Here is a 52875-nt window from a genome sequence, read left to right on the forward strand (position 1 = left end):
GAGCAATACAAATACTAATTTTGCACCTCTGTTGAAGATGTCATTAAGGCTCAGCACTTTCCTATGACATTTTTTTTAGCAATGCTGGCCTCATTTTCAGTCCAAAAAGAGCTCGAATAAATTACAATAACTTTGAGAAACAGCATTTATTGAAGTTGGATACAAAAAAAAAGAATTTGGCGATCTACATAGATCAATTATTAATATATAGTTTATTTCCAACTATTCTTGTTATGATTAAGTAATAATAATAAGTGACCAATTTCAAACACATAATATGGGTGGTGTTAAAATATATGTTTAACACCACCCATGTGATAGAAGAGTGAAAAGGAAAGTTTATAGGACTGTGGTGAGACCTGAGATGTTGTATGGTTTAGAGAAAGTGGCATTGAGTAAAAGACAGGAGGTGGAGCTGGAGGTAGCAGAGATGAAGATGTTGAGGTTTTTGTTAGAAGTGACGACGATGGACAGGATTAGAAATGAGTTTATTAGAGGGACAGCACATGTAGGACGTTTTGGAGAGAAAGTGAGGGAGGTGTGATTGAGATGTTTTGGACATGTGCAGAGGAGGGACATGGGGTATATCAGTAGGAGGATGCTGAGGATGGAGCCACCAGGAAGGAGGAAAAGAGGAAGACCAATGAGGAGGTTTATGGATGTGGTGAGGGAGAACATGCAGGTAGTTGGTTTGAAAGAGGCAGATGTAGAGGACAGGGGGGTATGGAGACAGATGATCAGCTGTGGCGCCCCCTAATGGGAGAAGCCGAAAGAAGCAGGAAGAAGAAGAAGTATTCAGACATTAACTTTTGAACAAATCAGCATATTTGTTTCAGTTCATTTGAAAAGCAAACGTTCTGGGCTACAGCTTTATAATATTTTTAACATTACTCATATTATGTGTTTAATTTGTTCGCTGATTATTATTACTAAATCATAACAATAATTGTTGGAAATAAACTATATATTAATAATTGATGTATGTACCAAACAGGCATGTGCACGGACAGCTTAAAGCAAGCAGGAAACCCAAGTCAAGGACCCTTGGATGACTCTCAAAAGACTCTGTAGTAAACATATAGTGCACTACGTAGGGCGTGTAGGCTGATGAGTTATACACACTATGTAGTGCACTTGTGCAGGAAAGTAGACGCTATTTGGATTTCCGCCATTGGGTTGCTGGATAGGGGCGCTACTGAGGTGTTTTACATACACACACATTTAGGAAGCAAATATAGATATATACAATAAGAAAGTAAACATTTTGTTTTGTATTTATTTGTATTTATGTCTCGTTTGTTGTTTGCGTTTAAAAGCTACACATGATATCCATACATTAGCCGGTTAATTTGCAGAAAATGGCAGACGAGGCTCTTTTTCAGTTCCTCCATAATGAACTATTGCAGTATGTGAACAACACAGAAGGAGGAGAAAATGTAAGTTTATTTTTATTATTATTGTAAAGATTACAAATATGTGTATATGTATATATATATATATATATATATATATATATATATATATATATACACACAAATAATGTGTTCAATGTTATGTTGCAGTCTGATACTACAAAAATTGATGTTGTGAAATCAGAATATTAGAAATGTTTGTCTCTATTTTTTAAATATCACATGTACATAAGTATTCAGACCCTTTACAACACTTAAAAATGAGTTCATTTGCCTCCCAAATCTTTTGATCATTGCTGAGATGTTTCCACACCTTGACTGCAGTCTACCTGCAAAAAAAAAAGTTTTTTTGATTAGACATGTATAATAATAATTTTGTATGTGTTTAGGAAAATGGACGGTGCGTTTCAAAGCTGGAGAACATGGGATTTCGGGTGGGACAAGGTCTCATTGAAAGGCAAGTGAAGATTGAAGGGACGGAGACGCCCAAACTAGGGTCTGAGGGCCAAAGTCGGCCCATGGAGGACCTTTAATTTGACCCTTTATGTCATAGATGAGGGGCAACAATACTTGATACAATTATGGCAAACGCTATAATTCCAAAGACGCCCTGATTCAGAGCGATTTACAATTTCAAGGTGGCATCAAAAGGTTTCGAGTCTAACGGTGCTACCTGGAGGATTGACAGGATTAGAAATGAGTTTATTAGAGGGACAGCGCATGTAGCACGTTTTGGAGACAAGGTGAGGGAGGCGAGATTGAGATGGTTTGGACATGTGCAGAGGAGGGACATGGGGTATATCAGTAGGAGAATGCTGAGGATGGAGACACCAGGAAGGAGGAAAAGAGGAAGACCAAGGAGGAGGTTTATGGATGTGGTGAGGGAAGACATGCAGGTAGTTGGTGTGAAAGAGGCAGATGGAGAGGACAGGGGGGTATGAAGACTAATGATCCGCTGTGGCGACCCCTAATGGGAGAAGCCAAAGTTGTTGTTTTTTTTAACCGACTAAAAACTCTGTCTTGGTGTCGACGAAAAGCCAAAACGGAGAGAAAAATATGGGTTTTTCAATGAAAATGTGACAAGGCCTAACATACAAAAAAAAAAAAAACCCGCTTCAAACTGCAAACCCTTGAATCCAATTCTATGTGATCACGGAGCTGGTTGACGTCTCTACCTTCTCTGTAGGTTCACCAAAGAAACGGCGCGTTTTAAAGACGAGCTCGACGTCATGAAGTTCATCTGCAAAGATTTCTGGACTTGCGTGTTTAAGAAGCAGATCGATAACCTGAGAACAAATCACCAGGTGTGTGCAATCAGTTCGACTTAAATCATCATCATCATCATCATCGTTTCTTCTCACGGTTAACCAGTAGTGAAACTTGTATTGACACAGTAATATCTTATGTACATTCATATTACATCGGATACACAAGGAATTAATGTTTAATTACACTCACGTTCAACGTTCAACTCTCTCTCTTCTTCTTCCCAGGGTATTTATGTCCTACAGGATAACAAGTTCCGGTTATTGTCCCAACTGTCTGCTGGTAAACAGTATCTGGAACATGCTCCAAAGGTACTGTTTTTTCTTTTTTTTTGTTACACTAAAATGACTGCATTTCACAAACCTTGACTGAAAACACACACCGTCTCATTTCGTGACTAAAACTTGACGTTCGTTTCATCCTGTGCAGTATTTGGCGTTTACCTGCGGCCTGGTGAGAGGCGGACTCTACAACCTCGGTGTGAAGAGCATCGTCACGGCTGAGGTGTCCGTCATGCCTGCTTGTACGGAGAACAGTTTATATAGTTACACAAACACACTCACAGATATTCACACTGGCAAGAGACTGGAGAGCGAGAGAGACAGAAAGAGAGGATGGAGACATAAAGAGGGATAGACTGGAGACTGAGACAGATTGGAGATTGAGAGAGGGAGGGGATCATTTGTTTAAAGAGAAGCAGAGAGAGGATAGAGAGAGAGATTTTGACAGATATGGGGAGAGACACAAAGACAGGATGGATTTTGAGAGAGACAGACAGACAGGATAGAGACGAAGAGAGGGACAGGGTGGAGACCAGTACAAGAATGAGACTGAGACAGGTTTCGAGATTGAGTGAGTGAGAGAGAGAGAGAGAAGAAGAAGAAGAAGACGGAGTGTAGGGAGGGAGAAAGAGAAAACATGGATTCTAAGGGATAAGGAGAAAGAGGGAGAAAGGATGTGGGGAGAGACACAAAAAAAGGCAGGATGGAGATTGAGATAGTGTTGGAGAGAGAGACAGGAAGGAGAGAAAGTTTTCAGTCAGATGTCAGAGTGCGATAGAGAAATATTAAGATGGAGAGAAACAGGATAGAAGCTGAGAGACAAAGAGAAAGAAGGTGGCGACTGAGACATACATAAAGGAGAAGATATTGACGAAGACAAGATAGAGAAAGGGGGTGACTGAGAAAAAGACAGAGAAGAAAACTGGATGGAGCCTGAGAGCTAAAAAAAAAAGAGAGAGGATTGCGAGAGATGAACGGATGAGAAGGAGAGAAAATGAATATGTGAGATGAAGACAGAGGAACAGGATATAGACACAAGATGGAGAAGGAAATTGCGAGAGAGCGATAGAAAGAAAGAGAGGCAGAGCAGAATAACAGATTTTTATTCATATTATATATCTTTTTTGAGAATTTGTGATCACTGACCGAATATGATTTTTCTTGCAGCTTACTGTCACACACTAACATATGATTTTGTTCTTCTCATTTCAGGTAAATTCCAGGTGATGATCCAGAAGATGTGAAACACAGAACATGAGAGCAAATTCCTTATAAATAATATATACTTTTCTGTCATTCTTTTTATTTTTTTTATTTTTTTATTTTATACATTTAGATTTTATTGTACTGTTTTCATTTGGTTTGCAACTGAATCCTCTTAAATCCCTTGCATGCAATCTCCAGTATGTCGAGGTCACTGTGTTGACTTGTACCATAACCTTGATTTATTATTGGTTTTACACTTTATCTATAAAATCATATTTGCACAAGATGTCATTAAAATGTGTCACGTTGGCGTTTTACATTGTGCTTTATTTAAATGTGGGATATAATATCACAGTTGGTTGAATTAGGTTCAATAAACGTTAAGCGGTGCCTCTGCAGGTTGTTTGTTTGGTTTTCGTGTAATATTTCAGCTCAGTAATGAGTGGTCTCCTGTAACAAAGTCACCAACCTGAACATTCAGACGACAAAACAATGAGCTGTTTTTGTATGGCTCCTTTTTAACAGCCAAACTAAAGGCATTTTCTACTAAAGCTCCATCATGTTATGGAGAGAATGCTGTTAATTGTCCAAAATGGCTTAGAATTTACAGTGTTTCCTCTTTTTGCTCAGCTTGTATTGACTCCAAGGTCTGCCACCTCAGCGTCCAGACCTATGATGCTTATGTGGCTGGTTGTGGTCCTCTTGGTATTGAGGTTTATTGTACAATGTTGATCTGTAACCATAGGGGTCCATGTACTCTTCGTCTTGCCCAGTGGTGGACCGTAATGAAGTAAATGTAATTTGTTACTGTACTTAAGTAGCTTATTTTTTTTTGCTTCTCTGTACTTCACTGAAGGGTTTGCATTTGCGGAAACTTCACTACTTTTCACTCAACTACATTTTGCAAAATCAGTCGTTCCTTTTTGTTTATTAGTGGATGAAAATGTTAATATTCAAGCACCCAGCAAGCCACCAGTCGTTTTGGAAGGTAGCAGATCTGTACTGGGAAGTCTGCAGTGTAAAGTTGAAAAGTATGGTTGGGTTGGAAGCATTTGGAAGTTTCTAAACAAGTACTTATGGTTATTAAGAATAAATAATACCAAAACTTTTTTTTATAATGAGTTGGGCATCCCATTTTAAATTTAGTCCCCTTTTTTCTAATAATAATCCTCTTTTTTCAATGAAGGCTTTTCAGTAGATTTTGGAATATGACTGCCTTTTAACCCCTAGAGGATTGTTGAGATTGATTACTCATTTCAGGAGAGAAGGCTTGATCAAGTCAGTATGGTTGGGGTCAGGGCTCTGTGTAGGGCCTCAAATTATTCACTACCAACCTTGCTGAAGATTTTTTTTTCAGTAGAAGCTAAATCAATGGTGAAAATTAAATTCTAACCCATATTTATTACTTAAACGGGACAAAAATGAGCTGGAAATAAATATATGACATAAACTATATAATTTGGCTCTTAGTTTCAGTGAAGGGATGTAATTCTTCAGCATAGAAAGACTTCGTAGGAAATTGAACGCTTCCAACTTTGTGGCAAAAGTCTGGGGGAAGGATCACGAAGTGTCACCATTAATTTGATCTATCGATATTTGATGATTACCATAGATGGGCTTTCCATGCGTGTAAACAATCAGAGCAAGTCTCACTTAATATACAATAGTGTTATGATGAGGATCTGCGAACATTTTAGAAAGGATTCAATTTTGAACACATGATTGCATTTATAATGTGTTGGCTTTAATTCTTTCAGAAAGGTATAATGATTTATGTAATTGATTAATTTTCCCTCTGGTGTGATATGATTTACTACCATTTAGATTTAGGAGGACCTACAAAAAAAAGTAGGCCACAGAAACCATAAAAAAAAAAAAAAGCCTGCAAGTGACTGGTGAATATTATCCTTTATATATAATATTATTCTTTTAACTTGTTTTGTTGCAGAAATAATTATAGCCAGCATTTAAATAACTATTCAGGATAAACAACAACAAAAAAATGCATAAAACGTGCCATAACATAACATTATTACCCCAATTGTGTTTTTTAAATACCCCGGAAGTAGGTAATCTTTAGTGGAGGAGGAAGAGGGAGATCACGTGATGCAAAGCGCTCATTTGACGTGACCAATAGGAACACGAGTTCACGCAGTACGTCTTCGCCATTGGTTGATTTTTAAACGCGCAACCAACGGCGCTGATATTCAAACTCATTCGGACTGTTGGGTTTCGGACGCGGTCGTTGGCTCCAGTTGGTGCTGATTCGGTTTTGTGTTTTGTTTGCTGACACGATCCAGCGGTGATAGAAGATTATTTCGAGGGTAAGAAACGATTGAATTGATTTCGGGATGATGGTGTATTTATACGCTTTAGTAATGTAGGTAGTTTGTAACGGCAGTTTGTGTGTATGTCCTCCATCTTCTGTTGTAACGCGGGGCTCGTGCACTAATTAGACACGCACGAGGGCGTTAATCCACCTTTTAACTATTGTTCTATAAATGTAGGAAAGACAACTGATTCATTTTATTGAGATTTTTATTAAATTTTGTATTAGTTCGATAGCTATTTGAGTAGCTAACCCATCTGCTTTTGCAGACTCCTCGGGTTTAGAAGATGGACACCCAGCAGCCTGGAGACTCTGCTGATCCGTACTCATTCGATGCCCCGTCTCATGTAATGCACGATTTTAGCCCTGATTCTGAAGATAATGCAGATCAGTGGTTTGGTATGTTAAATATTATTTTTTAGAAGATTAATATGTCGTTTTTTTTGCATCATGTCTTTTTTTGCCTTTGAAAGTAACCTGGTAATTATTTACAGCCTCCACAAATCTATTTATCCCTCTAAATTTCATTTAAAAAAGGTTTAATTTTGCTGCATTTGGACACCCAGATGCCTTTTTATCCAGAGCAACAGTTAAGGGCCTTACTTAAGGGCCCAGCAGTGGTAGCTTTAATGGTGGTGGGATTTGAACAGATGTCCAACATCTTCAAATGAAGTGTGTGTGTGTCTGTGTCTTCCTAAGGGAAGATTTCTCAGAATGAAAAGCTGAAGTGAACATATAAATGGTTTGACATGTAGGATGCTTGAAAAAGAATGACCAAGTGGATTTTAATTGTTTTAAAACCTATAAGTTTTTGAGGTCCTTATTAGGGTTTTTTTTTTTTTTTTTTTGTATGCAGTGTTTTTATGCTTGTAGTAGACACAAAGCTTGTGTTGGGTTATGTAGTGGTTTCTAAAACAAAATTTCTCTACTGGATATGTTGTGTATCAGCTTTTCTCCCTTGTCCTCTTTTAGAAATAATGGCTGCCCCAGAAAAAAATGGGGAAATGGAGCAACTCATAACCCCCTTGAGGGGGCCAAAACCTTTTGATGGAATGCACAGTGGGGATCTGCCTAAAGCCATTGTCTCACCCATGGTCCATGTGGCTGTGACCAAGTCAGCAGGTAAAACTTGTATAGTGTGGATTCGATTCTATTTAAATGAGAATTGTACAATAGTTTATTACGATTTTGAATGTTCACATTTAAACACCGGGTGCCTCTTTCCTTGACCCTCCCAGATGATGTCCCTGAAAGGACTGCTCCAGAATCTACATCTAACATTGTGACGTCATGGGGAGACGGGAGACAGGCAGGAGCTCCTAGTCAGGCTCAGAAGAGTGTTCCAGCTCAGCCACGCAGGTACAAAGCATTTTCTTTTTAAACCAAGTATTCACTCAGGGTAATTGACACCTTCATGCTGGTACAAATTTCGTAACTCAAATCAGGTGGTATTGAGGCCACGTGTTCTGAAGTATTCTGTTGATTTTAACCACCGTTCTAAAAATCTGCTTGCATAGTCCAGTAGACTGACTGTCAGACTTAATTTCTGTTAATAATCCCTCCCCACTCCAGAGTATTGAAGCGTCCTGTGGTCAAAGACCGACCTCAAGCTCCTTCGACGCCTCCGGTGATGAAAAAGAGAAGGTAAGACCATCTCTGGAATAGAAAGTGAGTGTGGATTTATTTCAGTGTTCAGCTAGAGGTGCTGTTGATGTTTACAGAGTTATTCCAAATCCAAGAAGAACCATTCTCCATCCACCGAGAAGGTAAAACTGAGTTTATTGTAGGTGTGGTGCACAGGGTTAATGGTGACTGCAAAATGGGTTGTGATAACCGATGGTAGGCTGTTATAAACGTGTCGCACGTTTCTGTGCCTATATACTTTTATGGCCAGTGATATTTTTAATTTGTATATAATAAGGAAATGTTGCTAAATATGTGGGGTTTGGTTTTGTTTTGTTTTTTCTCTGCAGAAGCTCAACAGGTACAAAGCAAGTTCGTCGTAGCACTGCTGCGGCCAGACGCAGCATCAGGCTAAAGAACAAGCCGCAGATGCCTTCAGCTGCTGTTTCTGCAGCTACTGCCTCTGCCCACCAGTAAGCGGCAGCAATGTTAAGCTCGAATATTTGTCAAGCGACAGATACGATAGTCATTCACTCGCTTTACTTTCTGACCTGCAGGCAGAAGAGCACAGAGCAGCAGGAGCTGGAGCGCATCGAGGCTCTACAGAAAGAGGTGGCGGAGCAGCGCAAGAGGAATGAAGCCAGCTTCAGAGCTGCGCTGGCAGGAAGTGAGTATGCAACCATTTGCTGGTGTGAATGTATTTAACATTTTTGGTTAAACCTGATGACTTCTTAACCGTCTTTCCGTAAAGGTCAGCCTCCTAAGAAACAAGTTCTTTCCTCCACCATTCCCAAAGAATTCAACTTCCGCTCCGATAACAGACTGAAAAACCACACGGACGGTTCTGAGACTTCATATAAACAGTGTGACTTCACTTCACAACTGCGCAAGCACCCTTCCTCACCCGTGAGTATCTGAGCTAAGAGCGGGATTGTGGGGAACACCTAGGTCAGGTGTGTAAGGCTAAAAAAAAAAAGTGAAGGTCCCTATAAGCAGCTAATATGATTTAAAAAAATTAAATGTTACTTTTCTTTGTCAATTCTAAGTGGGTGTTTTGGTAGCAAGTAGTTTAGTAGCATGTTAATATTTATTTATTAATGCAAGCCCCCTTTTCCCCCCCCTTTTTAAACAAGTTGTCTTTCATCCAAACCAGAGAGGGCGATTTAAGAGAATTGTTAAAACTCTAATTAGTAAATGCTGTTTGATCTTAGTATTTTTACTTTAATTGGTCAAAATGGATTCTGCTCCTGAATAATGTACAGTAATTTAACCAGCAGCCACAAGTCACTCTCTATGATGGAGAATCTTTTGGTGACATTTATTTAATTCAATTTTTTTTAATCTCTGGCAGAGGGGGAGAGAAAATGATTCCTTAAAGCTTTAAACAGAACCGTAGCAACTCTTCAAACTTGCGAGATCATTTCCGATTGGTTTTTACAGTTAAAGGCTCATAAGGGCAGCACGGTCCCCAAGCCCTTCAATCTCTCCAGTGGCAACAAGAGGAAGCTGGAGGAAACCAGTTCCTACGTGTCCATGGCTGAGCAGATCGAACTGTTTCAGAAGCGCACCCCAACCCGTTATCATCTGCGCAGCCGGCAGAGTCAGGAAAGGGGTGAGTCAAAACTATGGTTCTTTGTGCTGGTTAATGTATCTAACAAGCACTCGTCGTGTACAGATTAAATCCTTTCTCTGATCTGTTTCCCAAACTTTTATGCCATAGTAAAGAAAGGAAGATTTGATTTGCTTTGTCCTCAGGCCCTTCACCAGTGAGGACCGAGAAGCCCAAGGTTACTCACCCTCATACCCCTCAGCTTTTGACCCGCCAGAGGAGCCGCCCTCCTACGGTGAAGAGCACTGCTGAGCTCGAGGCAGAAGAAGCAGAAAAACTCCAGCAGTATGTATCATTTAAACCCCTTGCTATCAAAATACATCTTTTATTTTACATTTAGGAAACTTGTGTGCGACCAAACCTACAGAAGGTCCATCCTTTTCCGTTCTCAGGTTTAAGTTCAAAGCTTTAGAGCTCAATCGCAAAATCCTCGAAGGGGCCATGGCTCCAAAGAAACCTGCTCCTAAAGAAGCAACTCGTCCAGAGGGTTTCCAGCTGGAGGTGGAGAAACGTCTGCAGGACCGACATGCCGCTAAGAAAAAGGAGGAACCGGAAGACCACACCTTCCATTCCAAACCTTTACCAACCCGTATCCTGGAGGAGGTTGTGGTAAGAGGGGAAAATTATTCATACCATACTTTTCTGTATACGGTTTTATATATATAAAATGCTTTGGGCTGACGGAAAATGGTTTGTCTACCAGGAAGTAGATTTTCTAGGTGGCCATTTGGCAGTTGTTTTGTTTGTCTTTCAGTCTATTATATTCAAAAGGACTCTTTCTAAAAATGTTTTACCATAGGGTGTTCCAGAGAAGAAAGTCCTGAAACCTACTGTCCCTGAATCTCCTGCTTTTGCCCTCAAGAACCGAGTGCGTGTGGAACGCAAGACCGAAGAGGTACAACCCAGTTTTGGATTAACATAAGAATTAATAAGAACTTTCCTTTTTTTTTTTTTTTTTTTTTTTTTTTTTTTCTTTTCTTTAATGTGTATGGACATGCATTCACAGGTGAAGGCACCAGCTCCTCTGAAGGCACTTCCTGTACCCCACTTCGTACCCTTCCACCTCAAACCTGCAGCAAAGAACCACGTAGAAACATGTCCTTTCTCTTTCGAGCAGCGTGAGCAAGAACGCAGGGCTCAGAAGGAAAAAAAACTGGAAGAGTTGAGAAATGAAGAGGTAACATTTCCTTAACTGTGTATTGAACTGTGGCCCTCTGCAGTGGACTCCTTTTGATATCACTATTCAAGAAAAGAGATTACATGCCATGTATTTGAATAAACTTTTTTTTTTTTCAGGTGCCCAAGTTTAAAGCTAGACTTCTGCCCCACTTTGATGAAGTGAACCTTCCAGAAAAGAAAGTAATCGAACCTACCAAACCTGCTCCGTTTAATCTGTTGGTGGATGAGCGCGGATCTGTGAAGAGCGAACGTTGGGAGCAAATGGTACTTTTTTTTTTCCTTCACATTCTACCTTTCGTGGTTTCCGAACAGAACTCCGTGGTAGCGAATAGACATTCCCTATAAGTGCTAAATCCAGTGCATGAAGGAGATGCCTGCTGATTTCAGGTGTTGGTAGAGATCAACCAATTTTACCAATAGCTAGGTTGCTGATAACCGATTAATCAACCAATATATAACGCTCCATGTTAAGTAGTACTAAATCATGATAGTGTAATAAATGAAGTCACGCATTCACACGACATTTAGTGAAATGCTTTTCATGACTGTGCAGCATGAAATATTTTGTATTACTTTATAAAGCATAACTATAAAATAAGGGTCAAAAGTTATAAAATGTATACAAGAATTACAGATGTTTAAATGACCGATAATGACAGTAGTCTAGTGTCCCAGAGTGATTGTCACTAAAGTGTTCATGTGCCGGTATTAAAGCACCAGTCCAGTGTTGGTGACAATTGTGCAAAAGAAGGAAAGGTAGCATAACACTAAATAGTTGCATCCAAACTGAATAATAAAAAAAAGACTTGGGATGGCCAAATTATAATGGAGATCGCAAAACTGGTGTGCATGGTGTCCAGTGAGGCTGTTTCTCTTGGTATCATAAAGCACAGAGTATGTGGTAATAGTGATTCGCCTCTAGAGGCCACTCTCATACTGTTTAATGACTGCATACCCTTTTGGCCGCAACCTGGAAAAACTACCTGTATGGTTACCGCGTTTAATTTTTCTGGATTTTTCGGTAAAACCGCTGAATCTGTTGACCTCCACTAAAAGGTTTCCCCTTTTTTTTTGTCTTTTCTAGATGAAGGATGAGTTGAAGCAGCAAGCAGATGCAGCCTGTTTCAAGGCGAAGCCCAACACAGTCGTTCACAAGAAACCTTTCATGCCCAAGAAAGAATCTCGTTCCATCTTGGGTATGTTGCATATGGAAATTGTATAGCAAAATGGTTCACAGCTGCCCGTTTTGATACTCGACACCTCACTGCTGGTTCTGCTTCACTGGTTTTGTCTGTGCGGTCCATGCCGAGCTTGCTACCCTAACTGTCCACCTCTTCCAATTTCCCCCGACTATTCTCTGCTTTTTCTTCTCTCTACTTTGCCAATCCGTTTGGTCATCTCTTATTTATTCTCAAGCCGATACTACCCATTCTATAGTTGCCGAAGGTTTCCAGCTTTCGACGGAGCGGCGGGCCAAAGAGCGGCTGGAGTTTGAGAGGAATCTAAAGGAAGAGGCGGCTCTCAGGGCGCAGATGGCGGAGCAACAAGCCAGAGAGCAAGAGGAGCGTGAGAAGGACGAAATCGCCAGATTACGGAGAGAGCAGGTATGTCCCCATTTCCTGTAGTTTCCACTGTCCAGCAGAACGAACCTGATGCCGTTTCTGTGTAACTAAGCTTGAATTCAAATTGAGTGCAATTGCCAACCATTATATTTTTGTCTTGCTTCTAAAGGTGCATAAAGCCCAGCCAATCCGACATTACAAGCCAGTTGAGCTGAAGCACAGCGAGGTGGCTCTCACTACGCCCCAGTCTCCAAACTTCTCTGACCGTTTTCGTCTATAAATTCGCAAAATGAACTGTACATAATATTCTCTTTTTTTATACATTTTTTTTATTGCTTTCCTTTGTTTTAACAGCTTTTTAAAGTTGTGGGCTTCCTTCTTTTTCTTTTTCTTTTTTTTTTTTTTTTTAAATCTGTTCCCTGCCCCCTGGCAGTCGATTGTTCTACACTCAGACTTGGACGCTTGTTTACGACTGATCTATTAAATTGTGAACTATTGTACCATATTTTCTCATTACTCTGTTCGTGTAACCTGAACTGTCTTAGCATTTCCTCCTCTCTTTTTTTTGTAATGTATTAAAGGTGTGCTAGAACATTTTGGTGTGGTCTTTAAATCATTGTTTACAAATGACCGATTATTCATATTTGACAATTTAATCGCTATGCTTAGTTGATTGTGGCTGAAAAGGTCGACTTTTATTACGAGAGCGGCCTCTAGTGGCGAATCATTGACTATACCTGCTGTTAGTGTAGTACAAAGAGCACTATTAGATTTATTTATTATAATTAGAATATTCATTTCTTTTAGCTCGTCTTCCTGACCCAGTCCTTCAATCAATTGACTAATCGGTTATGGGCAAATGATACAAATTAGATATCGGTAAAAATCCACACTCGGTTGACTAAAAATTGCACTCTTAGTATTCTACTCAATGCACAATCCAGTTGAATGTATTGGAGTCTGTTCTGTCCTAAAGGACTGGTCTTCAGTTTGGAAACATTTGATAGTGAATTCAATTGAGTGAGTAATCTTTTATGAGAAAATCATTAAAACTGCCTGAAAGGACACTGAGAAACTTGAATGAGCCAGACTCTGCCAGCTAGTGCAATTTATTTTATTTTTATTTATTTATATATATAATATATATATATAATGTGTGTCTGTGTGTGTGTGTGTGTATATAGATATATTTTAATCTGTAGCTATTATACAATCAAAATTGCAGTTTTGTCACCAGGAGATCTGAAAGTTTAATCATGTCTCATGTTTAGCAAAAAGCAGTAATTGTTCACTTAGAGACTTTGTAGTGTTAATGAAAATGTGTACCTAGATTAAACAGTAGTTCAGACTAAATCAAATCAGAGTTAAGTTTACAAGGTGACTCTAGTGCCTTTTTTTTTTTTTTTTTTTTTTTTTTTTTGGTAGCCCAGAGGTTTGTGTATATTAAATCAAAATGTATTTGTCACCTACACATGCGAACAGAGTACGACATGCAGTGAACTGCTTTATCATCTTTCTACATTGTGTGTGTGTGTGGGGCCTGAGGTGAAAAGTGTAATAAAATATTCTACTTAAAAGTACTATAACTTCAAAGAAATTTCAATTATGTATTAGTAAAGTTTCCGGTCTAAAAGGCTACTCAAGTAAAAAAAAAATAATAATTTTCGGCTTCTCCCATTAGGGGGCGCCACAGCGGATCATCCGTCTCCATACCCCTCTGTCCTCAACATCTGCCTCTTTCAACCCAACTACCTGCATGTCTTCCCTCACCACATCCATAACCTCCTCCTTGACCTTCCTCTTTTCCTCCTTCCTGGTCATCCTCAGCATTCTCCTACTGATATACCCCATGTCCCTCCTCTGCACATGACCACCTCCCTCACCTCGTCCTACATGTGCTGTCCCGCTAATAAACTAATTTCTAATCCTGTCCATTGTCGTCACTCCCACCAAAAACCTCAACATCTTCAGCTCTGCTACCTCCAGCTCCGCCTCCTGTCTTTTACTCAATGCCACTGTCTCTAATCCATACATCTCAGGTCTCACCACAGTCCTATAAACTTTCCCTTTCACTCTCACAGATACTCTTCTATCACAAATCACTCCTGCTGTCACTCTTCCCCACACACTGCACCCTGCCTGCACTCTTTTCTTTACTTCTCTAACACACCCTCCATTACTTTGCTTATTTAAAATGTATCCAATAGTCCAATAACAACAAAAAAAAAACAACCTACAGTCCATTGCTTGAGTCTAATGTGCGTTATGCACTTTTGCAAATGAAGATTCAGAACTAAGACAGTAAGCACGTGCATTGAACAACTTTGGATTTAACTGCATTTCACGTTCAGCTGAGTCTGCATTATTGGTGTCGGTCTTGTCCATCTCCATCTTTCATACTTGTGAATTTAGTGTGTTTGTTCTCCGCCCATCAATCAATCAGTGCACTAGATTCCGGGGTGTGCCCCCTACCCCCCACTTAATTAAACATAACGAAGTAAAAGTAAAAATACAGATTTTGAAAACTACTTTAAAAGTAGAAGTACACAAAATATATTGCAGAAACGTTACTAATACGTCGCAATATCATGATTAACAGAGAACTTCAACAGTAACCAGAACTTTTATTCTTCACTGGTAATACTTTAGTGGCTCAGTGGTTCATTTTAAATAGACGTGCATAGGTGTGTTTTCTTATCATTGTTCTACGTCTGTGTGGAAGATCAGGCTTCAGGAGTCAAGTGTGCCCCCTAGTTGAGTATGGCCAGCCTTACATACCTCATTTATCAGTTACTATTCGAAACTCCCCTCCAATCATGTCCTCTGCCTGGTCCGGCTATTTCTGGTGTGGTGGCCACTGGGCTCAGATAAAGGAAAAATCTGAAAGGTTGTTGCATTGGCAGGCTGAGGAGGGAAACCAGTATTTGTCCCTCTGAGTTTGAACTATGTTCCTGAAGACTTGATCATAGACTGCCATCTCAGTAGGTAAGCGAGTGTGTGTTTGGAGATTTATCTTTCCTTTTTTGTCTTTATTTTATTCATACCTGCTCATTTTGTGTTCTGTCTTTGTGTGCGACTTTGAAATAAAGAGAACAGAGGGTTATGATTGTATTCAGAGAATGTATTTATGTAGAGTTGAAGGTCAAAGTGTCATCACTAGACCCATGCCAGTTAGGCTCCTACTGTATATGTATCTGAGGTTCAAAGGTTAGACGCTTTGTCACAAACACCTGTGTACTTTTCATCGCTTACAGTTGCCTTTATTGCAGCTTGTTGCCTGTTCCTGCTGACAGTTCACTTTGATGTTTACTGAGTATGCTGTCTGTAAAGTGGCCTGCTTCTCCTGCCTGTGACCCAGCCACTGTGGAGGTCAAGATAGATGACCTGCACCGTAAACTAGACCAGCTTTTAGCACGCAGTTCCGGGGGAAGCTGCCCAATGTGTGGGGCCTGTAACCAACACAGCCGGGAGCAAGAGGCCACAGCCAGCCAGCTCTCAGCTCAGGCCAAGCTCCTCGAGAACCTGGAGAGGAAAGTCATTGACCTGAGGACATCACTGGAGGAATTAACACAAGGTAAGGTCATTGATATAATGTGACACTCTTTCTGCAATTGCTGTCTTTACGAGCATAGTGAGATTTCTATTTTACTGAAGCATAAATGCTATTTGCTTATGTCCCTTGAACATTAAAGCACTAGAAGAAAAGTCATGTGACAAAATTCCTGTACCTTTATCGGCTCTGCAAAGAAGGAAATCTTTGCCTGTACGGACATCAGTGGTAAGTAGTTTTGGATTTATTATTATAATTTTTTTAATTCTTAGTTCCCTGCATACTTGCTTCACAGTGTTAATGTGTAATAAATGCCATTGTTTTTAGTATCTATATTATAATCTTTTAAATGGTGCTAGGTTTATTAGTTTTATGTGGCTGCTGAAGTGTCCATTCCTCCACAGGATGAAGTCTATGTACAGCTGGATAAACTCAGAGATCAAAACATAATCCAGCATACTTTTAATGCACCCTGTGGGAAAGGTCAGGAAGGTACCAAACTTGTTTTCTATAACACTTTGTCTGTTAGATACCATTCACTTGGAAAGTTGGCATAGATCCATTTCTGTTCTGATGTGATACTATAAGAGTGATTCACTGGTATGTTTAACTATAGCCACCATGTCCCAGGACACACCTGTCAGGAGTATAAAAAGCAAATGAAATCACCGATAGCTAGCATACAGTGAGTTAGCATGATTGAATGTAAAAGGAAACTCCACTTGGCATGAATGTTGGATGCCCAATGCTTTTTTTATTCTCTGTTCAGACATTCTGATGGAAGACATAGAAGCTGAGGGGCTAAGAGGTAGCGGATCTCCACTCAGAAAGGATTGTCCAGAAAACAAAGCTCAGCATGATCCTCACTTACACAAAGAGGTATGCTGGGCAACACCACAGCCTGGGACTAAAACACAAAATGCAGCCAAGATCAGTGAAGCAAAATCACCATTGAGCCAAAATAGTTCCAATACAACACTGTCCTGCTGTACAGCTACAACAACCTCAAAAGAGATGACTACATTAAAACCAAACATGTGCACACCCAAAATGGAGACAAATACACCTTCACCAAAGGTGATCGCTCCACCACAAAAGGCTGTACCAACAATTCCAGCTACTAAAAGTACAACTGCTACAACACAAATACTACCGCCAAAGAGCACACATGTCCCTGTTCCCTTTAAGGCAACTGTGTCTTCACCTACCACAACAACCACAACAACTTCAGTAGCACGCTCTACAGCACTAGCAACAAATCAGAAGATCCCTGCTATATGGACCGCCCCAGGCAAAACAGCTCCAAATCTGATTACGGCCATGTCTAGTAATCAAACAAGACTTAATTTCACAGAAAATACTGCACCACCATCTACCATCCAAAGTCTTCTGAAGGCAAGTTTAGGAGTTTCTGATGTAATGTCGCAAGGGATGTCTTCGTTAAAATCCCTGCAGTCACCTGCGTTGGAAACGGTCGGTTCAAAAGTATCCCAGCCAAATGGTATTATCACAAAATCCTTATCCACAAAAGATGAATTGCTACCACCCAAGACAACCAGACCTCCTCTCACAGGTTTGGCCACCTCTATGCCCAAATCTGTTCCAGAATCCACAGCTACAGAGAACATGGAACCAGGCAATAAACTTCCATTGAAGTTTAACACGTTGAACATTGGTGCTCCTGTAACAGCAACAGCACAAAACATTGGCAAGCCTTCATCAGCTGCCCAAGCTACAAAAACTATAGCAACTAAATTGTCTACATTATCACCACCCACACCATCAGCAGCAACCTCCTTTCTCAAACACATCTACAGCTGTCCTGATTCCTTGCAAAGGTAAAGTGAGCAAGTAAGAATGAAACAGGCTTTCACCATGTACTAAAGTTTGCATTCAACTGGCCAAAGCTATGCCTTTTACTGTTACCTAGCCTTCAGGCCCCTGGAGGGAAGGCTGAGTCTGCTACCAGGGGAACAGCACCATTTGAGAAGCCGGGCAATGTATCAACAGGATCCACATGCAGCAGGCCGCTAAAGACTGGAGGAATAGAGATCAAAATAAGTTCAGCGCCTGAAAGATATACAAATCAGACCAAAATCCCACCCAAAACCTGCTTCAAAGTTATAGGTAAGAAAAAAAAATGTGTGTAACAAAAAATCTGAAACTAAGCCAATGAATAGTCATTAAGCCAAGACATAAGTGGTGTCCAACATCTGTTTCTTTGGTTTTGCTACTAGCATTATCTATTTAAATGGTCATGGGACCCCCCTTGAATCTGGAATCCCTTTCTTCTGCCCTGCACTTCTGATTCTGGTAGAAGGCATGGTAGACTTCAGTAAACTTCAGGCTTTTAACACATGGTCCTTTCACAAACAGACCTTTGAAAGAAAAAAGATTAAATAAAACCAGACGTTAATTTCCTGTTCTGTCTCCAGGAAGTTACAGCTCTACCTCTGCCATGTTAATCTGCGACTCTTAGGTCACGCCTCGGTCTCCGTAGTTCTGCGATACGTCATATTCACGTAGCAGCAGCGGTGCTGAGAGAACGTGCTCGAAAAACAGTTTAGCGAGGAGAAATCGATCTACATATCAAATATTGATCACACTTTAAATCGATGCATCACATTGTTAACTTTTATACCAATGCAATGAGTGATTTGGTGAATTTTACCATCACTAAGAATTCATGGATTCATGGACCCAGAGCTCAGCTTACTCTCTGAGTTTTCCATGTTCTCCCCATAAGTTACTTCTAGGTTCTCTGTATTCCTCATGTTGACCAAACCATTTAGGTACCATTTTACAAACCAGGTAGCAGTGTCAAAAGCTAAATTGCTCGTATGTGTGAATTAGTGTGTGAGACCAAGTATGATTATGGTGCCCATAACTGGCATGCAAACTGGGTTGGATTTTCTTGGCTTGTGTCTAGTGTTCCTGGGATATTTTCCATCTCTTTTGCATTCTTGACCTGGAAAAATTAGTGACTAAAGATAAAGTAGCTATATGGTTAAGGCTCTGGGTTACTGATCTGAAGGTCGCAGGCTTTATCCCCTGCACCACCACCTAGCTGACACTGTTGTCACTGTAACTATTTACTGTATGGTCTAGGGGCGCTGTATCATGGTTTGTTATGGTGTTATGAGCTTTGTGGAATTTTAAAGATCGCTAAATTGGAAAATTGACTCGAATTTGTTGCGCTTCATGGAGCTTTTACCGAATAAACGGAATTATTTGTGTGTTTGTAGATTTGTGCCCTCATTAATATCCAGTGGTGGATGAAAATATGACTCCAGTAAAAGTAAAACTGTTTGACTTCAAATGTATTTAAGTGTCATTATCATTTTTGTCACAAGACTCTTTACTTATTCAACTCAGTTTATGTGAAAAGACTCTAATGTTACTCTTAACACACTGATCTATTAATAGAATGATATTAATGAGTCAAACACCGATTGATTTCTATTACAATTATCATGAGCCCAAAACCTTTTTCTTTTCGTGGGTGTTGTGGCGAGTTCGAGTCAGGAGGTTCTACCATCATTTATTCCTCTCTAAATGTTCTGCTTGCTGTTGAATTGACGCTGAACTGTAAGTTGGTGATAAGTAGATACACACCAACCGGCAGTCAAAACAAGTTCTAAACAGAGCCCGTGCTGTACTCTGATTGGTGGCTTGCTGCGTGTTTGACCAGTTAAATCTTTATCCACTAATAAATTAAAAGGAACGACAGATTTTAGAAAATGTAGTTGAGTAAAAAGTAAGATATTTGACTTTTAAATGTAGGGAAGTTACAGTCTCCACTAAATGGAGACACTTCGGTAAAATACATATGCGCAAAAAACTACTTAAGTACTGTAATTAATCACAATTAATTTGTTACTGTCCACCACTGATAATATCTGTAGACAAACAATTTTTTCGTTAGTTTTAGACATTTTTTAAGTTCATGGACTGAATGCAGGATAACAAGATGCTTATATAATTGTTAACATGCACACATTAAAATACATAAATCAAGTTTCTGAATTTGACCTTATGAGATGTGGGGTATCCAGAACAGTCTAATCCCTGCTCCATCGCAGCCCTATAAACATTACCTGCAGCTGTTCAGACCCTGGTACAAAAGTGGGACAAATGGACATGGATCGGGTGTCAGCATTCCCAGCATGCCTACTTTATTGTGTTGCGTCATACAAAATATTTCTACAGCACTCAGACACTTAGTTATATTTGTTAATATCTAATGTCACATTAAGTTAGTTAAGACAAACTGCTGACTCGTTATCTAACCTAATTATTCCTAATCATCTCAGACTTGTGACTTTGCTCAAACCTCAAACTAATGTTTCTCCTGTTTTACATAGATGATGTTCCACCACACCCTGCCCCTTTCCCACATCGGTGTGTCTCTCTAAAGGCGAGTGCACCATCTGACTTCAGCATTCACACTCGAGAAGTTTTGGGAGGGTGAGCTCAAAATCAGACTCATTACAAAATCCTTATAGCAGCTATAGAACACTAATATACTATATCATCAGTAAAATGGGTCAACATGAATTGAGAATTTCTCCATGGATTATTGTGTGATTACTCTGTATTATTTTAACACTTTTAAATTGTTTATAGTAAGACAGTGGTAGCTTAGTGGTTAAGGCAATGGATTTTGAATTTGAAGGTCGTGAGTTCAAATCCCAGGGCCCTAAACAAGGCCCTTAAGACCATAGCTGCCCAGTTGTATGAATAAGATAAATGTGTCGACCTGGAAAAGCGTGTCTGCCAAATGCTTTAAATTTAAGACATGTTTAACATCATTATGATTGAATTTATTTGACTTGAATCCCAAAAATACATCATTTACTTATATAAATTCTAATTTTAGTGGTCGTTTTGGCAAAGTGCACAAATGCACAGAGAACAAAACCGGCCTGAGACTGGCAGCAAAGATTATTAGTTCAAGAAGTGCCAAAGAGAAGGTGAGTGCTTCATCTTCCTACGTCACCATCTTCCTTTTAGTTGTGAAAAAAACAATGAAACAATGAAATGAATGAAAGTTTGACATTTTAATGGCAGGAAATGGTGCTGAATGAGATTGAAGTAATGAACCAGCTGAATCACGCCAACATCCTTCAGCTGTTTGATGCATTCGACACTAAAAATCAAGTGGTTCTGGTATTAGAGTTGTAAGTATCAAGCCGGTTTGTTGCCTATTTTTAATAGACTGAATGAGAGTAATTAACAGATACCTAATAAAAAAAAAATCAGAAATCCTCCTCATCAATATCACCTTCTCCCATTAGAAACAAACCTCAATGCTCCACACCTTTTTGTACCCTTGTGCTTTTATGCAGCATTTTTTTTTTTGCATTATGGCAGCCAACTCTGTGTTGATAGCTTGAATTCATTGTTGGTTGTCATGGTATTTATCAGAGCTAGCAACAGAATGCATGTAAATCCACTCATCTGACGCTCTGCCTCACTGCTTGCCCTGTTTTTGTGAGATCACGAGCTAAAATCCCAGCGATTTAACAGCCATCCCTGGACGACAGCCAAGAGAACACAATTGGTGATGCTTTCACGGATGTCATACTTTGTCAATGCCCATCAATCACAGAAACATTAGCCGATCCACGGCACCTGTGAGCACGTTTGTTATGAAGCCCTGTTTCAGCATGAGCAGCAGTTTAAAAAAGATGGGGTCTGCTGGAATCTCATGTTGGGTTGATAATATCATTTGATCAGCACTGATCAAATCAAATGAACAGTTGCTAAGTTCTATGTGGTGTCAGGATGAACCAGAATTAGGATTGCATTGCACCTGTAATTCTACTGCTATATTGCTATGCCTCTTCAAATCTTGATGCTGTGTGGAATTTGACATTCCTTATCATGTCAGTATGGGTTTCCTCAGTGTTCTCTGGTTTCCTTCCACCTCCAAATACCGATAGCAAGGTTGGATAATACTTGCCGATAACCAATTAATCATCCGATAGTTTATAAAAATGGATGCTGGATACAAAACAAACACTCCATGTATAATAGTACTGTAATTTATTGGAAAAATAAAAAATAACATTACTGAATTATGAAAATGTGGTAGAGGAAATAAATATAATGATATTTACTAATGGACATAATTATGTAATTGATAAATTATCAATAATAAATGTAATATATAACGTCATGCAGCGTGCAGTCTCACATGTAAAAACCAAACAGCACGTGGTGTCAGTGACTCGCCCCTAGATGCCGCTCTCGTAATGACAGTGCACTGGTACCCGGAAAAACTATCGGTATGGATTAATCACAAAACCGATGAATCAATTGATTCCTACTTTAAAAATTCCCAGTGTGTGTATGTGTGTGTACATAGTGCCCTAAGATGAACCATGTGATAAACACCAGGAATAGACTCACTATCCAATATTACCTTGACCAGGATAAAGTGAAGAAAAAGAATGAATGAAATAATGAATGAATTTGTTAATTTGCAAATTAATAGGAACTGCTGATCATGTTAAGAAATGGTAAAAATATCATGGCCTTTTATTGAACAACACAACGCATCAGAGCTTTAGAGGTTCAGCTCAGTGGTCATACGGACCTTCTGAATGATCCACAGTGTGGGGGGAGGGGAGCTGTTCGAGAGGATTGTAGATGAGAGCTGTCCTCTGACTGAAGTGGACGCCATGGTGTTTGTGAAGCAGATCTGCGAGGGGGTCCATTACATGCACCAGATGTACGTCCTGCACCTCGACCTAAAGGTATGACCCATCATCACTCGTTGAACAGAAGTAACACAAGTATTTCATCCTGGTTGTCTTATGAACTGCTTCACTTTCAGCCAGAGAACATTCTTTGTGTGAATCGGTCAAGTCATCAGATCAAGATCATCGATTTCGGTCTTGCCAGAAGGTAGAGTGTTATCACATGCTTGTAAATATCTGCCAGAGTGTTCGAAATCTGATATTGTTTCAATCTGAATACAATCTGAATCTGCAAGCAGAAAGCATGTGAAAATTCTAAAAGATTTTTATCCTTAGCATTCTTCTATACCCCATGTACCTCCTCTGCACTTGACCAAACCATCTCAATCATGCCTCATTCACCATGTCTCCAAAACGTCCTACCTGCACTGTCCCTCTAATAAACTCATTAATAATCATGTATATCCTCGTGCCTTTTTAATGAAAATCTTAGCATCTTCATCTCGTCTTCGTCTTTTTATTAACACCACTGTCACTAAAAGTTTTTTTTACTATTACTATTTACTATTTAATTTTAATAATTAATATTTTGAGTGCAGGCAGATGTAGAGGACAGAGTAGTATGGAGACTGTAATCCGCTGTAGCGACCCCTAATGGGAGCAGCCGAAAGAAGAAGAATATTTTGAGTGCAGAATATTTGCAAAACTTCTACCATTTATTGCAAATGTTAATATTCAGGTTCAACTTTTACAGTATGAACTGTATTGAAGCTACTATTAAAAAAACAACAACAACAAAACAGATCAGGTTCTTAATGGAACTGAAAAGAGGACGATCTTTAATTCGTTTAAGAATTATTTACTGAAAGACTCTTCTAGGAACCAAAAACGGTTCCAGAAAGAACCTTTTTTTAGTCGTACAAGAGTGTACAAGAGAAAATGTATTGGATATCATTAAAATTTGAATAAATATATTTTGCTAGTTTCCTAGTCATATATTGTGAATAATAATTTTTTTTCTTTAGCTAGGCTTGGTTTTGATCTTATGTTGAAAAAGAAAAGATGAAAGATTAACGCACTGATTAAACCAATAAACTGTTATAACTGTAGCTTTGGTTAGATTATATTTGGTCATTATTACCACCTGTTCTTTTCTCCTGCAGGTACAAACCACGAGAGAAGCTCCGAGTTTCATTCGGGACACCCGAGTTTCTGGCACCAGAGGTGGTCAACTTTGACTTTGTTTCGTTTCCTACAGATATGTGGACTCTAGGAGTTGTCACATACATGCTGTAGGTCACATATATCAATTTCCATAATTTTATGTACTTTTGTACATATGTGAAAAGTAATGTGTGTAAAATTTAAACTGGTTGTGTAAGATTATAATAGAAAGCCCAGTAGATATAGGAATTCTCATTATCCATGATACATGGTGGTGCAACTGAAGATGCCTGAGCTTGACATTTTTTAAAAACTGTGAATGACAATAGGGTGTTTGTTCATACTTTGTGAAGTTATTAAGTCACTGAGAAATTGTGGAGAATCCTGGATAAATTGTGCCAAACTGTTTTTCTCTCATGGACAGATTAAGTGGTCTTTCTCCCTTTCTGGGTGATGATGACAGCGAAACCCTGAACAATGTATTAACAGTCAACTGGTACTGTCTTCTTTTATCCTTAATTCTTTCATAGTACATTTTCAGCTTATTCTCTCTATACAGCCTCGATAGAATATGTGCGTTTACATGTACAGTACATATATGTTAATAAGATTAACAAATTGAAAAATATCGTTCATGAAGTTAAACAGACAAACATTTATAAACATAAATAGATATATTTTTAGAACATGTACCTACCAAAAATTTGGAAACACCTAATAATGGTTTTCTCTGGTCCTTTTGTTCATATGCAACAAACTAGGTAATGCTATGATCACCTACTTTGACCAAACTAATATATAAAATGTTCACATGTTCCACTTTATTTTCACAAAAAAAACCCATTCAGCTGAACAACTTTTCCATGCGTCTAATACAACTTGACAATAGTGTTTTTCACTAGTTGGACATTTCTGTCTGACCTTGTGGTCCAGTTCATCCCAGAATAGTTCAATAAGAATTTCGGTGTGATGATTGGGCTGGTCATTCCATGATATATAACTCCAGGCGAGTGCATATGCTTCAGGTCTTGTTCTAAGGTGAAAATGAAGTATGGAATGGTTGCCATGTTGGTTCAATTACCTTTCACTTGAAATAAGTCTCCCATCGTTCCTGCTCCCAAACAACCCCAAACCATTAAGCTTCCACCTCCATATTTGACTTTGCAAACGAGACAGTCTGATAAAATCTTTTCTCCTGGTCTCTGTCTTACATGAGTTCAGCTGTTAGAGCCAATAATGTCAATAAAATGGACTCATCTGTGCACAGAAGTTTCTTCCAATCATTCACTGTCCAATTGTTGTGTGTTTTTGCCTTTTACTTTGTTTCATATAAACAAGAGGAGCATGCATGTGTCTCGAAAGCCACTAGGTCTTTCCAAACCTTTGACAGGTTCTGAATATACAATATAGCTGAATAACATGCAGTTGTAATTTATGCTTTACAAGAGATCATTTATTCTTCCAGACATGAGACTACAGTTTTAGTGAAACTTTCTCTCGACACCTTTAATGATTAAATGTAAGAGTTTTAACTGATTTTATACGTGAATTTATTACGCAAAATTTACTGAGTGTTATTTCCCTGCACAGGTATTTTGACGAGGAGACCTTTGAGCATGTCTCAGCTGAGGCCAAAGACTTCATCTCCAATCTGCTCATCAAAGAAAGGGGGTGATTTTTAGCTTCAGAAGCTCTGATGCATTCATTAGAATTTGCTAATGGGAAGTTGGTGCTTGGAATGACATTATATGGACAAAAGTATTGTGACACCTGTCTTTTACAGCCATATGTGGTTCTTTCCCAAACGGTAACTCCAAAGTTGGAGGTACACAATTGTACAGGATGTCTTTGGATGCGGTAGCATTAAATTCTCCCTTCACTTGAACCAGGAGACCCAAATCTGTTCTAGCAATGCCTCTGTTCACAAAGCCAGCTTCATGAAGATATTATTAACAAGGGTTGGAGAGGAAGATCTTGAGTGTAATGATATAGAATTTAGACCTCAACCCTATTAAACACCTTTGGGATTAATTGGAACGCTGACTGCACCCCAGACCTCCTCACCTCACAAACATCAGTATCCTGACTTTACTAACACCCTTGTGGCTGAATGGGCACAAATCTCCACAAGCACACTTTCAAATCTAGTAGAACATCTTCCCGGAGGAGTGGAACAGCAAATGGGAGTTAAATAGGAAATAGGACGTTCAACAAAAGCACATGTGCTTATTATAGACAGGTGTCCACCAACCTTTGCCCATATTGTGTTTGTAATTTCAACCTCCACCTTTCAAGCTACAAAGTGGGGGAAGAAAAACCTCACTGATGTCTTTATACAAACTTGTGTATTATTTGCTCTTTCTGGGCACTAAAAGCTTATGAACTAGCATCAAGCTAGCCAGTTAACATTATGGATAGGAGTAATTAATGTTAACTTTCATGTTATAGTATCTCAAAACAGAGAATTGATCAAGATTTAACAAACTACTAATAAAGTAACTTGACTTAGCTGAAGGTAATGCAACAATATAATTGGTTTAAAAAGAGTTCAAGGAGTGCTAAAGATATAAGCTAATAATCATGTACAGTGGTCTTTTCTTGGAATGTCTAGATAGCTAGATGTCTAGATGTGCAGATAGATGTCTAGATAGATGTCTAGACGTCTAGATAGACGTCTAGATGTCCAGATAGATGTCTAGATGTCCAGATAGATGTCCAGATAGATGTCTAGATGTCTAGATAGATGTCTAGATAGATGTCCAGATGTCTAGAAGTCCAGATAGATGTCTAGATAGATGTCTAGATATCTAGATAGATGTCCAGATGTCTAGATGTCCAGATAGATGTCCAGATAGATGTCCAGATATCTAGATAGATGTCCAGATGTCTAAATGTCCAGATAGATATTTAGATGTCCAGATAGATGTCTAGATAGACGTCAAGATGTCTAGCTGTCTAGATAGATGTCCAGATGTCTAGATGTCCAGATAGATGTTTAGATGTTCAGATAGATGTCTAGATGTCCTGATAGATGTCCAGATAGATGTCTAGATAGACGTCTAGATGTCTAGATGTCCAGATAGATGTCTAGATGTCCAGATAGATGTCTAGATGTCCAGATAGATGTCTAGATGTCCAGATAGATGTCTAGATGTCTAGATAGATGTCCAGATGTCTAGATGTCCAGATAGATGTTTAGATGTCCAGATAGATGTCTAGATAGATGTCTAGATGTCCAGATAGATGTCTAGATAGATGTCTAGATAGATAGATGTCTAGATAGATAGATGTCTAGATGTCTAGATGTCTAGATGTCTAGATGTCTAGATAGATAGATAGATAGATAGATAGATAGATAGATAGATAGATAGATAGATAGATAGATAGATATTACATTTTAGAATTTGCCAGTTGACCCCTCTGACTTGACTCATTTTTACATGATGTGGAAAAATCGGCTCGGATTATTACATCTTTTACACCAGTCACCACACCAGTTTATATAACCATGAGCCCGACAGATCTAATTAATCTCACTCTTTCACTTCCTGCTTTTACAGTGGACGTCTTAGTGCTGCTCAGTGTCTTAAGCACCCCTGGCTGAATAATATATCAGAGAAAGCAAAGGGGAGTAATATCATCCTAAAGTCTCAGGTTCTCCTGAGGAAATACATGGCCAGGCGGCTTTGGAAGGTAAAACAAAAAAAAGTATTTATTCATACACATGAAATAATATTCAATACTAAAGTCTTTTTCTTCTTTTTTTTGCTCTCTATAGAAAAACTATATTGCTATAGCAGCAGCCAATAGGTTTAAGAAGATTGGCAGTTCAGGATCTCTTACGTCACTGGGATTTTGAAATGTTACTCATCACTGACTTGTACTGACAAGTGTCATGTTATTTGATCATGTCTGTGTTACTATTTAAAGATTTTTTCCCGTTAATATATTAGCAGAAGAAAAGCTGAAATTATTGAAATAGATTTTTGTTTCTGCCTCAAGACCAATACCCCAAAGAAAAGGCTTCAAAGACACCAAATCAGGATGCAAATCAGGTTTTAGGTCCGGTGCCAACTAAAGAAGTAAACCTCAAACACACACAAAAAAGAAAAATGTTTGTGTAGCTTTTTTGTTTCCTTTTAGCTGCAATAAAAATAAAAAATACAACATCAGAACCTCTTGCTGCCTTGAAATGAATATGAAATGATACTTCATGAAGTGAACAACAGATTAGTTTAAATGCTGCTAATCTGCTTGTCTTGCTTAAGATTAAACTTAAACCAGGTCTTATAACATGTCTGGTTTTTTTGCACATCAAAAAGGTAATACTGTTCAATCAGAATTACATTTCTTCATATACTTCAGTTAAATTTTATTTATACAACCTATTGAAAAAATGGCACAGTAGACTACACAGTTGTAAAGTGGTCCAAATCTACAGCATCCACTTGAGATTTTTATTTCCTCTATCAGAAATTTAAATCACTTCAACACGCCATTGTTTGTTTGTTGCCCCCTAACGACAAAGTCATTTAACGTATATTAGAACGTATATACTGGAAGGTGGAAGGAAACCCGAGAAACCTCAGGAACCCTGAGCAAAAAGTATTTGGTTTCACGGCACTCGTAATATCCATTCATTCTAGTTATATAAGTATAATTATTAGATTTTTTAATATTTTTGCTTACACAGCAAATCAAAAGTATTGCTATTGCACATACTTATTTTTGTTATTTTGAATATAAGCAAATATGTGCTGTGCAATATGGTTCACACCGTTGGTGCTACAGTAAAGAATCTAATTGAAGAGAGGTGTTTTATGAGCAATCAGATGAAGAAATTATACCATTTCTAGAGAATAAATGAGGAATCAAGGACAGGTGTCACAACTCGGACATCGTTTGTGACTTGCGGTGATGATGCGATGGCTGATATAATGCCTTCTACCTTTTACCCTTTTGCATCATCACGTTTCTATCATGTTTGACACGTATCTTCATTCAATGAAGTGATTCATGTGAGATGAGATTCAGCATATTTGAAGCACCAGTATGTGAGCAAGTCTCTTGCTCTTAAGGGCTGTTTGATTGATTTGTCAGGAGTAATAAATGTGTCAGAAGAATAGATGGTCAGATTTTGAGGTGGCTTTCATTTAAAAGGCCATGAACAGTCTAGTGAAGGATGGGTTCTATAATTTCATTAAATTGGAAAGAACGTAGGTATTCGAAAATGGTGGTGGATGAGGTAATAGTTGGCAATAGAAAAGATGGGGGGGACTGTGTTTCTGTGTGCTTCCATGAAACTGATTGACTTCGTTTCAGCTGAATAAAGTCCTTCTTCTCGGTCACCTCAACCCTGGATCCTTAACTTTGTTTGTTTCTTTTGCTTGGCATTTTGAGTTTGTTATTGAATTTGCTATTGTTATTTTGATATGAACTGGCAATGACAGTGACCATTCATTTTCATTGACTTTCAGCAAGATGACCTTTGGTAACCAAATGGTTGTCTTAGTTGACTGTTTTTCTGGGCATGTCCCGAAATATAACAAAGTTGATAAAAATGTAACTTTATGCAAATATGGAGCAAACTAGTGCAGTGACTACCAATAGGCATGAAGTCTATATGAGTGCACTTGATCCATCTCCTGATCCATCTCCTGATTTGCTGTCAACACCTTTTAGCAGCTTTATAGTACCGTAACTGGCAACTCCGGACAAACAATACCAATTTCTTTTCGATCAGATTCCAAGTATTTCCAAGTCCAGTATCATCAATATCGATACTGATAGCAATACTTCTTCATTTGTGATTTGATCTTAAATAGTTTTTACAAGCCATGATTATTAATATAAAATAATCTGCAATGGACAATCTGCAATGTTTTTTAAACTGTCCTGCTTTTGAAAATATTCTCTGAAAAAGTACCGCGGATAAATGAAAAACCGCGATAAACGAAGGCCACCCCAAAAATGCTTTTTTTCAATTGTTTAAGCCGTAAATCATCCTCCCACACACTTTAAACACACACAGAAAACATTTGCAAGAATACAGGAATTATATTTTTATTAAAAAATGTCATTATTTCAACATAAAACTCCATTAAAACAATTTCCTTTAAGTTTTTTTTGGTCTAAAATCCGCAAAAGACTGGGAAAACCTGTGAAACAAATACGTTTTGTGGCAAACGCAATTCCGTGATAAACCGGGGGCGCCAGATTCCACCCCACCCTCCGCTGTCAATAAAAAGTACTAATAAATTTGATATGAGATACTTTTTAATTTTACTTGTGTTGAATATTTTATTACTTTTCCATCTCTAGTCTAGTTGACAGTAAACAGGCAAACAGAAACACTTGGAAATTCAGCACCTATTAGCTAGTCCAAAACAAACGCTACAAGCGCCCCCTACTGTCCGGCATGTGCAACTGCATGTCAGGGTCCTCATATGTTGCACACCCAAAAGCACCACTTGCACACGTTTTCATACAAAATAAAAATCCTACTTTTGCCATGATCTTTCTATGAAATCTTTCTGTGTATTTGTTCCTTCCCTCCTTAAATGCATGCTGATAAGCAACCAGTAATTCATGACATGAGCAGTATTTCTGTAGGATGAGGGTGGAGTGAGTGACCATTCCCCTTTAAAAGCAGGGCAAAGAAGCAAACCCTCATTTCTATTAACTCTTTGCTGCTTCTCAGTCCGTTTCTAAAGCTCAAGGTAAGTATTTGCAGTCTTGTCTGTAAGGATTGTGATTATTATCTATTATATTAGGTATACACATTAATTGTTATAGTTCAGGTGTTTTTCTGTGTGTGCTTTTTTTGTGTGTTAGATATTGTTTTTCCATGCAGAATTAAATGTTATTTTGGTGTTGTGTTTTTTTGTTTGTTTAGTTTTTTATTACATTGAGTTCTGGAAAGACTGCTGTTTGCTGAATTGCGGTATTTTGCTTATGAATAGGAACCTTGTGTTGTTTGTGCTGCACCCAGCAGTCAGTAGGATACTTTTTTTTTTCTAATAATAAAAATAAAACAAAAATAGCTCCACTATGTATAACATAAACTGGCATGAATTTGAAACTGGAGCTCAGATGATTTTTGTGCTCCAGTATTCTTGATTCCTGACCAAACCACGAGGGCTGGTGTGTAATGGAGGAGCTACTCCCTTTTTAACCCTTTATATAATTAATAACATTAAAATGCATGAGATAACGCCTATAAAACATGTAAAGTCAGTGCAGGGAGAGGCTGGTGGACTTGTATCTGTCCTTAGAACTATAAAAGCATTGAAAGCAATGTAAACAATGATCCATGTGTGTGAATTGAATGCCTGAGTTGAATACACATGCTCCCTGAAAATCTCGTTTTTCATCAATTGCACTCAAATGTATCGGAAGTAAACTTAAGGATTTGGGAATAAACCTATATAATGGCGGTCGTCGTCATTTATACAAACAATTTTGTTATTTATTCAACGTAAGATAAGTTGAACCGATTCATTTATTTGATTCAGTTGAACCGATTCAGTTGAACCGATTCCGTTGTACTTTATCAGTGTTGTACTTTATTTAGATGTTAGCCTGGAGAGGGTTGCCAATAGGTCATTACAAACACAATTGGAAAGTTTGCCTGTCCATTGTTTTAAAATGGACCAGAAGGGACCCATGCATTCCATAGCACTTCTTTTGATTATGGTTCCTCTCAAGGTTTCTTTCTCATTTAATCTCAAGATGTTTTTCTTCTGACGTTTGTTCCAACTGTAGTAGAAAGTATCTCGGCTAACAACACATATGGCATAATAACAGCATGATTGGGAGTAAGCTTTAGGTTTTACACTATAAAATAAATAAGCATGTCGGACACCATGTCCGATCGGTCACTGAGATTGTCCTAGTGTGGTTATACTAAAAGCTTGTTTAATAAAGTTAATCAAATTGGTGAGCTGAAACTTACTTTTATAATAACCGCTTAATTTATTATTTTAAATTAATATTAGAAATATCAAACATGGATTTAAAAAAAAGAAAAAAAAAAACGTTCATGCTTCAAAGGTCTTGTGTGTCCTGTGGAGTTATTAGCAAGTAATTAGCAAGTATTTTTAGCAAACATGGTAAGTCATGTTGGACATAAGGTCAAAGTTTTTAAATGAGACACAACTTATGAGTACATTCATGACCACACATTAGTTGACCAGCACTGTGTTTGAAACCACAAAAAATGTTATATTAATGCCTAATACACAGACTGACTTTACAGACTGATGTTACAGCCTTATTACAAAATGAATTAAATAAATATTTTCCTCAAAATTCTACAATCAATACCCTACAATGACAATGTGAAAAAGGTTTGGTCGAAGTCTTTGCAAATGTATTAAAAATAAAAAAATAACATGTACATAAATATTCACAGACTTTGCTTAATACTTCGTTGAAGCTGCTTTGGCACCAATTACAGCCTTTTTAAGTTGAAGTCTTTTTAAGTTTGATGCTACAAGCTTGACACATATTTTTGGGCAGTTTCTCCCATTCTTCTTTGTAGAACCTCTCAAGCTCTATCATGTTGGATGAAGAGCATCAGTGCACAGCCATTTTCAGATCTCTCCAGAGATGTTTAATCGGATTCAAATCTGGGCTCTGGCTGGGCCACTTAAGGATATCACAAAGTCGTCCCATAGCCATTTAGCCCACACATGTGGGACCTTATATAGAAAAGTGTGTGCCTTTCAAAATCATGTCCAATCAACTAAATTTAATACAGGTGGAGTTGTAGAAACATCTCAAGGATGTTCAGTGGAAACAGGATGCACCTGAGCACAATTTTAAATATCATGACAAAGGCTGTGAATACTTATGTACATGTGATTTATTTTTAATTTTTTTTAACAAACTTCTTTTACTTGTTATTATGGGTTTTTGTATGTGGAATTTTGAGGAAAATACTTATTTTTATCCTTTTTGGAATAAAGTTGTAACATAACAAAATGTGGAAAAAGTAAAGCGCTGTGAATACTCTCTGGATGCATACTTTTTCTTCTTTTGGCTGCTCCCATTAGTGGTCGCCACAGTGGATCATCTGTCTCCATACCCCCCTGTCTTCTACATCTGCTCCTTTCACCCAAACGACCTGCATGTCTTCCCTCATCACATCCATTAACCTCCTCCTTGGTCTTCCTCTTTTCCTCCATCCTGTTGGCTCCATCCTCAGCATTCTTCTACCGATATACACCAGGTCCCTCCTCTACACATGTCCAAACCATCTCAATCAGGCCTTTCTTTCTATGTCTCCAACACGTCCTACATGCGCTGTCCTTCTAATAAACTCATTTCTAATCCTGTCCACCGTTGTCACTCCCAATGAAAACCTCATTCATCTTCAGCTCTGCTACCTCCAGCTCCACCTCCTGTCTTACTCAGTGCCACTGTCTCTAAACCATACAACATCGCAGGTCCCACCAAAGTCCTATAAACTTTCCCTTTCACTTCTATATCCACCTTCTCCACCTTTTCTCCCTTAAACCGCACCACTCCACTCCCCTCCCCTCCCTCTTATTCACACACATGTATTCTGTCTTACTCCAACTGACTTTCATTCCCCTTCTCTCCAGCATGTACCTCCTCCTCTCCAGGCTCTTTTCAACCTACTCCCCACTTTTACCACAAATCACAATATCATCCACAAACATCATAGTCCACAGAGACTGACCTCGTCACTCAACCTGTCCATCACCAATGCAAACAGAAAAGGGCTCAGTGCCGATCCTTGATGCAGTTCCACCTCCACCTTGAACCAGTCTGTCATTCCTACTGCACACTTCACTGCTGTCACACTGTCCTCTTACATGTCCTGCACCACCTTCACATACTTCTCTGACACACCTGACTTCCTCATACAATACCACAACTCCTCTCTCTCTCCACCCTGCCAAACACTTTCTCTAAATCCACAAACACACAATGCAGCTCCTTCTGACCTTCTCTATACTTCTCCTTCAACATTCTCAAAGCACATAATGCTCTTCCTCGGCATGAAACCATACTGTTGCTCACAGATGATCACCTCTTCTCTCCGCCTGGATTCCACTACTCTTTCCCATAACTTCATGGTGTGACTGATCAACTTAATTCCCCTGTAGTTACTGCAGGTCTGCACATCGCCCTTATTTTTAAAGATCCGTACCAAGCATCAGGCATTCTATCACCTTCCAGAATCTTGTTAAAAAATCTGGTTAAAAACTCCATCTCTCCTAAACATCTCCACACTTCTGGATGCACTGTATATATATATAGATTAATATATATATGGTGCCACAAGCTTTAATAATAAACAAGATTCCTCTGCAGTGTATCGCCTGTTTTACAGCACCAATTTATTGTCCTATAACAACACACTCTTAATTTCTTTCTCACTTACTTTACAAATATTTACATATCTGTCTAAAACAAAATGGTTACTGTAGTCTGAACAAAAAAGGTAGTGTTCAGGCCTACTCTACTTTACTCCCCAAAAAGTCGTGCCTTGAAGTTTTCCCATTAGGCCTTTGCTCTCAGTGGTAACCTGGCCTCCCTATGGAACTATTTTGTGGACTATTTTTAAAAACAAATTGCAAATACCTCCAAACGCCACCCCTTTACTTCTCACAGACACGAAAGCACTGAAAAAAACAGCCACTGCCCTGTCTTTAATGAGGTTGTTTATGACAAATCATCTACCTTGGTAATGGAACTAAACATCCAGACATCACTGAAAATCACAGCACAACTATGGACAAAATCTTTTACATTTCTGATGTAACTTTCTTGCCTCTTTTTAGAATCTAAATTCAACACATTATGGCTGTCGAGGGAGGAATGAAGTGCATAAAATTCTGATTTTTATCTTCAACTTTTTCTTCTGGGTAAGTCTTCATGTCATTATAATGTCATTGTAGCATCACTGGGAATTAGACATCGCAGCATCATTAGTTGCATTTCTTATGTTTGTTCTAATATCTGCCTGATTTGCTTTTTTTCTCTGACTTTCCAGTGGAAAAAAAGGGAAATATTCCTATAGACTTGGCAACCACTTTAAACCGTTTTATTGCTTGCAACTGCTGAGAAATTAGACACCTTCAAGTGATCACTATCTGGGATTCTCGGTGAACTTCCTGTAATATTTTTTAAAGCCAGACAGCTGAAATAAAACAGTGGTTAATCATCCTTGTAATAACACTCCAAATTCAGTATCACAGACATATGTAACTTGCTCTAGAAGGAATATAATCTGAATTAGGATAATGAGACATATTTTGTATTGTACTTTATTTAAATGTTATCCTGGAGGGTGTTGCGAGTAGGTCAATACAAACACAAGTTAAAAGTTTGCCTGTTAATTGTCCTACTGTTAATGCTGTTATTACATGATTCGATTCTAGAGGTTATGAAGTAAGTACAGTGGTTAAACAACGCCAAATAGCTTCCTCTGGCAGGTTTAAGAGAAAAAACAAACTGCTGATTGTCAGTAGCCCAAAGAACAATGTGTTTATAGTATTTGCTGACCAGAAATGAATAAAAATTAATTTCAATTAGGTTATTAAGATGTATTTTCTGAATCAGTGTTGTACATTATTTAGATGTTACCCTGGAGGGTGTTGCTAATAGGTCATTGCAAACACGTTGCAAACGTACAGTTTGCCTGGTAATGTCCTATTGTTAATGCTGTTATTACATCTGGAAGTTGTGTGAATTGGTCTTAGGACCAGTCTAAAGTTTGTTCCATCTGTTCCAGGAAGTTGCCATGGCTTCTCTGTTAGTATAAGAGAAAAAACAAACTGCTGATTGTCAGTAGCTCTAAGAACAATGTGTTATATTGTATTCCAACACAGTTTCATAGCATGTTGTGATACAGTCATTATTAATTAATCTATTGATTCGTTTACATGGACACGAATTTCTCTCTTTATTCGTGTCACTCAGCACGACTGGCTCTGTCCGGCTCCGTCTCCATGTCATCTTGGTATCATGGGTAATGCTGACAGAAATGTGTTTGGGTTGCGGTTATACTGTAATAAATGTGTTCGTGTCTAATTAACGCAGTCTCCTTAATTAACGAGTAGAAGTTATTTACTGAATTCTGACAAAATGTAAGATTTTAACTGATAAAATGTTAAGTAATGGTGCTTGAAGATTGCAAATGAGAAAGAAAAACAATGCGCGCACCCAGTGGCGGAAAGAAAAAATACTTCCTATTGAAATACATTACATGGAAAGTATATATATTTCTATATCTATATAAGTGACTGCCGTGAGACTGGGCTTTGTATTCGCTGATAAGGGATAAAATTTTAAAGGGGACCCATGAATCCACAGTTTAGGAACTTCTTTTGATTCTGGTTCCTCTCAAGGTTTCTCCGAAAGCTTTTCCTTGCCAGGGTCAGCAACGACTTTCACACCCGGGGATAATCTTTATGGACTAATTCATGAATTTGAAATGTAACTTTCTAATCTACTCATTTCTGCAAAGCTGCTTTGGGACAATGTCGATTATAAAAAGCTCTATACAAATAAAGCTGAATTGAATTACACGTTAAATGCATCTGATGTTAGGTGTGCTTTTTAAAGGTATGGATCGCTCCACACAACAGAAAGTACACTATAATCAGTTCTAAGCTATATTTGGCAGTGAATCCTTAGCCTTCCAGCTATTTTTAGACACAACATACGATATCTGCATGCTCGCTTACTATTTTAAAGGGACGTGTCAGAAATGAAACCAAGATTGAGTAGTGCTGTTTTTGAATCATGTTTTGAACAGCGAACATTTCGCTTTTCAACTCCATTTTTTTGACTAGTAGCAAAATGTTTTGTCTGATTTGAAATACAGCTTATAAACAGTCATATAAAAATTTCTGAAGCACTCCTGATTGTGAGTGAGTGATACTGTAATGTCACCTCGTAACGAGGTTTTATCAGAAATCATGTGACTTATACGTCAGGATCGATATTCTTCTGCAGCTATTAATCAGAGGTTCTGGGTCTGGCAGAAGGCCTGGAAAAAGAGAAAGCTCCTGGGTTATTCAGGAAGCTGTGCAAAAAGTAGAAGGGGCTCGATTCCAGCAGCTTGATTCTTTGTCCGATCTGCTGCCTGCTTTAACCTAGAATATAGTCTTTGTAAATATTCTGTTTGCATCTTACAGGGATGACACAGCATGCTCTGTAGCGAGATGTCTTGGGCTGGATAATGAGGAAACTCATTCTAATTGCATATGCTCACTAGCTAATGGCATTATAAGGGACGTGAAATAGCTTGCTGGGTAATTAGGAATTATTTTGCTTTGTAACTGAATTACAACCATGGAGCAAATGGATTTCTGAAGCGAAAGAAATGATTTAACAGAGATAGACGTCTAGGAAAGTCCCCTTTTTTTGTGAGGTAATGGAGCTTCTCTGCACTTGGTTTTGCAAAACAAATACAGACAGATTTAACATTTGAATTCGAATCTTCTTTGGTAAAAGATCTTTTTATAGTCCATCATGTTGAAGTTCCAGCTGCTCGTTTGTTACTCTTGCAGATGAGTTATTTGATTTAAATTCTAAATTTTCCTAAATTTTATTTAGGAAGAATTAGATTGATGTTAACTACATCTACATTTTATTATCATTATTATGACTGCTCTGAATTAGCCGTGATATGCCGGCAGTGCCATTTGGCCAAGCTAACACTATCTAATGGTGTATCTGTAAAAGATCCTTATAACTTGGAAACGTTCCAGAGGCTAAATGATCCTAAACATTGGTCCAGTCTCCAGTGACTAGACATTCAGTATGTCATTGAAATGTTTATACTGGACAGAAATTTAAGGGGTACGAGTCATACATTGTGCGTTACAGTTAAAACATCAAAGCTGAGGTGTGCCCCGAAAGAGACGATATAATAATGTTTCAGAAGCTGTTTAGATTGTAAGAGAGCTATATGCAGAGCTGCATTAATAGGCATATTAGTGAGCTAGCAAGCGAAATATGTAAATAATGTGTCTTAAACAAACCAGCCAGGCTGCTGTTTGTGTAACTGTTCTTCTGTAAGTGTAATTGATAATAGAGGCGATGCATTTATTTTAAATATTTTGTTCATTGTTGCTGTCTGTCTAGCTTAGTGGCCTGGCTGTCATCGTGGTTGGAGTTTTAGTAGGGTCGACCCTGAAGAGCCTCCCTGAGGTGGAACAGACTGCTAGCAAGGGCACCTCCGCTGTGATTATCGTGATCGGTGTCATCATCTTCTTAGTCGCGTTCTTTGGGTGCTGTGGAGCATGGAAAGAGAACTACTGCATGGTCACTACGGTAAGGCAAGAAGCACAAATGTAATATTTACAGTGGTTAATATATTGTAGGGGGAAAAATTCTAGACATTCTTGACCAGAATGGAGTGAACTGATATTTACAGACATAACAATATGGCATTATAACATTATGACTGGTGAGTAACTAACACTGATTATCTTTTCATCATGGCACCTGTTAGTGGGTGGGATTTATTAGGCAACAAGTGAACATTTTGTCGTTAAAGGAAAAATGGGCAAGCGTAAGGATTTGATTGAGTTTAGCAAGGACTGAGTTGTGATGGCTAGACGACTGGGTCAGAGCATCTCCAGAACTGCAGTTCTTGTGGGGATACTTTGGGAAATCCTTATAGACAGAATAATGACCACTGTATTTTTTATTCAGTTTAATAAAATGTATACAAATTGTTATAAATTGTATTACGAATTAAAGAGCAGTCCCACATAGCGAGCTATAGAGATTCTTTCACAATGAGCTGACAGGGATGTTTTTTAAGACTCAAGCTTTAAAAAGAAAGCCTTCTATGTGCTAAGGATAACCCGAGTCAATCCCATACAGTGTCTCATGGTTTTGCTTCATGGTACACTCTTTAGGTCCAGCCAGATGCTTGACTAGGTTTATTGCTTCAGTATGAATGGATCCTGTTATAAGTTTTTAAATAAAGCAGCTGCACATTGTAATGCATGTCTACACAACAGCATTTGAAAAATGATTACTTCTTGTTTCTTCTCCAGTTTGTTGTCCTGCTTTCCCTTATCTTGATCGCTGAAATTTTGCTAGTCATCGGTGGATATGTCTTAACTAACACGGTGAGATTTTTAACAATTTAATCCTATGATGTGTCATATTTTACCAAAAAACTGTTTTTTAGAATTTTTCCAAACTACAAACACAATCCAGACAATCCCATTTTTTTCTTCTTACAGGTGACCATGGTAATGGACGAAGCCATGAAGTCAATGATAAAGGAGTACAAAACAGACCCAAAGTTAAAGGAAAGCATGGACAATCTGAACCAAGAGGTTTGATTCATTTTCTATTGCAGCAGCTTTAAAAATAGTTCCAACAGCAAGGCAAATTTCATGATAAAATGAATGCACTCGTTCAAAAACAGTGGCAGGACAAACATTTTGCCCCTTTATGATTTTTTTTAAAACATTTTTTGTATATTTCTTAAATTTCAACCTATGCAGAAATGCAATTTTGAACGGATCATTTCATTTACTAAATGGATTAGCAGTAATTGACAGGAATTTTTCCAACAATGTGAAATCATTTAAAAAGACTAAACAATGGTGCCTATGGTCTATGCGACAATGGTCTGTTGAACCTTTGCATTCGTCACTTACTCATCATAAACACTCGCATGGAAAACAGAACATGACACAACGGGATTCATGGTACCTTTCCACTGCAACCAAACTCAAGACAGCTTGCTCGAGGTAGTCTCAGTTTCAGCACCGTGGTCTGTAAGATAACTTTCACGTTGCCAATTTCTGATATGAACTGCCCTCTGTTTCGGACTGAACTGTATGCGTGAAAGCCCACTATGCTGGCATCCATAAAAATAGAAGGACTGTAATCAGAAATACATATCAGTTTGAAAAATAAACTGGGAAAATAAACCTCAACCGAATCTTGTGATGAATCTTCCAAGAAGTAAGCAACCTACTAAAATTTACCCAAGAGCACATTCACAGCTCATGCAGGAATTTACCCATATGAACATCTAATATATGGCGGGTCTCACTTACTTTAGCTAGGCTCAACAGTTTTTATTGCATTACTCAAAAGGTGAGTGGGCAAAACTGGTGTCCATCTTAAAACTGCTAAACAAGAGGATCATAAAGGGTTTTTAAAGAACACCAACAGAACTGTATGGTACCATGAAATGTTAATGAAAAATGTAATTTGGTGTAAAAAAATGCTTTTATTGAAAAAATCAGGTTGCTATGTAAGTTTTCCTAAATAACACAAGGCGACCATGGAATGCTGACAGTTGTTTGGAACCAGAGCGCCCTCATTTGACCCCCTCGCCCTTAGTTATAATAGAGCAGTGGAGTGGTGCACAATGAGCGTTCACTGAAAAACCTTTAATAAGAATGGTGATAAGTGTGAGTGCTGCGTAAAGGGAATTTCTGCGTCATTGCCAGTAAGGACGCCATGATTGCTTCCCATCTGCTAATTTAGAAAAAATTAGATCAGCCTTAAAAAAGTCCAGGTGGTGTTTCGAATAGTCTACACACCATTGAATATAGAGGCTGTTCGAGCTGCAATCGTGAGGAGCCCTCGCCACTCCGTTTCACGACTGCAAAAAACGAAAGTTCGACGCACCCCTTGACACTAGTTATAAGCCAGTGCATTATAACGAGTGTCAAGGGGTTCTGAATAAGATCTGCACTGGGTGCAAACAATTGCTGACGCCCCAGGATCGCCAACTCCTAGTTCCATAGTTTCCTGTTGCCTGTTTCTCCCTGTATTCTTATATAATTTATAACTTATATAATAACTTTTATAATAACTTCTATAATCCTCATTTAACATACTGCAATTTATTGTAAATAGGCCATTATGCACTGCTGCTTAGATGCTAATGGCTAATGGCGCTGTACATGTACTTTGCACAATGACAATAAAGTTTAATTCAATCGAGTCGATGAATTGGCTAAAAACATCATGCCGTTTTTTTGTGTGCAAGTGTAGATGCAATGCTGTGGAGTAAAAAACGCTTCTGACTGGGTGGACTTTCAGCCTGACAATATATCTGTCCCCGACTCCTGCTGCAAGAACGTCACGCTGAACTGTGGAGCCAGAGCCATGAAGGACAGCAACAAAATCTACACCGAGGTGAACCCTCTACTTCTGAACCAATATTTTTTGGTTATTTTACTTTGTAAAAGGCAATAATGTTAATCCTGGCTTGTTGTGCTGTAGGGTTGTGGGACTGTTCTGCAGGATGTGCTCAAGGGAGTCATGCTCTGGGTTGGAGTTGTAGTTCTTGTCATTGGCTTCATAGAGGTAACAGTTTTCTTTTTCACTGCCATCCAAGCCTACAAAATTCCACTTCCTCTTCTCACCTCTCTTTTGTTCTCTTTTGTGTTTGCTTTAGATCTTGGGTATCGTGCTTGCCTGTACGTTGATGTATGGAATCCGCAAAGGCTTTGAGGTGAGGTGAATTTCAGAAAAATCGTATGTATTTTGTAACTGCAGAGTAAACGGTGAAAATGTATCCCATTAAATCCAATACATATGAAGGTTAGTTTTCGTTATGAACCTTTATTTTAGAAAGCTTTTTTTTTTCAAACCCTGCCTGTATTTTAATTTCTTTTTAAAGTTTTAAGAGATTTCGGAATATGTAAGAAGTTGTGTCACTATATTATATATTTTTTTAATTAACTTTTAATTAACTTTTTAACTTTTAGATTTTTTTAATTAACTTTTTAGTAACATATTAACCAGAGAACAATACAGTTGGAAATATAGGAGAGAGGAAAATGCCATAAATGTAAAAGTTAATCTATGCCAATGCCAAAGTCTGCATATAGTCTGTCAAATGCCAATACCAAATTTGCATAATGTCAGCCAAATGCCATAACTGTGAATGTAAAAAAACAAAACAATGAATAGACCTTGTACAGGCCGAATTTTATAACATTATGACCACTGATTATCTCTTCATCATGGCACCTGTTAGTATGTGGGATACATTACGCAGCAAGTTAACATTTTGCCTTCAAAATTGACGTGTTAGAAGCAGGAAAAATGATCAAGCGAAAGGATTTGAGCAAGTTTGACAAGGGCCAAATTGTGATGTCTAGACAATTGGGTCAGAACATCTCCAAAACTGCAGCTCTTGTGAGATGTTCCTGGTCAGTATCAATCAAAAGTGCTCCAAGGAAGGAACAGTGGTGAACCAGTGACAGGGTTACGGGCGGCTGAGGTTCCGCTTGGTCCGATCCAACAGACGAGCTCCTGTAGCTCAAAATGCTGAAGAAGTTGCTGTTAAAGTTCGATGTGTCAGAACTGTTTTGTCATTCAAAAAATATCACTGAAAGGGATACTAATAAAGATAAGATGTTCGGGTACGATAAAAAGTTTCAGTCGAATGATTAACATGCTACAAATCTTAGCCTTACTTTTAGCGCATGCTAATGCTACTGATCAGTGTATTGTAGCTTAATAGCTCTAGTAGTTTTACATATAACATCTTACATTTACATTTATGGCATTTGGCAGACGCTTTTATCCAGAACGACAGTCATTTATATATCCAACATCTTAACCACTAAGCTACCACCTCTCAGGCTTCCGTCATATTTTCCTCACACTTTCCTCCTCTGTTACATTTATTCAAAGCTCCCTCTCCCATAGCCTTTTAAGGTCCTGCATTCCTGCTACCCCATGTAAACAAAGGGACATTCGAAGAGAAAAAACTAAGGAGATTGTTGTAAGAGATGTTAAAGATGTAATCCTAATTTGGAAAAATCCCAAAAGGCAAATTTTATTTTTAGAACCATTTTTTTTTTAAAGACATGAGGAAACTTTTATTAAAGAGTCTACAGAGTTAGTGTGGCAGATTTTACATCCTGGATCTGAGATGTTCCACAGAAAGTTTTGGCAAAGTTGGTATGGATGTTATTGTGTCCTGAGGTACAACAGAGTGTGCCTTTAACATATTAAGCATGATCGGTTTGGCATCGGTTTGGTTTTTGGTTTTCACTGAGGCAACAATTGAGTCCTTTTATCACTTATTTTGGTAGCAAAATTAAACTAAAACTATAGGGTTAATAAGCACCTTCCATTAAATGGTTAATCCTTTTATAAAAATACAAATATTTCTATTATCATTTATACTTCTAGGAACAACTGCAGAGAATCTTAGAAATATTTATTTATATGACTTTCAACATTTCTATCAGCATTTGGTGCTTGAGCTTACTGTGATTTCTGTGAGCATTCTAGACCATTAGGTGGCGCTAATATTTAACTACACTATTTACACCATTTTCGTATTTTTAAATGTACGTTTGAGGGACATGCACGTGGACATTCAAGTGCGACTTTTACAGTAGTGTGACTTTACTGCACTCAGAAACTGTCCAGGATTACAGCCATGAACTCCATTACCCATAAGCCCCTGCATGTAAATGTCTTTGTCACCATAATGAGCACATGTATTTAAGTCTGGCCTAGCACCACACCTTCCCCAAGCTTGGTCAGAATTACAATCAGAATAGTTTATTGAACCCACAAGAACATTTATTAGGTTATTTAATAAGATATATTAAGTATAGAGTCATTGTTGTGAGTCTTGTTCCATGGTTCAGGTTTATGTTATTTGTTTCTTTGTCACATTGTTTAGTGTTTATTGTTTTTACTCGAGTATATTCCGCCCTTATGTGCTTTCCTTCGTATCACATGACATTCTGTTGAACAATTTACAGTTTTTCTCAGTTGCTTTGTATCATTTCTCAGATAAAAAATGAAATTCTTAAAACTACTTGTTTTTACGACCTGCGCATCATGTAGTCGCTTGTGCTCATCATGCAGGCAAATTTTTTGTTGCTTTGAACAAATTGTTAATGCTTTGGTTCATTCCTTCAATTGATTGTGTACAAGTGTCTGCTGTTTCCTACATTGTCAATTGTTTATGTCATATCGATGGTTAAACCAGTTGTCGTAATCTGTCAAGCTTACAGTTTTTCTCAGGTGTTTTGGAGCGTTTCTCTAATCATCCTTCATGGTTATAAACCAGTAAGTGCATTTCTCAAAACAATTTGTACAAACAGCACAAAACATTGGATTTCTTGTAAAAGCCTGTACTTTTCTCAAAATTCTTCGTTCATCTCTCAATAGTAAGTATTTGTGTCAATAAACATCTCATTCCCATCAGAACGAAAAGTCCCTTTTTTGTGATTGTTCACAAACAAGATCATCAAAATGTTTATTCGTGTTGTCAGTATGATGCACAGTTTCAGTATTTCTTGATATAAATATGGTTTGGGTTATAATGATTAAAAATGCAGAAAATGTGACTTCCTTCTGTTTGGCATTTATGAATTTCAGCAGCACAAATTTATTAATTTGATTGTATATTTGATTTATATTGATTGTAAGAGACCGGACAGGATTCACACTTTTACTGTACTGTAAGTGTTCGTTTGTTTCTTAGTTGTTCTTCAATTTTCAGAATTTTGTGTTTTGCTCTGTCTGTATTCACTCTTCAACTGAAGGTTCACAAGAATCACCTTTGACCTGTTTTAGAGAACTTGTTGATTATCGGTTGATCTGATGCCGTTCACTCGCCTTCATTAGTGACGTTCAAGATTCATCTGCACAATTCATCACTTCAACACATTTACAAGAAAAAAAAAGTTTAATATAAATGTTAGATGACAGATGATGACATACAATGAACTGATGCTTTTGGGGGTTAAAACTTTTCAGGTGAAACCAGTATCATATATTTTGATCAACATGAACATTAACAACTGATAATGTGGTGAGGGAAGACATGCAGGTAATTGGTTTGAAAGAGGCAGATGTAGAGGACAGGGGGGTGTATGGAGACGGATGATCCGCTGTGGCGCCCCCTAATGGGAGAAGCCGAAAGAAGAAGAAGTAGGAAACATTATCAGTTGTGTCTTGAATCGATCAATCGTGGAGATGAATCTTGAATGTTACTAATGATGGCGAGCGTAACAGAGACAGAGCATTCCGAGATTCATAGATGCCAAACAGAAGAAATTCAGCCTTGTGCAATTATTCTATTCCAAACCTTAGTTTATATCAGCAATGACACAAGGACTCGTTATTCTGACACCAATGACATGAGAGATGAACTAAGGATTTTGAGAAAAGTACAGATGTTTGCAAGAAATCTGTGTTGTGCTGCTTTGAATATTAAGGATGATTCGATAAAGGCTCCAACGCAACTGAGAAATACTGTAAGAGAATTTGTATTAAGAAGTGGAAATGTGTAGGAAAAAAACATCAGTATTATAGTGAAAAGCTCATGCATTCATTAATTTTTGCTTTATTCCTTCCTGAATTTTCTCCATGCAGATTTAAGACTCCTCGCTGTACTAGGACGGTGGTGATACACACCAAAGAACGCAGCTTTGAAGAGACTTTGCTTTATTTCTGCTGTTGTCATGCACGTTGCCCGGCCAGTACTGGGATCGTACAATGCAGCCTTCATCACAGTGTTGAGTAAATGACTGTTCTCACAATATGTAATGGAGATGATTACACCATTTACTTATTTTGTGTACATGCAATGTTGTGGTTTGTAGTTTTGCCCTTTTTGTTTCATGCTTATGAACATTCATAGTCCATTATATACTATTCAGAGCAGCCAGGACCCCTTGAAAACAAGCCAAATTTATGGTATACCTCAAAAACGTAGAGATCAGTAAAGTCCAGTTCATATCTGCCAATCTGCTTAAAATAACTTAAAATGTGACCTATCTAAAGCACGTCATTTTTACACGTGAAGTGAAGTGTTTCTGAAATAAACATTTCAATGAAGCAGTAAAAACCACGTCATGGCTAAATATCAGATCATTTTGTAGCTTTGCGTCTATCCTAATAATCGAAACAATCCGCCAGGAGCTTCTCGTCTGCCCTAATAATCAAACACAAATGCATTTGTGAAGCAAGTAGACTGTGATTTGTACTGAATTTTAATCATAACTGCAGATCTTACATACTTCCACTGCCAATTAGAAGTTTATGAAGGATGGAGCATTTTAGAGCTTAAGCTAAATAAGCTAAATGTCATTCAAATAGCAAAATGTATGTATTCAAAGACTTGTAGGTCGTTTGTTCATCCACCAACGTTCAGACTCAAACTAAATGCTTTATCGAAGTGCACTTTGTGGTTTGTTGAAGCAGTCCCTAGAAGATAAATCTAGATGCTTAGATTTAAGATTGAGACTGCAAAACAAATATCTGTTCAATGCTGTAAGCTTCATTAGAGTGATCCAGGGCTGCCTCTACCATTTATAATAAATCTGGATCTTTCTTTTTCTTACTAAATTAAAAAAAAATACTTTTTCCTGCATACTTACATTTTCTAATACTATAGTATTTAACATGAAGTGATTTCTTGAAATGTAACCCGAGCTCACCTCACACTGCTGATGTTTTCAAATGGTTGTACCACCACATATTGACCTCTTGTGTATTTTGTCCTATTCTTTATAGCATATCTTATATGAAGACTATCATACGTTTTGTTAAAGTTCTGGGAAAATGTTGTGATTACACTGTAACATTTCTTTTGCATATGCCTGAGACCTGTGCACAGTACTGTATACCTCTACACTTAGACACAAACTCGTGTAAATGAAGTCGACCTCACGAAGAAATCTTCTTAAAGCACTTATGTAGACAGAATGATTTGCTCCAGAATGTTGGGGTGTAAAGTAAATTTACAGTAAAGTAAACTCTGTCACTGTACTTGTAATATTATAAAGCCATGTTGGTTAATTCTGCTATATAAAGAATTGAAACATTTTTTTGTTTTACATTTAATGTGTGTGTTTATTTCGTTTAACTTTTATATATATATATATATATATATATATATATATATATATATATATATACAGTACAGATCAAAAGTTTGGACACACCTTCTCATTCAAAGAGTTTTCTTTATTTTCATGACTATGAAAATTGTAGATTCACACTGAAGGCATCAAAACTATGAATTAACATGTGGAATTATATATGGAATTATATACATAACAAAAAAGTGTGAAACAACTGAAAAATGTCATATTCTAGGTTCTTCAAAGTAGCCACCTTTTGCTTTGATTACTGCTTTGCACACACTTGGCATTCTCTTGATGAGCTTCAAGAGGTAGTCACCTGAAATGGTCTTCCAACAGTCTTGAAGGAGTTCCCCGAGAGATGCTTGGCACTTGTTGGCCCTTTTGCCTTCACTCTGCGGTCCAGCTCACCCCTAAACCATCTCGATTGGGTTCAGGTCCAGGAGATAGCAAAAGTACACACATCCTTCACTCAAGTAGAAGTACAGATAATTATGTTTTAAAAGACTCTGGTAAAAGTTGAAGTACTGACTTTACTTTTTCACTTAAGTTATAGTAAAGAAGTTTGGGTTCTGACATGTACTTAAGTAAAAAATAGCCATTACTACTACCTGTTTTAGTGTCACGCTGGTTACTGGACCTCACATCATATTAATACAAAAAAAAAAATCAAATTTTGTTATTTAATTATGTATCCAGGCTGAACATCCACCATATAGAACACAAGCAGAAAAAAGATGATGATCAGGTGATCAGGAAAGTCTCTGTTCTTAGTCATGTTTACATCATTGACTTCCTCTGTCTCATCCACGTTAACCCCAGACTTCTTGTTGCCTTCTGTCTTGCTCGTTGTTAGCTTCATAAACTAGCCTACGTCTGTGGTGTGTGAGAGCCAGGAAATAATACACTAGTTGTGGGTTGAAAAAGCTTCACAATGACAAGAAATCGGTTGATGGGCTGAAAATGGAGCTCAATGAGAAGAAGAAATATTGATCATCTCACCAAATAGATTAAAACTAAAGTTACAAGCCTGGATTGAAAATGTAAGAAGTAGAAATTACAGAAATGTGTGTAAAAATTAGTAAAAATTAATAGTGAAGTAAAGTACTGATACCAGAAAAATCTACATAAGTAGAGTAACAAAGTTTATGTACTTCCCATCTCTTATTTATATATACTAATTTAATGCTAAGTTAATGCTAATTTATTTTAATGGCGTTTATTTTAACGCGCGATTAATGAAGCACGTATTTCTGCTTGACCATCTTTATTAGGCGAAATTAAAACCTTCAAAGCAACAAATTAATTCACGACATCCTTTCTTTACTTAGATATAATTAAAAAATTTAAAAGAGTAAAAACATTTCACTCACCAAATATATGTTTTACTGATGTGCCGAACCTCAAATCAAGCACCAAAGTCCGCCATGATGCACACATCCGGTAATTAAAACGGTCCATGTGGAAACAGCTAAAGTTCCGTTTAGTGTTTACAAAATATTTTGTCTTTATGCATTATGTTGAGTATGGTTTCACTAATAATAAACAGACATTTGCATAAAGCATTTCTATGTGTCCTTGCAAGCTAAAAGCTTGAAGCTTAGCTTCAATCCAACGTCTTCTTACTGTAACTAATGTAATTTTAGATTATCGATGAACACTCCTAGAGGTATATATACAGTTAATTAATACAAATAAATTTGCTTATAATAAAAAGAAAATAGCTGTTCCAACTGTGATGACATGCACAGTATCTATCTATCTATCTATCTATCTATCTATCTATCTATCTATCTATCTATCTATCTATCTATCTATCTATCTATCTATCTATCTATATATATATATATATATTCAAAACGAATCAAGGCTTAAACAATGCTTTATGCAAGAGCACTTTCACATTCGAATGATTCACAATTAGTTCTCAAACTGTTCTGTTTGATTTCCCACATTTGTTTTGTGCAAATTTATTTCATTTAATTAGTGTAGTTTCTTCAGTGAAATCTAGTTATCTAGAAGCTTAGTGGTATTTTGGTACCAACCTGGCAGACACATGATTTTAAATAGGTCTTATTTTACAAGACAGAATGATAACTAAACAGAACAGGACCCAGAACTAAGCCCTGTAGAACACTAGTAAAGAGCATGTGGGTTCCCTTAATGTCACCTGATATGACTTTCCAAATAGAAAGCAATGCATTACCAGGCACAATTTCACAATTGTCAAGTGTCACAATCTCCAAGACTAAAAAGGATTAACAAGTGTCTTGTGACTGTGTCAAAGGCTACTAAGGAGGATAGCGACTGATGACAGTTTGGATAAACTAACTGCATGGTTGGCTGAACTGACACAAAAATGTTTTGTGCAGCGTACCGCTATTAAGCGAACTGGGGTCTTGATAGTTATTCTGTGTGATGTAGAGATACAGTTGTTTGCAAACAATGCTATCAAGGATATAAATAATAAAGGGGATTTACCGCTCAATGTTACAATGGAAATTGCACTGCACCAAGACCAGCACTGTAAAACAATAGACTTCCTATTTGACATCCTATTTGTCTATATCAGGGGTCACCAACGTGGTGCACTTCACATTAATCGATACCCAAGAAGTAGCTTTCAGTTTTAAAAAGGTTGGTGACCCCTGGTCTATATGTTTTATTCCCTCTCTATGAGCAGATGGCTTTAGAAAAAATATAAATTAATAAATAATCTGTTACATAGTCTCTTAAAGTGTCCTAGCTTCCATGGTATAATAGTTATTTTCCTACAAAGTCACATTTTACTTTTACTTTTATTCTACAAATAAGACTAAATGTTGCATTATTTACCTAATAATCTACCATATCTCAGTATACTCAATAGATTGCATTATATTCTTAATTTTGAATCCTAACTTTATTATAATGAAATATGGATTCACAAGAACTTATAAGGTGAAAATTATGGTTTTGAATCTCCACTTTGGTCCTTCAGGGAAGTAAATGAGATCTGTAATGAACAATTTTACATTTGTGTTTATCTACTTTTGTTTCTGGATATTATAAGAATCATGCAAATGCACATTCCTGATGCATGATAGAGCACACCAAAAGTAAAAAATAAAATAAAATAAACCGCTTGAGGACTTGAGTAGAAAAATACATTTGAAAGCGAATGACAATTAAAAAGGAGAACCAAGCAATACAATTTATTGTGTGTAATATGGGAAGTGTTAAAAATAGAGTACGTGAGAATAACTATACGGTACGCCACTCTAAGACTCTGAGAATATAAAGATTCCTGAGATACTACAAGGTTTGGCGAGTATGTCAGGCTAAATTAAATGGTCATCTGACGGTAAGTTAATGGTCACCTGTATGATCTTGAGGTGCCTATGAGTGCCAGGAAGGTGTTTCATTGTTAAATGTACAGAAGTCACACCTTGACCTCTCCTGTAGCCGCCATTTACCAATGAAACACATTCCTGGCCCCTCTTCCTGGCCAAAACAGGGGTACCATATCAGGATATGTATATAAGGGGTAAACTGCATTGTTGCCATCACATGCAACATGTCCCATTACAATTCACCATTTTAGTTCAATTACCAATTAACTTAAATTGCCACTGGACAGACTAAAAAAGTTGAATGTTAAAGACTAAGGGTGCATTTGAACACTTGTAGGAAGGTTATCCAGTCAACCCCCCAATAATTTAGGGTCGGGAATTTGCGGCTTGGAAAATTCACGGGTTCTCATTAGGAACCTAACTAACAGCAAGTTGCGGATTATCTTAAAATTGTTCAGGAATGGTATCTGAATGTTCAGGAATGTTAGGAATAACATTTTAAACTATGTATCTGGTCAAATACTGTACACTATTACTTTTATAAAGTGACATAATGTCTAGATGAATTCACTAAGGTACCATAGGGGTTGCGGGGGTGCATCCAAATTTTGCGGATGTCACGTTCTAAGACCTTCCGCGAGTTCCGGGGGACCACTGTACCTTACTCAAGTAATTTTATAGAAAGCTTTTTTACAACTTTTATTGCTTATTTGATAGACGCTGTTCTTCAAACTAACTGATACAACTCAAAAAATGTGATGGATCTTTTACTCATTAGGAAGGACAGTTCAATTTTGATAAATAGGTAAACAAGGTCAATCGTTATTGATGCCTACTTGTCTAACTGGCTAACTGTCTAATTGTTACAAATTGTTTATTTGTGACTAATTATTCATTGTTTAATTGTTACTAATTGTTTGAAAATAATGTGACTAATTGTTACTCTTAAAAGTAAGAGAATCTTAACCCATGGTGTTCCATTTCTATAATTTCAACAAGATTTTCTTGTTCTGTATTAATACACTATTTTGCCAAAAGTCTGTGGACACCTGATCATCACTCTTTTGAACATCCCATTCTAGATTTTGTAACGTTTTTGTTGTTATAATATCCTACATTTTGTTTGGTTAATATGGGGAATTCTGTTAAATTTGTCACAAGAAGGCCTGGAGTGTGAGTTTATCCCAGAGGTATTCAGTAGGGGTCGAGGTCAGGGCTCTGTGCAGGACACTTCAGCATTCTTTTCCTCCAACCTAATCAAACCATGGTGCTTGCTTCGTTGCATTGTCATGCTTGAACAGGTTTAAACCTGTTAGTATAGAAGGGTATCTGTGAGAGTGAAAGGGAAATTTTATAGGATTGTGTTGAGACCTGCGATGTTGTATGTTTTAAAGACAGTGTTATTGAGTAAAAAACAGGAGGTGGAGCTGGAGATAGCAGAGCTGAAGATGTTTAGGTTTTCGTTGGGAGTGACGACGATGGACAAGATTAGAAATGAGTTCATTAGAGGGACAGCCCATGTAGGACGTTTTGGAGACAAGGTGAGGGAGGTGTGATTGAGATGGTTTGGACATGTGCAGAGGAGGGTATATCATAACATGGGGTATATCAGTAGGAGAATGCTGAGGATAGAGCTACCAGGAAGGAGGAAAAGAGGAAGGCCAACGAGGAGGTTTATGGATGTGGTGAGGGAAGACATGCAGGTAGTTGGTGTGAAAGAGGCAGATGTAGAGGACAGGGGGGTATGGAGACGGATGATCCGCTGTGGTGACCCCTAATGCGGGAAGCCGAAAGAAGAAGAAGAATTAGAATATAAATAGAATAATTATGAGTTGATACAATTAATTTTTGTTGTCTTGATCTAAGGTTAAATATCTACAACATTTTGAAATATGTGGAGAATCACAGGGCTTTGTAAATAATGCTCTATTAATGTCTTGTAATAATGCTTTCAGTAGCCTCGTAACAGTTTGACTGAGTAAGACGGAAGATGCATTTGGACAGCAGTTATGGGAAATTAGATTGCCCAATTAGCTTACAGGAAGTTTTACTGGTCTCTTAGTCTATAATGGCCATATTAGCTGAGGTTATATTGATTGTCCAAATGGTCAGTGTAGAATTTGTTAAACTGACAGCATGCACGGGTTTCAAAATGGCCTTGATGTTATGGTGAAAGGTTTAGAAAATTCTTTTGTAACGCTACTGTGAGCTTTAGCGAATCATCTTCTAAGGGCTTCTTCTTTTGTGTAGATGAACTTAGTTGATTTAAAGAGATGATGGATGTGGTTTAGCTTCAATCAGATCGAAATTCTATCAGTAATTTTGTTTAGTTTATACAATTACAATTAATTTTATGGTTAATGCACTGATTAATTTCTCTATGCTAAAAGCTTTATCCTGAACATATTCTAAGAAAATTCTTGGAACACTGTGTATGAGGAGGGAATGCATCTCTGGATAGGATGGTGGTCCATCATACGGTCTCACACACACAACCACATGCCCAATCATGGGTCAATTTATAGGCAGGTGGAAGGAAAATAGATGAACCGTGACTAAATCCCCCCCAACAACATGCACACAACTAGAGTATTTACCTCTATGACCAATATGTCTTTAGTTCTCCAGAAGTCAGAGAATAGCCTCTGAGGAACACTGTCACGTGTTTTCTTGCTTTTCTTGCTGCAGACTGGTGCCATGATATAGTCTTTAAAAGACATTACAGCTGAAAGTTTTCTCTTGGTGTGTGATGTCAGAATTTGAAGCGAGAAACAATGTAGGTTT

The 52875-nt window shown here is 37.8% G+C and overlaps 3 protein-coding genes and 1 pseudogene across 9 annotated transcripts; all 4 read left to right on the forward strand.

Annotated features, from left to right (window-relative positions):
- Positions 1 to 1142: 1142 nt before the first annotated feature.
- trappc6b (trafficking protein particle complex subunit 6B) lies at positions 1143 to 4563 on the forward strand. The gene is made up of 6 exons (XM_046868955.1): positions 1143 to 1436; positions 1802 to 1869; positions 2599 to 2716; positions 2906 to 2989; positions 3108 to 3201; positions 4172 to 4563. Exons 1-6 carry the CDS (start codon positions 1359 to 1361, stop codon positions 4201 to 4203), a joined length of 474 nt encoding a protein of 157 aa, XP_046724911.1. The 5' UTR covers positions 1143 to 1358; the 3' UTR covers positions 4204 to 4563.
- A 1794-nt stretch (positions 4564 to 6357) lies between these two features.
- On the forward strand, positions 6358 to 13061 carry tpx2 (TPX2 microtubule nucleation factor). 3 transcript variants are annotated; one of them, XM_046868826.1, is made up of 18 exons: positions 6358 to 6489; positions 6764 to 6893; positions 7467 to 7616; positions 7733 to 7853; positions 8067 to 8138; positions 8216 to 8260; positions 8468 to 8590; positions 8675 to 8784; positions 8869 to 9023; positions 9558 to 9729; positions 9873 to 10011; positions 10119 to 10335; positions 10526 to 10621; positions 10733 to 10903; positions 11023 to 11169; positions 11990 to 12101; positions 12322 to 12509; positions 12637 to 13061. In XM_046868826.1, exons 2-18 carry the CDS (start codon positions 6782 to 6784, stop codon positions 12745 to 12747), a joined length of 2241 nt encoding a protein of 746 aa, XP_046724782.1. In that variant the 5' UTR covers positions 6358 to 6489; positions 6764 to 6781; the 3' UTR covers positions 12748 to 13061. The 3 variants fall into 3 exon arrangements, with proteins under 3 accessions (XP_046724782.1, XP_046724783.1, XP_046724784.1); XM_046868827.1 differs by having other exon boundaries at positions 12343 to 12509; XM_046868828.1 differs by lacking the exon at positions 8216 to 8260.
- A 2292-nt stretch (positions 13062 to 15353) lies between these two features.
- Positions 15354 to 28718, forward strand: mylk2 (myosin light chain kinase 2). Of its 5 annotated transcripts, none has more exons than XM_046868983.1 (16): positions 15354 to 15452; positions 15722 to 16041; positions 16160 to 16245; positions 16422 to 16509; positions 16787 to 17855; positions 17948 to 18144; positions 20382 to 20484; positions 20897 to 20990; positions 21088 to 21197; positions 22637 to 22778; positions 22859 to 22929; positions 23885 to 24013; positions 24310 to 24381; positions 25476 to 25556; positions 27446 to 27578; positions 27664 to 28718. In XM_046868983.1, exons 2-16 carry the CDS (start codon positions 15783 to 15785, stop codon positions 27742 to 27744), a joined length of 2715 nt encoding a protein of 904 aa, XP_046724939.1. In that variant the 5' UTR covers positions 15354 to 15452; positions 15722 to 15782; the 3' UTR covers positions 27745 to 28718. The 5 variants fall into 5 exon arrangements, with proteins under 5 accessions (XP_046724939.1, XP_046724938.1, XP_046724940.1 ...); XM_046868982.1 differs by having other exon boundaries at positions 15737 to 16041; XM_046868984.1 differs by having other exon boundaries at positions 15737 to 16041; positions 16422 to 16500.
- A 6000-nt stretch (positions 28719 to 34718) lies between these two features.
- On the forward strand, positions 34719 to 46721 carry LOC124399318 (annotated as a pseudogene).
- Positions 46722 to 52875: the final 6154 nt, after the last annotated feature.

The sequence above is a fragment of the Silurus meridionalis genome, chromosome 16 (genome assembly GCF_014805685.1).
Source record: "Silurus meridionalis isolate SWU-2019-XX chromosome 16, ASM1480568v1, whole genome shotgun sequence".
Lineage (NCBI taxonomy): Eukaryota > Metazoa > Chordata > Actinopteri > Siluriformes > Siluridae > Silurus > Silurus meridionalis.

Bases quoted from the DNA above. Each gene is read 5' to 3' on its own strand.
- mylk2 (XM_046868983.1), top strand. From the start codon at position 15,783: ATGCTGTCTGTAAAGTGGCCTGCTTCTCCTGCCTGTGACCCAGCCACT. The intron at 16,246-16,421 runs GTAAGTAGTTTT...ATTCCTCCACAG, and splicing joins TGCCTGTACGGACATCAGTG to GATGAAGTCTATGTACAGCT. The intron at 21,198-22,636 runs GTAAGTATCAAG...AATGATCCACAG, and splicing joins GTGGTTCTGGTATTAGAGTT to TGTGGGGGGAGGGGAGCTGT.
- tpx2 (XM_046868826.1), top strand. From the start codon at position 6,782: ATGGACACCCAGCAGCCTGGAGACTCTGCTGATCCGTACTCATTCGAT. The intron at 7,617-7,732 runs GTAAAACTTGTA...TGACCCTCCCAG, and splicing joins GGCTGTGACCAAGTCAGCAG to ATGATGTCCCTGAAAGGACT. The intron at 8,591-8,674 runs GTAAGCGGCAGC...TCTGACCTGCAG, and splicing joins GCTACTGCCTCTGCCCACCA to GCAGAAGAGCACAGAGCAGC.
- trappc6b (XM_046868955.1), top strand. From the start codon at position 1,359: ATGGCAGACGAGGCTCTTTTTCAGTTCCTCCATAATGAACTATTGCAG. The intron at 2,717-2,905 runs GTGTGTGCAATC...TCTTCTTCCCAG, and splicing joins ACCTGAGAACAAATCACCAG to GGTATTTATGTCCTACAGGA. The intron at 3,202-4,171 runs GTACGGAGAACA...TTCTCATTTCAG, and splicing joins GGTGTCCGTCATGCCTGCTT to GTAAATTCCAGGTGATGATC.